The following is a 70,692-nucleotide window of genomic DNA, read 5'->3' as shown; positions in this document are numbered from 1 at the left end:
AACATCCTCGTTTGAAGGAAGGTTCAGTGTACATGAAAACCAATACATTGAGACGTGGGCTGCACATGTCTTTTACCAAAGAGGATTTACCTTTTAAATAAATAATCATCAGAACATCAATGACAGGTTTTATTAGGGTAGTCCCAATGAAAGAAACCGATAGTTTCTATAACATAGGATGTCGCACCAAAAAAAAGCACTGTTTTCCAACCCATGGTTTCTATGAGTAATAATTATTTTCTCTTTCTCTCTCCTAACTCTATCTTCTTCCTCCAATAGAAGTGCGACACGAGCTCCCTAGAAACTGGTGGTTTCTCCCCAATGGCGATTTCATGGTTTCTTGGTGCATTGGGTCAAGAGTAGACCTGGTTTCTTCATGAAGAAACAATTTCTATGATTTTTGCTCTCTTTCTTCCTTCATTAATTACGTTGCCATGTCAGCATTTTGCCTACGTGGCAAGTCATTTAATGAGGATAGAAATCATTATCAATGCACCATTGGGACTGCCCTTAGCTGACCTATATATATTTGAACCAGGGGCGCTAAACACATAAAGCATTTAATGAAAGCATAAATGCAAAGATATAATTTACGAATGTTATAGCCCAGGCATGCAGACTAATAAGGATAAGTGCAAAGGAAGCACAAAAGCATTGTGTAAATTCTAAGATACTCTCGGAGATGAAACTGGGGCACAAACTCTCCAGAATCATCTAATCCACCTCAACAGAATGTGTCAGCAGACATACCACCTAATGACATCGTTTTTTCTATAACCAGAAATGGAACCATCAATGCAGTCCTGAAAATCTGGAAAAGAAGCAAAAAGTGCAGCTATTGAATGTTTGTAACTTGCAGTAAATAATTCATCTCCAAATGAGCCAATGTAGAAGATACAGACTGAAAACAAATATCTTCTAAGTACTACATAATATTATAGTCAATTACAGTCATGTCTCATGAGCCATGATAAGCAAACCTAAGAAAAGGCCACTGAAAACTGAAGGATCTGAAAAAGTAGTCTTCTCCCATAACCATGTTGATTTTGATATCACATAATGCAGGCAAATAAATCACAGTATAGCGAAGTAGGTAGCTAATGTGTTGTTCCTGATTTATCTTGGGTAAGAGACAAAGATTAAGATCAAGTTGGGTAGAGGGAGAATAATTACCTTTTCATGTGCTGGAAGGCACAAAAGGTTGTACAACCTTCATTGTCCATGATTTAGCTGAGTATATAGGTTTAGGTTAGGCAAAGTGGATTGGACAGTGAGACCGGCAACCTGGTAATACTGGTAGGCACATAGGAAAACTAATGATGACATCCTTTGAAAATTGAAAGTAGGACAAAGGTAAAATCATCAGTCAGTTTCACATGCTGGTAGGTACCTCTTGGCCATGATTTCCAGGAGACTGCGCCTAGAAACCTTGTCAACAACTTTGGAATAGGTAACAGACCCCTGCTGTTGTAGCCAAGTCAAAAAAGGAAACAAATAAACGCAGTAAGTGATAAACTGAGTGCATATTTTCAGGGGTTAGGGGGTTAGGAAACATGTACGAAAAGAATCCATGCAGGAAAAGAAATATGAACATGCACAAACCCTATTGCAAGACAGAACCATGAAACAAATTTAGTAGACCACGATGTACCACTAATAACTAATAAGACACCGACAACAGCAAAGATGAACCATTTCATCTGAACATTGAAAAAACCTAATGTATCAGATTTTGGCAAAAGGGTTGGGGCTAGTTATTTCGCAGTAGAGGCAATATATTAAGTGTCATGTATATATACTCAAGAGAAACTCAATATTGTCTATTACAAACTTTGACTCTCTAAAACACTTTGCTAGGAAAAAAGAGTGCGGACAATACATGGCTTCAATAATTTTGCAGAGGCACCGGTAGGCATTATGTGATATCTTGAAAGTTCTATTAAACTATAGTAAAATGAATGTAACAGGAAGAATAAAAAAATTCGAAGATCAGAGTAGAAGAAATCACATGGCCATTCAATTGGGAGGACTTGACAGGCTCCTTGGCCCTCAACGAACTTGCAGGTATCCTGGATACGAATAAAAACCAGGAAATGACCATAGATCAGAGTAGGCACCCAAATCAGGCATACAAATTTATGATAGAGGAGCAAGTATTTAGACTGAGAGAAGTAGATGGAGGGAAAAGCTGAAGAACCGAGCAAGGCACAAAGGCTTACCTCGGAAGGAAAGGAGGACGATGCAAGTAGGGAAGGCTGGCCATAGAAGGGCCAAGGCGCACTGGCAATCCACCCTTGGCCATCCTCGCCATCTGTTTGGAAATCTGTAGGACGCCACTATATCCGCTACACAAGGGCGACAGAATCACCCAGGCGTGGACAGCGTGGCCTGAACTCGACCGCAGCATCATAGGGGGGGGGGGGGGGCACTACTGGATTCAGGCGCTTTGCCGGCCGATGCCTCGGCAAGGCTACTTTGCACTCGGCAAAGCCTTTGCCGGGTGCAGCACTCGGCAAAGAGTCTCCGGCAAAAAGTTAGTCGGCAAAGATTTCTTTGCCGGGTGCTTTTTATCGGGCACCCGGCAAAGACTTTGCCGAGTGCAAACCTAGCACCCGGCAAAGAAAAGTGGTCGTTACGGCGCTGCCTCCGTCATAGCTTGCTTTGCCGGGTGCCATGTCAGAGGCACCCGGCAAAGATTTTTTTATTTTTTTTTCAAATTTTCTTTGCCGGGTGTCGTGCCGGGGAGGCACCCGGCAAAGATTTTTTATTTTATTTTTATAATTTCTTTGCCGGGTGTCGCACCGCGGGGGCACCCGGCAAAGAGTTTTTTTATTTTTTTCGTAATTTCTTTGCCAGGTGCCAAGTCATGGGGCACCCGGCAAAGAATTTTTTTTTTGAAAAAACTTTGCCGGGTGCCCTGGCCCTGGCACTCGGCAAAGCTGGGAATTCTGTTTCTAGATTTGCCGAGTGCCAGGGCCAGGGCACCCGGCAAAGCCTCAAAAATTAATTTTTTTATTTTGTTTTTTGATTCTATAATCACAAACACATCATATAAAAGATATATATCACATCTGAAGCATCACAAAGACAATATAGCACATATATATCACATCCATCTCATCACAAACTCAATCCCACACATATATATCACATCGCGAATACAATACCTCACATACACGACATCACAAACATAATAGGTTCAATTACCATCAAACAAGTCGATAGTGGATCACAGTGCATCACATGTCCATCAAGAGGTGAAAAAGAGATACAAACTAAAGGTGGGGAGGAAACTGAGTGCCTGGTGAAGGAAACTCGGCACCGCCTGCTTGCGCCTGAGATGGGTTATTCGAACCCGCCGACGGAGGCTGCATAAAGGACAAGAGATTCAGGCGCTTAGAGTGGGTCATCTAATGAAAGCACTAGTCGAAGCAATATGGATTCATACTCACTAGACTAGCTACAACTGGCGGCGGCGCTGGAGCGAACATCGGCACAGGTACACCGTTCACTTGCCCAAAGTTCTGCAGGAACATCGTAATCTCCGCCAACTGCTTGGCCTGTCTCTCCCGCTCGGCCCGCTCGGCTTGTCTTTCCCGCTCGGCCACCTCGGTCCTCGCCGCTAGGTCCCACAGCTCCTGAGCCATCCTCTCGTTCTCGGCCTGCAACATTTCAATCGAATGTTTTAGTAATGTAAAGGTGACTAAGTTATGTAAAGATCAATGTACGAAGAGTTAAACTGGACTAACCTGGAGTGCGTCAACCCGCTGCTGTGAAGGGGACGGCCGTTGGCGTATGGCCGGGCCTCCGCTCGGGGTACTTGCTCGGATCTGGGAGAGGGAGGGAACAGAGCCTGGACTCGAGGGTGCCATCGCCAAGCCAGTACCGACCATGCTTCTTGCCCTATCCGATCCTCATGATAGTCGTGCCATCAATGTCGTCGGTGCTCGGATCCCAGTCTGGCCCCTGGACCGACCTTGCCTCTGACGCGTAGGAGCTGATGCGGGTGTGGGCGCTCGGGTTGCTGTATGACTCGGGTGGGTCATCCGGGCTAAAGGTGACAGCGGAAGTCGCCTTTCCCTTGCGGGCCAGTCCATACGCCATGAACGTGGACAAAGGCTGGCCACCATGCGACGCCGACTGCAAGAAATACAACAAGATGATTAGAAGAAACATGCAGAATGGAGAGTCAGAATACTAAAAATGAATTCACGTACCCAAGCTTGCTTGTACGCGCCGAGGCTGCGACTGCCTTGGTGGTGTGTGGGGCCTGTCGCCTGCAAAGCCCGCTCCCGGTGGGCTTCGTGTTCCTGGATATAACCCTCTGTGAACCATCTGTTGCCAACGCGACACGTACATTACGAGCCTCATCGGATTTCAAATGATGCTTGTCATTAAAGCTGGTCCATGCTTCACCATCAGATGGATGCACCATCTTGTCAGGATGGTAGCGTTTGCCATTCTTGTGCCACGTCATCTGTTTCGCGGTTTCCTCGGTCATGAATAGCCTTTGAATCCTCGGCACGAAGGGAAGGTGCCGTAGGACTCGGGCGGGTATCTTAAGCTGGGTCTTCTGGCCACCACCGTCACCAGACTCTACTTCTAGGAACCTGGAGGCTTTACACTTTGGACAGTACTTTGCCTCCTTGAGTTCTTCCCGAAATAGGACACACCCGTTCGGACAAGCATGTATCTGCTCATATGGCATCTTCAGTGCTTTAAGGAGCTTGTGTGCCTCGTACATGGTCTTCGGCAACACATGGTTTTTTGGAAGCAGGGTGCCAACCACGGCCAACACCTTATCGAAGCCTTCTCGACTCCAGTTTAAATCGGACTTCAACCCCATCAAGCGACTTATGGCATCCAGCTGGGAGACCTCAGAATGAGCGTGAAGGGGTTTCTGTGCCGAGTCCGGGTCAGGTCAGGGCATCTGTCTTGCCTGTGTCTTGCTGACTTTCTGACCAAGTCGCGTGGCATCGAAAGCCTCGAAGCGTTGTCTCACCACCTCCTCTCTCATACGATCGGCTTCACCACGGTGGACCCCACTGGGTGTAGTTCGGCGTAAACCCATTCTTGTGTAGATGTGTACCCATGAGTTCATTGTCTAGCATTCTCCTGTTACCACACTTGCTGCAGGGACACAAAGCCATTTTCAGGAATTTTGCGGCCTTGCCAAATGCACGATTCAAGAAACGATCGGTCTTCTGCATCCATTCATAGCTGGCATCACCCAGACTTGTCCGGCCCGTGTACATCCACTGACGGTCCTCCATCCTCTAGCATATATAACATCACCACAGGTGACCATCAATTGCATCTATGCGGTGTCCCTACTCTCTAATAGGTGAGGATAGGTCCTAATCCCACCCGCGGATGCGTAGATGAGGTTAGTTTCCATGTTCCGCTCCTATCCGAGACGAAATTTCGGCAGCACCTCCCCGCCGTTCTCCCGATACACGTCCTGCAAGGGAGAGTGTGTATCCGGAGAACAACGGAGAGGTGATGCCGAAACACCGTCTCGAACCGGAGCGGAGCATGAAAACTAACCTCAACTACGCATCCGCGGGCTGTCCAAAAAGCGTGGACAATCCGAAATAGATACGGTCGCAGATATGCAAAGTCCGCATATCTCCGACCGTATCTCTTTCAAACGAGAGACACCTAACTAGGTTACGCGACCAAAGACCACATACGGACAGAGGGGTTATACCTAGGGTGGCGGTGAGGTCCGGGTAGCGGGGCGGTGGAGAGTCGGTGCAGTGGCGAGTCGACGCGGTGCAGGAAGACCCGCAGCGTCGACGAAGACGATCGGGGTCGCCGAGTCCCTCCCACAGGTCCTCCTCCTGCAAAAAAGGGCAAAAATGGTTAGTGTCAACTCAAAATTTCGGCAGCACCTCCCCTGCACGGGGAGGTTCCCATAACCTGCAAAAAAAACATGGCACGAAGGCCAACCATACCCACATATATACCAAACATGGACACGAAGGCCAACAACCACCAATATATCAAGAGGAGCCATGTACTTTAGTTCTCTTTCCATGCACATGAAAGTATTGAAGTAGTACAACAACAATTACTACTAACCCTACAACTACTACTAACACTACTACTAACAACTACTTAACTACTAACAATGCTAATAGTAACCATGTAATCAGCAAGTGTAGACAAGCTATGTAAAACTGACATACAGTATGAGTTATCTAAAGCACTGGACCTCATTTGCGCCTAAGTGCGACAAATGCCTCTAATCAATTTAACTTTTAGTCTAGTTTTTACTTTCAGCAGTATCACATCAAAAGTGTGTAGTAATTTCAGATTTCAGGTTTTTATATTACTGGTCCATGCTTGGGTAGTGATGCCTAGTAGTTCCTTCATCTAGTGCTTGATCCGACTTTAAAAGATCAGCAGCGATCTTCTCAAGACAGGAGAGAAAAAGTCAGAGTGTTGAGTCAGCAATTGGGATAGTTGGATTCCCTCTCCCAAAGAAAAATGGCAGTAGCAGCCACAGCTGATGGATTCAGCCCGAGTTTGACCAAAATAAGACCAAATTGCCAAAGAAGTTTCCTCCAATCTTTCCCACGGCTAGCATCCATTTTTTTAAGACTCAGATCAGGTGCTCTCTTCATTCTCTCAGACACAACAGCCAAAAAACTTTGCTCACCGTCATACACAAAGCTGATAGCATTTAACTGAATGAGTTGTACTAAAACTATTATGTGTGAATACATATACTAAATTACTTGTAGTAGATATATCAAGGAGACAATATTGGTACCACAATACATGCACTGAATACTTCATATGCACAATAATCAAAAGGGGCATATCTGTAGGCTCCACCAAACCTCAGGTTATGGGTAACATAGTCAGAAACCATGACAACATTCCAAAAAATACATATATGAAAACAAGGTGATCATATAATTGTTTTGACGATCCTCTTGGTAGGCATGCAGAGTTGCTGCTTCAAAGCAGGGAATCACTAAGTGAATAAAAGTATGGCTAATTTAATTAGAAACTATAACATGTAAGGGTAGATGATGGTCGGTATAAAACCACAGGCTTCTACACAGGCCTTTAGCTAGGAATTATAAATGGAAGTACACCTTAAATCAAGAAACATGTGACTGAGGTGCTGCTCTAATTCAGTTCTCAGATTATAGCTAGAGAGCAATTCGAAATTAGATAAACAACTGACAGCTAGCATTTGCAATGCCTACAGCAAGCAACACAAGTAAAAAAACAGCAGCTACACATACAATGATACATGTGGAAGCAAAGTGTGATAGAGCAGGAAAACAGTGACATATGAATTATTTCTGGACATAGAACCCACAAGTGTTAAGTGCGTACCTACAATACTTCAATCAGTAGGCTGCAAATAATGTGAGGACGACGTCGGTGGTGCAGGTTTGCAACTTGTTGGGGCCTGTGGGGGAGCACCACGAGCAGCCTTGTCGTGTGTTGGTGAAGAAGGTCTTATGTCAGCCTCGTTGTGGTTCGGTGCAGGACATCCGCTGGTGTCGGTGCAACAGTCACACGTTGGCAAGCCCTGCTGAGTTTGAAGAACCAAGTACACAGCTTAAGCACGCACATATCAAACAATGCAGTGAGCTAATAATGGTGTAAAACATAGTGATATGAACCCAGGCAAATTCTAATTGATATGACAAGCAAACACAAAATTTGGTTAACAAAAATAGTTCTCTGCAGCAACAAGCACACCTAGAATAGGATGGCCAGCTACTCATTTGTTTGAGGGAATTTTACAAGACAAATTCACAATAGGAAGGCGCAGTTTTAGCTACTTTTTCTTATTGTCCCTTTTGTACAAGGGTAGAATCACAGAAAGCGGCATGAATTAATCATTAAAAAATGATGACTGGGCAAACAGAAGCAGGCTACAGGCATCAGACAAGGAGGAGGTATCCTTGAGGATTAGGGAATTAATCCCCATCTACTGATATATACATGTGTGCGTGCTTTATTTGATGGATATATGGGTGCATGGAACCAATTGCTGACGCCCTTAGAGACGTACATTCCATTCCATCTCACTGCATACAATACATGCATGTAAAGTGGAGATGAGCTATAGCAGCTACTTTCATCCGCATCCCATCCTCGCATGCATTTGCAAATGTGCGAATGGCTTCCTCCTTTCAGGTGGCAAAGGGGATTTTGCTTGTCACTTTGTCAGCATTCTGCTCGAACACATTCAGACATTCAGAGCATTCAGGATGGCACGAACGAATTGTTACTCCTGTTCCTTCTCTCTGGTGGGGCCAAAGATAGCCTTCTGGTGAAGCCCATCTGTTAGTGGCTGCTAATATAACGATAAAGAGGTTGTCTCGATCACATTCAGACATTCAGATTAGCATTGATTGGAAGGTCCATGATATACAAATTCAGGTTGACTGCGTATCAGTGGATTTCTTGTGTACGATGTTTTGGATCTAGATGAGCAGGCAAGCACATAGATCAGTGAATAAAAACATTACAACCAGGCAAGAACATCAAGCAACACAGGAATCCTTTCAAACACCAGCTGCTACTAGGAGACCTCTCGATCTACAGTGTCGCCCCACCCTCATCACTGCATTCGGCAAATCTGAATCAACAGGAACACGGCACACATAGTGCAGAGGCAGTTCAGCCAGGGAGTCTCACCAGCACCCACGAATTCTATGACCCAGGAAGAAGGGGAGTGGAGGGGAAAAATTATCTCACCTCACTGGATCAGCTTTAGGCGCATCAGCAGTGCCCGTGGCCTCTTCCACACCTGCCACAGCCAGCCGCCGAGGGAGGGAGGTGCCTAGCGTCTGAGGCCGAGCCACCGTCCTCCACTGTCGTGTGCTCCAGGGGGCGCAGCAGCAACGTGGATAGGCTGTTTGGAGAGGGAGCAGAGAGGGCTCAGGCGGCGGCGTTGGATGTCGTGTTCATGGCTTTCTTCAGGGGGCGGCGGGGCGGGATCAGGGGGTGAGGAGGGGGACGAGCGAGATCTTTGGGGGCGAGGTGAGGTGAGTTGGAGCAAGAGGGCGGCGGCGGGGCGGGACCAGGGGATGAGCGAGCGGGAGCTACAGGGCAGCGGCCGACAGGAGACTACGGGCGCGCGAGATTTGGGGCGGGGCGGGGCGCGAGATTTGGGGCCGGCAGGGCGGGCGCGATTTGGGAGAGGGAGAGGGAGAGGGCGGCGGGGCGCGGACAGGCTTCTGGATTTGCGATTTGTGGGTAAAAAAAACAAAAAAAATAATTTGCCGGGTGCCACCCCGGGCACCCGGCAAAGAAGCCTTTGCCGGGTGCCAGGTCATGGGGCACCCGGCAAAGAAATTTAAAAAAAAATAAAAAAAATTCTTTGCCGGGTGCCTAACGGCGTGGCACCCGGCAAAGGCTGACGACAGCTGGCCGCCGTCAAGCCTGGCCACCTTTGCCGGCGGCCATATTTTGCCGAGTGGCCGGCACCCGACAAAGACCATTTTTGCCGACGGCTGAAATTTGCCGAGTGCCCGGCACCCGGCAAAGGCTGCTTTGCCGGAGGCCTTTATTTGCCGGGTGTCACCAGGCGTGGCACCCGGCAAAGAATTCCTTTGCCAGGTGCCCGATAAAAAGCACCCGGCAAATTTTTTTGCTCCCGGCAAATCAGCCGTTTCCTGTTGTGTGTGTGGGGGGGGGGGGGGTGGCTTCGCGGTGGCGTGCGCAGCGGATTTGGGGCTTGGCCAAGAAGGGTGGGTAGGGTAGGGCGAAAGGCCGAAGAGGAGGATGCGACGGTGAAAAAGGAGGGAGACACGGCGGAGTTGATCCATGTGGGTGGGGAATATTTTGACTGACCTCTTTAAGCGGAGCCGTCAAGGAGTACGGAAGGCACAGGTGTGTCCGCCCCGATTAAACCATAACCAGAGATAAGAATCGGCACGGTACCTATACTCCGTAGACTACAGGGCAGCAAACCGGATAAGCCCGTAGTCGAGCAAGGAGTGGACCGGCATTAGACAGTTAAAACTGCCACATGGCGAGATGGGATACGGTAAATCCACGCGGATGGCCTGGCTGCTTTCCGTTTTATTCAAGGTTGAAGATCATCTAACTAATGTGCTATCGATCTGGGAGTTGCTTTGTTTTTTAGTTGTGCTATGTTCTAGAGAATATTTAATTTATGTGCTATATATATGAGTGCATTTGCACATTTTTTTTGTTTCAAATTGAAGCATGCATATGCTACTGATGATTGTGTTAACGCACCAAAGCTAACCGGGCTTGATTGGTTTCTCTTTTAGTGCTTGGGTTTCTTGCATTTCTCTGTTTCTCCGTGCTGATGCCCACATCTGGCGTGCTTAGAACAAATATAATAGTAGACTGTAGGCCGGCTGAATACTGAGGTGGAGGAGAAAAAAGAAGAGAGAGAAGAGAAGTGGACTGTAAGCTTACAGCCGGCTTAGACACAAGAATCGAAAAACTTTGAAAAAGATAAGTTGTCATATATTAGTAGTGAAGAGCTAACTACTATATAAATAAAATGAGAGAATAGCCAGATGTACTATTAGCCTCGCTCTTAGGAGGATATTAGTAGTGGAGGTGTCCCCGACGGAAAGGACATAGCTTCTGCTGTCCTTGACGTGGATGGTTTTGCATCAGCTGCCCACTAGTGTACTACTGGCCAAGTGATGGGCCTCAAAATCCATTTCATGGCGGGACGCCTCCGTTTGAATTTTGGGGGCCAGGCCCATGCCTGATGGTTGCTAGCAGTTGATGGGCTGCAGTCCTGCAGAGGGCTAGTTAACGTGGGTGAGTGGCCTTATAAGGCTTTTCCGGGCCCGTGGCATTGATAAGCAGATACCGAGTATTATTGGGATTTTTGGTATTATCCAATTTTTTATTGATAATGCTCCTTATATCAGGACGTCCGTCCGTAGTTCTGCGTCCGGACACGACTCTCCATGCCTAAAACAAAATAATCCACATTTGGACGCCCTCCCACCGCTCACTCTCGCACCGGTCGCCCTTGCTTCCTCCTCCCTGTTCTTATCTCTTCTGCACGCATGTTGCAAGTGTATTGATCTGGATGTTATATAGGTTTCACACATATATTGCATGTATATTTATTTGGATGTTGCATATGGTTGCATTGGTTTTTAAGTGTTTCATAAGCATGTTTTCAAGTGTTTCGACTGCCTTTAGACGTATGTCGCAACTGTTGTATTTGAATGTTTCAAAAGTAGATCGGGTGTTGCATCTCTCCCCCTTCTACTTCATCGTCTCTTCCGGCGCCGGCAGGGCATCCATACGAATCGGAGGCGCTACGTGCCCTTCTCTTGTCGCTCGGGCGGCGCGGGCCCCGCATGGAGCGCAAAACAGAGTGCAGCGCGCTAGTGTCCGGGCACAGACGTCCAGACCCTAGCACTACCGATTTTTCATTCACAGCCATATTGAAGCGCTTTCCTTGACATGGCAAATATAATATTTGTATAATAGGCTTATTCAGTTTCTAGACAATGCTTTAACCGACAACTATTATATTATATTAGTATATCAATTACATAATACAAATTATAATCATAAATGAGTAATTTTTTCAAATTATAAATGCAATAACACATTATAATAAATACTTTTTACAATGAAATAATTGTTGGTCAAAGTCCGAAAGACTCGTTCACAGTGCTTTCCCACTAGCAAACTGCCCCCAAATTCATTCGGTCGCTCGGAACGAACCAGAACCCGACACGTGTTATATCCCCCCTCCCGTGTCCGTTGCTATCCCCTCCCCATCCCACTTTCCCCTCGCTCCAGAGTCCATAGTCCAGTCCCCAGACGGCCAGACCAGAGCGACTGGAGCTTCGACGACCGACGGTTTCCATTTCCTCCCCCGCTTGCCGCTCCGATGGCCGTCGCCGAAGTGGCGATTGAGGTTCCCCCGCAGCAGCCGCCGCCGCCACCGGCGGCGGCGACGCGGGAGCCGGCGGTGGTGCCGAGAGTGCTCCAGTACCTGTACCTAGCGAGCGCGTGGGTCGCCTGCGCGGGCGTGGCCGCCGCGACCGTCGCGCGCCGGGCCTTGGGCGACTCTTCCCCGGTGGTCTGGGCGTTCCTCAAGGTCTCGATCGGAGCCCTCGTCTTCCCCGCGCTGCTCATCCTCGTCTTCGCCGTGCGGGTCTTGCGCGCCATGCTTGCGGCGGGGTTCAGACGGTCGCTCCGCACCCACGCCAGGGAGATTCAGATCCAAGCCAGGAAGGTATTCGATTGAGTTTTAGTTTTACTAGTGGCTAGCTAGGCTCTAATTCTCTGTGTTGATGGAATCAGATACTTTCAATTTTAGCTTGTGTTGTTATTTCCTGGAGAATCAATCTGAATCTGTCCAATTTCAGAGAATAATCATACATATCCTCTCAATATGGTCGTGTGAACTGAAAATAAAACGCTTACTTTAGTTTGCTCCAAGTCGTCCTCATCAGGTCTATGGGGGTGTGGATGCTGGAGCTGCTTTCAGTTATGCTGTATTAGTTTCTCTAGGGAAAATTGAATTTGTGCGCTGTATTTTTGTGAGTGCATTTGCATCTTTCCAGTTTCATATTGAAACATGCATACAAATCCACTCCATATGATTGTTTCACTCGAGGAAAACTGACTGGGTTTGCTTGCTCTTCCTGACTTCCTCTCGGTCATCCTTGTCAGATGTTTGGAGCGTTAACGTGGAAGGTGCTGCAGGACCCTATCATGCTTGCATGGCTCGCATCTTTCCTTTTCATCCTGCTGCTTGGAGCAAGTGTTCTGGTGTTTGTGGGGCTTTTACCAGTGGAGGAATCTCTCAGGGAAAGGATTGGTTATGCTCTCTCTGATGTGGGGGTATTGGGTGCCATGTCAATGTATTGCTTTATCATTATACCCAGTTTTGCGCTGAAGCTCTGGAGGAACAAGTAGGGTGGCGATGCCGCACAAGGCGCAGCACTGTGATTTATGAGGTACACAACAGTTTCTCTGGCCATCTTGTGTTCATGTGTCATATAAACTTTTCTGTAACGAAGATGCTGTTTTGTACATAGTATGTTAACAGCTCCTTTAGTGGCATAAATCAGTATGTGATTGTGAAACCTGCTTGAATAGGTAGTTATTGAACAATAGATTTCATGTGAACATTAGCATAAAGTCTGCTAGAGAGGTTGAAAAATATTTGAAAGCACATATTTTTTTGGAAATTATGTGTAGTTGAACCCAGTCTTAGGCCATGTGTAAATCCTAATCTGTTGATATGCTTTGCAAAATTTTTCATCTAGCCCTGAAGACAAGGAGCTATGACTGGTGGTTGAGGATTGTTTGCCTTGGTGCCCAGGGACATAATAAAGATGTCTCAACTCCTTGCTAACCTTGGGGGCATTTACTTTGTGGAATCACCACAATGACTATGTGTTTAATGGGACTATCCCTAGCATTCAGCTTTGTTCTGGACTGATTTTGGAGGAGGCACACTTCTGGTGTCTTGCTGGCGCTAGAGATTTGACCCATTTGGAGATTACTGCCAGATAATTGGCTGGCCCATTTAGTGTTTGGTTCAGCCGTTTGTTTATTCTTTTAAATGAACACATGCATTCTGTTCCTAGCTGAGGGGTGGTGTAGGAAAGGGGGGGTTGCTAATTTTTTTTCCGAATGCGTTGATACGCAACTCTGCTAAGAAAAAAAGGGTCATGTGTAATCCACTTATCTGCATGCATTTTCACATGGCCTTTGTGTATCTATCCTGTTCTGTTTATTATACATTATTGTGTTAATGCTTTTATGTTTTTTTTTGCGGTTGGTAACAGAAATAAAACTTGGTTTGCCTTTGTCAAATACGTAAGGGCATTAATTTTTTTGATGCATATTGATGCCTTTTATGTTTGGGTAAATCGATGGGTTCCTCTACAGTTCAAACTGACTGTTTCTATCCATTCCTGACTCTTCTTGCCTTAACAGATCAATTTCTTCAGACTTACTTTAATTTGATTGAGCCCAACTCTGTTTTCACTGCCTTCGGTCTAATCTCTATAAGACGTAATCTCTATAAGACGAAATGAGGGCCTAGCTCTAGCCATCTATTGGGCCACGTCAACAGAAATTTGTCAGCTGTAGGATACGGATCGAAAGTCTATTACAACAGCTCAGGCCAGGGCCAGGGTATGTCCGGTGTTTCCAGAACAAGCTAGTGTCCTGGACTCGTCGTCCCCCTTGCACATGAGCAGGCTTATTCCAAGGTCTCGCCAGAGGCACGGCGACCTGGGGAAATCGGCAGCACGATGCTTCTCGCTGTTGGCTCAACCTCAGCTACAGCCTTGACCTCGAGGGCACGGCATTGCGGGCCTGGGCTTGCTTACAGCTTACCTCGGCGACGACAAGCGCAGCTGCATAGTCTGATATGGGCTATGGCCTGTTCCCTACACTCAGACATGATGGGCAACGGAGAAAGAAGCGCCTGACATGAAAGATAAGTTATGGCACAACCACGTTGCTTCCATTGCCATTTTGCCTGACATGATAAGCTCCAGCCCCGCAGAGTCTCCAGCTCATAACGCAATAAGCTCCACGTACAGTCATGTAACATGCCAAAAGCTTAACAATTCTGCAGCTCAAGTATTTAGTTTTACCCCCACGAATTTATCTACCGTACCATTCGTATTAGTTTCTCACTATTTCCAAACAGACAACCAATCCCTTATTTTACTCTCATAAGGACTAAGGAGTATATACTATTTGTCCTTATCGTTTTTACCAAAGACTAGAAATGTTTTCTGAAAAAGATTACAATACAAGCAGAAATTGAGATAGTATTGCCGTTCTCAATTACACGATTTTTACCTCATTGTGTACTGATGAATTAAATGACATGCATAGCAGATTCCTACTAAATCGATTTTTTGAACAAGAAAAAATACGCAAAATTGCATGTAGAGTTAAAGTAGCCATAATAATATATAATAAACCTATCAACCTTTTTTTGAATGGGACTACGGCAGGCAATTGCCAGCCTGAATTTTGTAGATATGTCAAAGGTTCAAAACATGCAGAATTTGCGAGAAGTACAAGAAAAAAATTAGGGCTAAAAATTGTTTTAACATAAAAAACATTCACTGACGATTGGAATACAAATGCCATTCTGGTAACTATGAATTCTGAATTAGCAAACTGAAATCCGCTTAGTACCAAAGTTTTCAATGTCGAGCAAACGAAAATCTGCTAGACTCTTTACTATGCTACTAGATATAGCAACTACTGGTGAGTGATCTGATACTTTTCAACTTCTGTCCTTGATTGAGCAAAATTGTGTATACTGTACTATTGACGAGATATTCCATCTCATGCAAATGGATTGTTGATTTGTAGTTAGTCATTACATGGTTTCGATGTTCCATTTGAACATCAATGATGAAACACATTCTTACACGGTGAGAAAGGTGAGTTGGATGTCTCGTGTCTTATGATACTTTCTTCTTACCAAATTGAAGCGCGAGCTTAACATATCATTCGCATTGATGACAGCCCCGTGTAGTAGCTAGAAAGGTTCTCCGCAAAATAATAGGTTCACTCTTAGCCTCCATCTCCATGACAGCAAGATCAACTGGAATGCATAGTTAGAACATAATTGTAGGTATACCACTGGTTCACTCCAAATAGGCATGGCAACGCCACGCCAGAGGTTTTCTAGTGACTCCTAATAGTGGAACTACAGAAGACGACTTGTTTTCAGCACTGCTCTTTTCAAGCTATGATGAAGTAAACAGCAGAATAGGTAGGAAGAAAAGTGCACTATAAGTCTTGTCAAACAACTGATTAACCGCTGTTACCGAAGCATTTGTGCTTCCCCATCAGAAGCAATCAGAAAACTTAGTTTGATTATACATGGTAGTATTTTAGGCCCATTTTAGTACTTTATCTAGTTTCTACTGCATTTTTGCAGTAGTTATTTGGGAAATATATTTGGTTGTGGTAAGAGATCCTTTCATGGTGCACAAGATTTGTCCCTGTCACTCTTATTTTTTCAATGATATGTTGATAATAACTTACTGCACCACTAGCTTTTATGTATAAGGAAACATGTTGATAGTTCCATACGATGATTGTTGTGAAATGGATAAATGAATGTGGTTGCTGGTAACCTGTTGTATCAAAGGTCCATGTTATTAGTTTTAAGTGGTACATTGTATTGCTGAATATGTGGGTTCTGCACCTGCAGAATTGTTGAATACTGAGTTCTTGATGTCACTTATTAATCTAACCAAAGGTTGTCCTGTTTTATTGACAGGCAAGGACAGTTGGAGAAGGCACAAAAGATCAATTAGTAGTTACAGGCTTATAGTACAGACCCTGAATTCTGCTGATGTCTGTGGTGAAGCCAGCTAATTAATGTTTTTGAGAAATAATTCTCTATTGCAGGCTTACTGTTATACCTCAATACCTGGTGATGTGTGTGTAATGTGGTCACTATGGGTATCGCTACCCTAAGCCCTCTCAGAACATAAGTACCCCCTTGGACATGACATCTGTGCCGTCAAATGAATATAGTTGATTCATCATTGTGACTGGATTTGCGGTTGTCATTATTATGAATACAGCTAGTTGTGGTAGGAGTGTATATATCAACGCCAGTATGGACTCGTGGATGATGCCTGTTTCCGAGCTCGCGAGTACATGACAACGTTGGAGGTTTTTGTTTAGAACAATATTGGTGTTTGTTGTGACTAACTAACATTACATGATCTACTTGAGTTCTGTCATTGAGCAGGGGATGGGTTCAAGGTGCAGGCTGCTCCAGACTCTGGCCCATCACCTTCGAGCTCGCTGGAGGGAGGAGAGAATAAGACCTCAGAGTCTGTCAGAATCTTAGCCACCGTCGGGTCTCTCAAATCCGGAGGAGGAGGAGGAGGAGGCTCAGATCGAGAGGACCGGTCTATCTCGTTGGAGCCACCGTCGTTGCACTCTTCTCTGATGGGGGAGCGGGAGCCGGGATGCTAGGCATGTGGGGTAGCAATGGAGGTCGTGGCGGGAGGGAGCGCCGGCAGGCGGTGCAACGAGTTGGCGCGCGGCGCGTGGCGTCCATCTGGGCGGGGTGGCAGTAGAATGGGAGGGCGCGAGCGCTGCGCGAGTGAGCGGTCGAGAAAAAGATAAGGTGGAGTGCGGTAGGCGACGTACGGCACGGGTGGGTTGGGTTCGGCACCGGTAGGGCGTGTCCGTCCCGTAAGGACTTCTATATTATCAAAAAAAAAAAAAAAGTCTTGCCTCCGAAGAATGGTGTTCATTTTTTGTCGCCGGTACCTCCAAAACAAGGTGTTCATTTTGGCGCGCGTTCTTCCCCTCGCAAGCACACACTGCCCGTCGCGCCGCCTTCCCCTCCGGCTGTCGTGCCCTGGCCGCTCCGGCGCCTCGCACGCCCTCCGCCCGCCGCGCCACCTTCCCGTTCGACTCCCGCGCCACCTTCCCCCTCGGACCGCCGCGCCGCCTTCCTCCTCCGACCGCCGCGCCGCCTTCCCCTGCGGCTATCCCGTTGTCGTTCCCTGGGATGGATTTGGGAGCCGAATCCTCCACTGCGCCTGCTCTCAGCAGCAGCACGCCTCCTCCTCCTGTGCAGCAGGGCCCTCCCCGTGTAGCAGGATTGCCGAGCGTGGAGGAGGCTGCCACCGGCGTGGAGCAGGCTGTTTTGTGGCAGTCCTCTCCCCGTGAAGGCTGCCATCGGGCGGAACCAGACGACGCGGAAGATGCCGGCGGCACGGTCGGCCGCTGCACCTCCTCTGCAGGATCCGCCGGCAGCCACCGTCGTATCTAACGCCGGCGGGGATGCGTTCAGGGCGGACACGAGGTTCGATTTTACCTGTTCCCTTTCAATGTTGCTGGTTAGGGTTGCAATTTCTGTGAATCAAAATGTTATTTCAAATTGATGTAGTGAATTGTGCTACCTGTTCCAGGACCTTGCATTGATAGCTTCATCAGAAGAGTGTCTTCTAATTGATGGTTTTGGTTCAAGAAATGAAACATTCTTTCCAACTATTCAACATTTATCTATAAATGTGAGAATTGCTTATAAGTGGAACACAGAAGATCGAAGATTTTATCCCAACGATACATTTCAGAGGAAGCTGGCTTACATTGGAGATGCGGTGCAAACAAGAAATTTGAGCACTTTAATGCTGTTTGAGAAGTATGATGCTGGGTTTTCAGAAACCTTTTCCTATGTATTCAAAGATGTGCTTTATTTACGTGTTCTGAGATTACCCACACAACTTATAACATAGACTTTCTCCTTAGTAACTTCAGTAAGGTGATCCATCTGCACTACCTTGAACTAATATCCAGTGGTCCTACTGAGCCTTTTCCAGAGGTTATATGTCGACTTTATCATCTACAGGTCCTTGATGTAGAGTATTGAGTGCACCTTTCTGCTTTACCAGGATGCATGAATAACCTTGTCAACTTGAGACATTTTGTTGCTCGGGGTGAATTGCATGCAATGATTGCTGTGGTTGTAGATTGAAGTTTCTCCAGGAATTAAAGGTCTTCCGAGTAGGAATGACTGACTTTGAGATAGGACAGTTAAATGGGTTAAGAGAATTGGGTGGGTCACATGCAATTTACAATCTAGAGGAGAATGTGGGAAGCAAGGATGAGTCTCAAAATGCTGGATTAAAGGAAAAAACATACCTACAGGATTTGCTCCTGTCATGATCCAGTAACCGGAGTGTGGTGAGGTGCATAACTGAGGCTGATGTGCTTGAGGGCCTTCATCCACATTCCAGGCTCAAGCGGCTTCATATAACAGGGTATGGAGGTATTTCTTCTCCCACATGATTGTGTTCCAACCTTTCTTTCTTCTGCTTAGAGTCTATCAGTCTTGAGAATTGCACAAAATGGGAGATCCTTCCGCCACTTGGACAATTTCCATTTCTTAGAAAACTGTATTTGATTCAGTTGCCTGCATCAAAGGAAGTACCTATGGTATCTGTAATTACTGTACTGGTTCTGAAAAGCAGGTCCTGTTTCCATGTCTAGATGAACTTGTGGTTAGGGACTGTCCTGAACTTAGGGCATTTCCATTGTCACAATGTTCATCTAAATATGAATGCTTCTGTTCATTTGTCTATCTCCGCCAAGCTACGATCTACAACTGTCCTCAGCTAATGAATTTACCCCCATTTGGTCAGGTGAAGTCTCTATCCAGAATATCTATCGAGGGAGTAGGATCATTTCCTCACATCAGATTATTCATGGAAGCACTGTTTATCAAAGGATGTGTCGGCCCAAGAACCTTGGATGATATATTATTATTGACTGAGTGCAGTCTGAGTATTCTTGAGAAATTGACGATTGAGAGCTGCTTGGATCTTGCATATCTACCATGTGAAAGTTTTAAAAAACTTGTCTCCTTAGAGATATTGGTAATTGTGGATTGTGCAAAGCTATCCTTGCCATTATATTCATATGGCCAATATGAAGGCAGGTTTTACTTCCCATCATTACTCAAGAAGCTTGTAATCCGAGCATGTGGCATCACAGGGAAGATGTTAACTCATATGTTGTCACAACTGCACTTTCTGGTTTCCTTGACAATTATGAAGTGCCCAAACATAACATCTCTAGCAGTTGATGTTGTGGATGCTTTCATTGGAAAACAGTACAGCAGGAAGAAGAAGGCGCCAGCCCCTAGTGGTTAATTTTAGGCCATAGTTATCTGTTCCTATAAGTTAGGATCTGGAGAGTCTTAGTGCTCAGCCAGACATTAGGGGATATAACTAAGGGTCGGCTGATTAGGGGAGTCAAAGGAGAAATAGAGTCATCTGTTCAGAGCCTCCCAGTGAGGGCGAACTAGCCCTATCGCTGCTGCCATTGCTAGGTTTAGCCTCTGTAATTCTCCTCCAGTTCATCAATAAAACAGCCAGATTCCTAGCCCTATCAGTTGGTGGTCTTATTACTGGGACAGCCAGCTCCTCAACATCTGATCACCATAAGCAGACAAGTGATGGCTTGTTACAGATCCCATCGGATACCTCACATCGGCCTCAATATTTGTGCATAGAAGACTTCTTGGATCTGGTGCTCTACAAAGAATTTTTTTCATGAATTTATCTCTCTCACTACGTTACGCATAACCAGATGCCCACAACTTATGGTCACAATGACCATTATTGGAACAAGAGATCCAAGCACAACCATTCTCTTCTACCACCATGACTAAAGGACCTTATGGTTTCTCACATGCATGACGAATTATGGGCCTTCCTGCTCTCTAATCTCGCCTCATTGTCCAACTTGGAAATATCTAAGAGTCCAGAGCTGACCTCTCTTGACCTTCATTCATGCAAATCTTTAGAAACATTGATTATTGACAAATGTGTCCGTTTGTCTGCTCTAGAGTGCTTGCAGTGCCTCATCAGTTTAAAGCATCCGTGTTTTTTTTAATGTCCCAGTTTGTCTAAGCCTTGGGAACCTTCAGCTGACGGGGAGAGCCAGGGCCTTGATTCCCCATTGCATCAGGAGAAGCTTGAGATTGACAACACCTCATTCTTTAAAACATGTATTTGCAAGAAGCTCCCTTTTCTTCAACATGTTGTGTTTTTCATGGTGCACCAACAGCTGTTGCATTAAAGTATTGACTTGATGGACTTGCTCAATTGTAATGGTTTCTACTTTCTCGTCACTATTATGCAGGCCAAAAATTTGAGAGCCTTCACAGAAGAACAAGAGGAAGCACTTCATCACCTTACATGTGTTGTTCTAGGCCATGGCCTTCGAACACCGGTTGCCGCTCAAGCGAAATCAAGCACGAGAAGTGGATAAAACAAGACAGCGAAACAAGATAAACAATTTTATTGAACTTGTTTCTCTCCCTCGTTACATTCTCCTCATGGGGGCTATTTATACATGCTCGTAGGCATTTTCATAGGACAAAGCTGCCCCTACAACTACTACAATATCCGGAGAATATTCTCTGTTGTCGTGGGCTTGCTCGCTAATCAGAGTCCCTATCTTCCTTAGGTGGTGCCGGCTCGGGAGAAACTGACCAGCCTCGCCTCTTGTCGCCCTTTCGACCGACCAAGTGGGCCCTAGGCGGACAGGTGTCGGGCGTACGAGAACAGGTGACTCCTTTATTGACGAAAACCTGCAACAATGATCAAATGAATTACCAACGCCTATTCGCCTGAACGAATAGTTTGCTCCGTCTCCACGCCCCTGACCATGCCGATCTGAGCCGCGTCAACTATTTCGCCAAGGTGAATGGAGCTTAGTCAGCCACGGGGCTTGGGTGGACCTTGTGGTTTGACTCGCCATTCCGCCAAGGCAAAAAGGGGAATGGATTCAGGGCGTGGCCTGATACCACGCGGCTTGCACCGCCCTCATTTTGCCTTGACAAAACGGCCGTACCATGCCTCACTATTTGTCTAGGTGAAATGTTGCATGTGTCGTCGAGCCAAGACCGATTATGTTCCTGGCGCCCGTTGTTGGCCGTCTCTATCGATCAAATCCGACCGCCAATTATGATACAAAAAGAGGAGAAATAAGCAATCTTAAACACATGCTTTTACTATTAACCAAGTTCCACATGTATTTGGAGAATATTATTTTGCAGGTCACAAACACAAATACATGGAACAATTCACCGAAAGACGCTTTTCGATGTTGATTTGCGCAAAGGAACAAGGGAGACGCCTATCAAATCAATGCAATAGGGGCAAAGCACTGCCTTGAGCACTGTATAAATAGAGGGGGTACCCCCTATCTAAAGACACACCACATTGAGCAATATCTCACTCTCTATTCTCTTTAGTTTTACCTTTTAGTTGTAGTAGAGCAAGGCAAAGCCACCTTGGAGGTCTGGCTCCTTGGAAGAAGATATTCTTGGTATGAATATCAATATGGGTTCTTCCAAAGTCATGTCTTCACTTTATTATAGTCATACTTATGAACTAGAGTATAGTTATTGTGTTATCATCTTGATATATGAATTAGTGCAGAGTTTATGTGTTATGAGAATAGCACACTTAACTTTATTATTAAACAATCATATAACTTGTATAATTAGAATTAGAGCTAAGTTGAGGTGGTGGTTCATCGTGTCGTCAGGTGTGCCCAAGTTCTTTACCTATCAATCTGTAGGGTCGGGAGCTCGAGGGGATTTGGGTAGTTTATGTATACGCAAGCATGGTGCTCAGGTATGGAGAGACAGGTGAATGCATTTCCTTCTCTCCAGTTGAGGGGTAGGCGGCAGGTGGCGACAACCCTGTCCGTCCTTCGTAATCCACCACTTTCGTTTAGGGTGTAGGAGTCTAAATTGTCACATGAGGTTGCTGGCAGACTAGTACTCGGTGGCCTCCTGACCTGCTTCACACTTAGCCCTAAAACTAATTATGTAATATGTATGATTATCAACTAATCTTTGTATGACTACACTAGACCAATGCCTGCTCTACTTAGGATTATTCTTTTATCCTTTCTTTTCTATTTTATCCTTTGAGGAATGACAAGTGTGTGTCCACTATCTTGGAATTACGATTCTTACCCCTGTTATAAGCATTGGTGTACTTGCAAGCATTATTATTCAAATTCATATCCATACTAGACTCTTAATCAAATGCCTTCCTTTGGGAAAATATAAATAACGATACCCTGAATACTTCTAGGTGAAATGCTACAATAATGGCTTCATGCGCTTGCGGATAAATATCGAAAATTGTTAAGGAACTATCAAAGCTATTTCTTAGTAGCATGACTACACATTAGTTATGTTGCTAAGAAGTACCAACAAGGTATTTCTAGCGTCATTGCTGAGGATGGATTCAAACCCCGTACTTAGGAGTGACGTTAAGAAATATCAACAAGCATTTTTGACACCGTTGCTGGGGAAGGCATATTGATTAAAGAATCTAGTAGGACATGTTCATGATATTATGCATGTAAGGTAGCCATTGTTTATACAGAGTAACTTTGATGTTTTCTCCTATTGTGGATGAAAACTGGATAGTGTATGACCGGTTACAAACTACCAGAAAACTACATCGAAAATTCGGAGGCACTCCTAAGGAAGAAACGATCTCGTACCGCTTCTTCTGCTACTCCTCCGATAGTCAAACCAGTCATGCCCGCACCATCCGCTACTCCAATTGTGGCCAAGACCCTCCACGACTACTCCACCCTTGCTATTGCCAACGTGCCCGTTGGGCTTGCTGTCAACGTTGGGGAGGGGAACTTTGAGCTCCGTGTCGGCCTCATCACGATGGTGCAGGCAAACCAATTCCATGGTTTGCCAAGCGAGGACGCAAACGTGCATCTCCAACACTTCCTCGAGTTGTGCGACATGATCGTCATCAAGGATGTCGCACCGGAGAGCATTAGGCTCCGCTTGTTTCCCTTTTCCCTTTTGAGAAAGGCGAAGCAGTGGTTCTATAAGAAAAAGGAAGCTATCAAGACATGGGACAAATATTCCATGGCGTTCCTCGTCAATTTCTTCCCCATGGGCAAAACCAATGCCCTAAGGGGATGAATTTCAAACTTCCAGCAAAGCTCCATGGAAACCATTCCCAAGGTGTGGGAGAGGCTGCAGGACTACATCCAAGCATGCCCACACCATAGGATTTAAAACTAGTTAGTGCTCCAAATTTTTTATGATTGATTAATACCCATGTCTAGGGGCCATATCGACGCTATGCTAGAGGTGCTTTCCTTTCCCTCACATTGGTGGAGCTACGACTCTCATCAATAAAATGGTGGCCAATCAAAGCTAGGGGAGGAATGGAAAACACAAAAAGGAATGCATATCGTGAAGGAGATGGACATGCTTTCCGTGAAAATAGATCTTTTTATGAAAAGATTGGAGGAACGAGCCCAAGATAAATATGTCATTATGGGCACCGTCGAGACCATAGACTCACACATGACGTGTGAGATCTGTGGGAACATTGGCCATTCGGGGAACGATTGCCCCAAAACCCATGAAGAAGCTACCTTCATCAACAACGGGTTTCGCCAACCAGGTAATAACCAGGTAATAGCTCATCTTGCTGCCACTATACCAGTTTCTTCAAGAAAGATTCTGGGACAACCAAAAGCTTCTCTCGAATCTGCTAAAATGGTCTCAACGAGGTCCGATAAGCCTCTATGTCGGGAAAATCTCATTTATCTTATAGATCCACCATCCATTGCTAAGAAAGATGATCCTGGCCGCCCGACGATTACATGCTCAATTGGCCCGCATGTCTTCCACAACACCTTCTGCGACCTTGGAGCAAGCATCAACATCATGTCCAAGGTAACATATGATAAAACACTAGGTGGACCTTTGTCCACTGCACATTTCTGATTGTAGATGGCAGATCAAACTTTATAAAATCCGAAGGGATTAGCGATGAATATCTTGGTGAAAATTCGAGACACGTACATCCCCACGGACTTCGTCATTCTAGACATGGGCCACAATGAGGAAGTACCCCTCCTCTTAGGGAGACCATTTCTTAACACTACAAATGCAGTCTTACACGTGGGATCAGAGCATGTTAGCTTTCATATTCAAGGGCAAACAATGAGATGCCCATTCAATGGGTTTAAAATGCATAAACATGTTAAAACAAACCAGCCCAAGAAACAACCACCTAAAGGAATCAAACAGGTATGGTAGGTAGAAGCATCAACATCCGCATCTACTTCTCCGAACACGGATGTACCTCCATCAAGCAAAAAGTGAAAGAAGAAGAGTCCCGCTCATTGGACTTTAAAATGGTGAGTCCTTGCCAAAGGTAAATCAGTAGTTATCCTTCGTATTTATGATTTAAAGTTGCCTAAAATTATTAGATAATAAAACTATAATAATAATTAAAAAATTCTTTAGTTCTCTTATACACCATTCAATGTCTTCGCCTCGTTGGATCATATCTTATCATGCTTCCTTTCTCTACACCGGTATGTTTTAGTTTGGGGTTTGGTCATACATCTTTTAAATTAAGTATGGTGCTTAGGTTAATAAGCCCGCCTTAATCAAATTAGATATGGCGTCTAGTTTGATCATTGAATCAAAACTGCTATTGTAGAGTTTGGTTGATCATATGGACTGACCCTTGCAGGAATTTATCAACTTCATGAGGGTAAGTCTTTGAGATGACAACTGAGATGAAAACTTGTTTGGTATACCTTGATAATAATAATAATAATCATTATCATAATCATAATCATAATCATAATCATAATCATAATCATAATCATAATCATAATCATAATCATAATCATAATCATAATAATAATCATAATAATGATGATGATAATAATAATAATAAAAACTTTCGACCCCAAGTATGGTTGTCTTGTTATCTTGATGGCACCATAAGACAAGCTTGGGGGAGCCTCCTAGCATGCTCATAAGGAGGCCATGAATCACAAATCAGGCCACAGCGTCCACCAGCTAGCAGTGTTCCTTGCTGAACTATGGACCATAAGTCAGGAGCTAGCTTGGGGGAGGACTCCCACAGAGGTAACTTGTATCTCACATTTCTTTTAGTTATTTTAATATCTTAAAAAATGATGAGATATGACTAAAAACTGATGATTTCCACTCTCATATGTGACTTAAGAATGTTTAGTTTCTCCTTTGTTGAAATAATGAATAGTTGCTCTGTCTATAAGTCATCTATGCCTAGGCTGTAACTTAGTATTCTCTAATATTTAAGTTTATTGGCTAAAAATATCTCATCAATAAAATGGTGGCCAATCAAAGCTAGGGGAGGAATGGAAAACACAAAAAGGAATGCATATCATGAAGGAGATGGACATGCTTTCCGTGAAAATAGATCTTTTGATGAAAAGATTGGAGGAACGAGCCCAAGATAAATATGTCATTATGGGCACCGTCCAGACCATAGACTCACACATGACGTGTGAGATCTGTGGGAACGTTGGCCATTCGGGGAACGATTGCTCCAAAACCCACGAAGAAGCTGCCTTCATCAACAACGGGTTTTGCCAACCAGGTAATAACGGGTGGAACAACCAGTCCCACCCACAAGGTAATTTGAACTACAAATCTAATTACAATTCGAATCAACCTTCTTTCCAAGACTAGGCATTAAGCCAAGCTAAAATTAATGAAAATATCAATAAAAAGTAAATGTATAATGACAAAATGCTTGAAAACATAAATACTAAAACTGAAGGTTTAACTTCTTATATCAATAACGAAATGAGCTTTAATAAAATGATTGAAACTCAAATAGCTCATCTTGCTGCCACTATACCAGTTTCTCCAAGAAAGATTTTGGGACAACCTAAAGCTTCTCTCAAATCTGCTAAAATGGTCTCAATGAGGTCCGATAAGCCTCTATGTCGGGAAAACCTCATATATCTTGTAGATCCACCATCCATTGCCAAGAAACATGATCCTGGCCGCCCGACAATTACATGCTCAATTGGTCCGCATGTCTTCCACAACGCCTTCTGCGACCTTGGAGCAAGCATCAACATCATGTCCAAGGTAACATATGATAAAACACTAGGTGGACCTTTGTCCACTGCACATTTCTGATTGTAGATGGCAGATCAAACTTTATGAAATCTGAAGGGATTAGCGATGAATACCTTGGTGAAAATTCGAGACACGTACATCCCCACAGACTTCATCGTTCTAGACATGGGCCACAATGAGGAAGTACCCCTCCTCTTAGGGAGACCATTTCTTAACACTACAAATGCAGTCTTACACGTGGGATCAGAGCATGTTAGCTTTCATATTCAAGGGCAAACAATGAGATGCCCATTCAATGGGTTTAAAATGCATAAACATGTTAAAACAAACCGGCCCAAGAAACAACCACATAAAGGGATCAAACAGGTATGGTAGGTAGAAGCATCAACATCCTCATCTACTTCTCCGAACATGGATGTACCTCCATCAAACAAAAAGTGAAAGAAGAGTCCTGCTCATTGGACTTTAAAATGGTGAGTCCTTGCCGAAGGTAAATCAGCAGTTATCCTTCGTATTTATGATTTAAAGTTGCCTAAAATTATTAGATAATAAAACTATAATAATAATTAAAAAAAATTCTTTAGTTCTCTTATTCACCATTCAATGTCTTTGCCTCCGTTGGATCATATCTTATCATGCTTCCTTTCTCTACACCGGTATGTTTTATTTTGGGGTTTGGTCATACATCTTTTAAATTAAGTATGGTGCTTAGGTTAATAAGCCTGCCTTAATCAAATTAGACATGGCGTCTAGTTTGATCATTGAATCAAAACCGCTAGTGTAGAGTTTGGTTGATCATATGGACTGACCCTTCTAAGAATTTATCAACTTCATGAGGGTAAGTCTTTGAGATGACAACTGAGATGAAAACTTGTTTGGTATACCTTGATAATAATAATAATAATCATAACTGTAATCATAATCATAATCATAATCATAATCATAATCATAATCATAATCATAATCATAATCATAATCATAATCATAATCATAATCATAATCATAATCATAATCATAATCATAATCATAATCATAATCATAATCATAATCATAATCATAATCATAATCATAATCATAATCATAATCATAATCATAATCATAATCATAATCATAATAATGATGATGATGATAATAATAATAAAAACTTTCGACCCCAAGTATGGTTGTCTTGTTATCTTGATGGCACCATAAGACAAGCTTTGGGGAGCCTCCTAGCCTCATAAGGAGGCCATGAATCACAAATCAGGCCACAACGTCCACCAGCTAGTAGTGTTCCTTGCTGAACTATGGACCATAAGTCAGGAGCTAGCTTGGGGGAGGACTCCCACAGAGGTAACTTGTATCTCACATTTCTTTTAGTTATTTTAATATCTTAAAAAATGATGAGATATGACTAAAAACTGATGATTTCCACTCTCATATGTGACTTAAGAATGTTTAGTTTCTCCTTTGTTGAAATAATGAATAGGTGCTCTGTCTATAAGTCATCTATGCCTAAGCTGTAACTTAGTATTCTCTAATATTTAAGTTTATTGGCTAAAAATATCTCATCAATAAAATGGTGGCCAATCAAAGCTAGGGGAGAATGGAAAACACAAAAAGGAATGCATATCATGAAGGAGATGGACATGCTTTTCGCGAAAATAGATCTTTTGATGAAAAGATTGGAGGAACGAGCCCAAGATAAATATGTCATGATGGGCACCGTCCAGACCATAGACTCACACATGACGTGTGAGATCTGTGGGAACGTTGGCCATTTGGGGAACGATTGCCCCGAAACCCACGAAGAAGCTGCCTTCATCAACAATGGGTTTTGCCAACCAGGTAATAACGGGTGGAACAACCAGTCCCGCCCACAAGGTAATTCGAACTACAAATATAATTACAATTCGAATCAACCTTCTTTCCAAGACTAGGCATTAAGCCAAGCTAAAATTAATGAAAATATCAATAAAAAGTAAATGTATAATGACAAAATGCTTGAAAACATAAATACTAAAACTGAAGGTTTAACTTCTTATATCAATAACCAAATGAGATTTAATAAAATGATTGAAACTCAAATAGCTCATCTTGCTGCTACTATACCAGTTTCTCCAAGATAGGTTCTGGGACAACCTAAAGCTTCTCTCAAATATGCTAAAATGGTCTCAATGAGGTCCGATAAGCCTCTATGTCGGGAAAACCTCATTTATCTTGTAGATCCACCATCCATTGCCAAGAAAGATGATCCTGGCCGCCCGACAATTACATGCTCAATTGTCCCGCATGTCTTCCACAACGCCTTCTGCGACCTTGGAGCAAGCATCAACATCATGTCCAAGGTAACATATGATAAAACACTAGGTAGACCTTTGTCCACTGCACATTTCTGATTGTAGATGGCAGATCAAACTTTATGAAATCCAAAGGGATTAGCGATGAATATCTTGGTGAAAATTCGAGACACGTACATCCCCATGGACTTTGTCGTTCTAGACATGGGCCACAATGAGGAAGTACCCCTCCTCTTAGGGAGACCATTTCTTAACACTACAAATGCAGTCTTACACGTGGGATCAGAGCATGTTAGCTTTCATATTCAAGGGCAAACAATGAGATGCCCATTCAGTGGGTTTAAAATGCATAAACATGTTAAAACAAACCAGCCCAAGAAACAACCACATAAAGGGATCAAACAGGTATGGTAGGTAGAAGCATCAACATCCGCATCGACTTCTCCGAACACGGATGTACCTCCATCAAGCAAAAAGTGAAAGAAGAGTCCTGCTCATTGGACTTTAAAATGGTGAGTCCTTGCCGAAGGTAAATCAGCAGTTATCCTTCGTATTTATGATTTAAAGTTGCCTAAAATTATTAGATAACAAAACTATAATAATAATTAAAAAAATTCTTTAGTTCTCTTATTCACCATTCAATGTCTTCGCCTCCGTTGGATCATATCTTATCATGCTTCCTTTCTCTACACCGGTATGTTTTAGTTTGGGGTTTGGTCATACATCTTTTAAATTAAGTATGGTGCTTAGATTAATAAGCCCGCCTTAATCAAATTAGACATGGCATCTAGTTTGATCATTGAATCAAAACCGCTAGTGTAGAGTTTGGTTGATCATATGGACTGACCCTTGCAGGAATTTATCAACTTCATGAGGGTAAGTCTTTGAGATGACAACTGTGATAAAAACTTGTTTGGTATACCTTGATAATAATAATAATAATAATAATAATAATAATAATAATAATAATAATAATAATAATAATAATAGTCATAATCATAATCATAATCATAATCATAATCATAATCATAATCATTATCATAATAATGATGATGATGATAATAATAATAAAAACTTTTGACCCCAAGTATGGTTGTCTTGTTATCTTGATGGCACCATAAGACAAGCTTGGGGGGGAGCCTCCTAGCATGCTCATAAGGAGGCCATGAATCACAAATTAGGCCATAGCGTCCACCAGCTAGCAGTGTTCCTTGCTGAACTATGGACCATAAGTCAGGAGCTAGCTTGGGGGAGGACTCCCACAGAGGTAACTTGTATCTCACATTTCTTTTAGTTATTTTAATATCTTAAAAAATGATGAGATATGACTAAAAACTGATGATTTCCACTCTCATATGTGACTTAAGAATGTTTAGTTTCTCCATTGTTGAAATAATGAACAGTTGCTCTGTCTATAAGTCATCTATGCCTAGGCTGTAACTTAGTATTCTCTAATATTTAAGTTTATTGGCTAAAAAATATCTCATCAATAAAATGGTGGCCAATCAAAGCTAGGGGAGGAATGGAAAACACAAAAAGGAATGCATATCATGAAGGAGATGGACATGCTTTTCGCGAAAATAGATCTTTTGATGAAAAGATTGGAGGAACGAGCCCAAGATAAATATGTCATGATGGGCACTGTCCAGACCATAGACTCACACATGACGTGTGAGATCTGTGGGAACGTTGGCCATTCGGGGAACGATTGCTTGAAACCCACGAAGAAGCTGCCTTCATCAACTACAGGTTTCGCCAACCAGGTAATAACGGGTGGAACAACCAGTCCCGCCCACAAGGTAATTCGAACTACAAATCTAATTACAATTCGAATCAACCTTCTTTCCAAGACTAGGCATTAAGCCAAGCTAAAATTAATGAAAATATCAATAAAAAGTAAATGTATAATGACAAAATGCTTGAAAACATAAATACTAAAACTGAAGGTTTAACTTCTTATATCAATAACCAAATGAGCTTTAATAAAATGATTGAAACTCAAATAGCTCATCTTGCTGCCACTATACTAGTTTCTTCAAGAAAGATTCTAGGACAACCTAAAGCTTCTCTCAAATCTGCTAAAATGGTCTCAACGAGGTCTGATAAGCCTCAATGTCGAGAAAACCTCATTTATCTTGTAGATCCACCATCCATTGCCAAGAAAGATGATCCTGGCCGCCCGACAATTACATTCTCAATTGGCCCGCATGTCTTCCACAACGCCTTCTGCGACCTTGGAGCAAGCATCAACATCATGTCCAAGGTAACATATGATGAAACACTAGGTGGACCTTTGTCCACAACACATTTCTGATTGTAGATGGCGGATCAAACTTTATGAAATCCAAAGGGATTAGCAATGAATATCTTGGTGAAAATTGGAGACACGTACATCCCCACAGACTTCGTCGTTCTAGACATGGGCCACAATGAGGAAGTACCCCTCCTCTTAGGGAGACCATTTCTTAACACTACAAATGTAGTCTTACACGTGGGATCAGAGCATGTTAGCTTTCATATTCAAGGGCAAACAATGAGATGCTCATTCAATGGGTCTAAAATGCATAAACATGTTAAAACAAACCAGCCCAAGAAATGTCGCACCCGGTTTTAAAAACAAAACCAGATACACACCATATGTGAGCCCAGGAAGTCAAATCTCACATATAGCTACAAATAAGGGTAATATCAATAGACAATGCTTAAATACATTACATAATAGTATAAAGAATATAACCTCAAAGTATAGACAGCGGAAAGACAACTCCGATCTTTAGGCGAAGACTCCAGTTCCACAGGGACAACTGACTGGTTGATCACAAGCCTAATTCCTCCAAACTCTAGCAATCTGGTACCCATCCAGGATTTTTATCCAAATAATTGAAAATAAAGCAAGCGTAAATATATGTCGTACTCAACAAATATAACATGGGGTTCATGAGGCTTAAAAGGCTGACACTGGTTTAACTGCGATTAGCTTTTAATGAGTCATGATTTTAGCAATTGAGTAGCAACAAGTTTATCCACAAGCCCATAAACACATGATCAGGTAAACATGAATAATGAATAGCATAAACAATAATTATTAATGAGCATATTCATCATCAGTATCATCCATGTTCATCATCATTAACCATTAGTGATCATCTATTCCGTAAATGTTCTAAGGCCGCTCGTGACCGTGAGCACGGCTGATATACCAGTTTTACACTCTGCAGAGGTTGTACACTTTTACTGTGAGTCGTGATTTACCCTTTTGCCCGAGGTGATCAGCCTCTTGACCCACTACCAAGGAAGGTTAGCAGGGTTCACTATGAAGCCTTTCAAAGGTTTGTCTAACAAGTTAGGGCCATTAGATTCACTCGGCAAATAGATGTAGAGCCCCCCTTCCTGATGGCACATTGACATGCAGCCTATACACATGGGGACAGAGGCCGCGCTATACCCGATTCGGCAAGCCATTCTTACGCCAATAAAGGTAACCACTAACAAGCTAGGAAAGGTCCTCATACTGAGCTAAAGCCAGAGCCATGTAGCCCTCACAGCTGTACTGTAAGTCCCGGATGATCACTTACAGATAAGTCCTTAGGGAGAGGAATCTAGAGCACCATAAAAATAGCCCAATGCTCTAGCCCCCTTGTTCGATATTGCTAAAAAGCATCTTTTAATGTTTATTGCATATACCATTAGTCAAGTTACAAGATCATGGTTGTAGTTGAGCACTAGCAAAGCTACCCAATGCAATAACCCAAAGGTATCAAGGTACAAGTCCAAAAGACTAGGATATCCTTAGTGGTAGTCAAGGTAGACACATGCAATATGTATTAAATGATATTAAGGTGAATAGGACAATAAGGAAGATCTCATGCTATACTTGCCTTAAAACACCGATCCTTCGGTAAGCTTTAATCTTCAACGTACTCCTTCTTGGTCACTACGTATATCTCACTGACTGGACGTAATCATAAAACACCACACATGCATCCATGCAATCATATATGAAGCAAACAATAGATCTAAATTAGAACAATACACCAAACATCAAATTAAGATGAAAAGTTTGTAAAATGAATCTATGTCTTACTATGAACACACAGACGCGAAAAGCACGCTAATCGGAGCTACGGTTAAAAAAAAATACAACTATCGATAGATTTACTCATAAAACTATTAGCTTCATGTGTATTAATGGTATAAAAACATATATAAGATATTTTATAGAGATTATAATTTAAGTCAAATTTAGATTTGATTTATAAAACTAAAGTGAAACAAATCATATTCTATTTATGAAATCCAGTTGCATAATTGTTATTTAAGATACGATTCAAACCATGAAATTCCAGTATTAGTGACATGATAAACACTATTACTAACGCGTAGATCTTGACGCTATGAATCTAACGCAACTTGAATGGACTAAAACGGATCTAAGACGCAGAAGATATGATTTAAACAAGATTCCTTTTAGTCAAATATTAGATTAAATCTAATCACGAATTTTAAAAGTTAAAAACACACTGAACAGTAGTATGAACATTTAGATTATGAAATTACGAACCTAACGCAATTTGAACGGATCAAATCAGAGTTAAAACAGAGAAGTTATGGCTAAAACAAAATCAGTGGCAATTCTGTAAATAGTTGAAAACGTATTTTGGATCTAAACCGATGAAACTATGCTTTTAAATGAAGAAGACGAAGTCTGGGAAAACATTTTGGATGGCGGTCTTACCTAGGGGTACCTCGGCGGCGTAGGAGGAGCAAGACGACAACGGCAACGGCGACGGCGACGACGACGGCGACAGCAACGGCGAGAGAAAGAGGAGAAAAATATAATTTACTACACGAGGGATTTCTCAAACTAGGGGCTCCCCATATGGTAGTTTTGGTGTGCTTTGCCCAATGGGTTGGTTGATATATATAGGAAGAAAAACTCCCCACATCTACGTCAACTAGCGATATGGTACTAATTGATGTTACCCCCTCCACGTTTACTAATGGGCCTAAATAATCATTAAAGTCCATTAGTAAATAAATGCATGTGCCTTTAGGATTTATTAGGATTATTGCACATGGGCTTTGAGCGTTGGGATAAATGAGATATTTATTATTTTCGGAATTAATTAATTTTGTGGATAAAATAATTTTAGAAAAGTCCAGAATTAATATTTAAGCCATGAAAAATACTCCGGGACCTCCGAAAATTTGGAAAAATTTTCTAGAGACACTTTGGAACATGATGAACCCAAATAAAGTATTTGGAGCTCATAGAAATATTGTTGGAAACTTGAAACATAAAGATTAAGGTGAAGGAGGTAGAAATTAAATTCCAGAAAGAAGCTGGAAATTTCCTAGAGATAGATATTCATCTCCTAAACGTATAAAAAACACACATTTTGCACATAGAAACACGAGATGCGACCGGCATGAATGCAACAAACACGTTTCTACCTTATGATAAATTTTAAATTAATGAAAAAATTATTTTCCTATGTTTTCATGTGCACAAAAATTCACAAATAAATCATTTTAATCCTATTTTCAAAAGAGGCAAATTTTAGGGTGTTACAATTCTACCCCCCTTAAGATGAATCTCATCCCCGAGATTCGGAAGACGTCGACTAGGAGATACGGGTACTCCATCTTTAGACTCTTCTTTACTTCCTCGTGTAGTTTCATTATCTTAAAATATCCACCTTCCAACAAAGCCTGCTGAACCACTTGGTCAAAAGGAAAATCTACCACCAATCTTCAAAACATTAATGTTTCTGGCTAGGTTGCTCGATCTAGGAATACAATTCTTAGTCCTTGGTGTCACCCGAACCTTCTTAGCATAATTCTCCATTGCTAAGGGCATCGGCTGCGACTGCTACTTCTTCCGGTGATAGCACTATTCTAAGTCATAACCAATTTTGTTCCAACGAGGATAACACAAGCTCAAGACCAACTTAGTGAAAATGTCATGTAGATTCTTATGTTTCTCCTACATGTCACCTTTTCTTCCAAAAAGATATTACTTCCATGCTCCATAATGGATAACTCTAGATAACACTTTAGGTAACTCAACTCACGCATCCCTAAGCGACTTAATGATCAAGCCACTATTTTTTCTCGTATAAGGACACATTCCAAACCCTAACAAGGTGCATCATTGTAGATATGAAGCTCTCGTCCGGATCTAGCAAAGCTAATACTTAGGTTTCACTTCAACCTTTTTTTTGGATTCCCTCAAACACTTACCTGAAGTTTCTTTATCCAAACCAACTTGAAAACTTATCCAGTAGCTCTATCTAAATCTTGATGATCTTGGTTAAACCTTCCTTGAACCTTTAATCAAAACTCATTGGGACTCTAAGTTTCTCTCACATCTTTGGATACCACCACGCTTCCGCTGCGCAAACAAGAACGTAGGACACTTCATATTGTAAATTCTTCAACTTGGCTACCCTCCTTAAGAAGAGATAAGCTAGGGGACACCAAGCATAGCTTGCACATTCTTTTAGATGAGTTAACTAATATCAAGATGTTCGGTCATCCCAATGATACTTTTATGTATGGGTAAGAACAAGAAATCTGAAATTCCTCGCGAGCAGAAAAACAACAGCATGGTAAAACAGCTGTAACTCCCATTATATTAATCCAATGAAGTTGTAGCTTATACCATTGGAAAGCTTATAAAATTATCCACAACTTCCTTATAGAACACTTTTCCAAATTCAGCAGTTAACTTGGTCGAAATTAGTGCACAACAGAAACTGTTCTGGGTTCCAAACAGCACAGATGCATCGCCTTGTGATATTCGTATCTCCATAACCAAAATAGATATCAGGCTGATTCTTGCGCTCAGAGAAACATGTTGAAGTCTACTATTGTTCAGAATTTTCTCATGATTTTTTATTGTCCAAAATCAGAGATATAAGCCGAAGAGTGCAGACTGCTCCGAAACGACAGGATATGGAGAACAGAAGAAAACCATAACCCAACTATTTATTTCACTAATCCTTATACCCTAGGCCTATAAACTAAATGAAATTGTAGGAACACCCATCAAGATCATTGCAATCATTACAAAGATACAAAACAATCATAAGCATAATGACAATTCAACAAGCAATAAAGGTGCGTAATTCAATCATTGACTCAACTTGTGATACTATCGTCCTCATTGTACCAGGGATAACAATCCTAAGACTCATCCTCAGATTTCACAAGAAGGTGATGAGGAATAGTTCTAAAAGCATATCAAATCAAGGAGTGAAGATGAGAACAAAGACTTTAAAATAAGCACCAAGGTAGAGATGAATAGCAAGGGTAGAGATATAGTAGAAAAGAAAATATCAAGGTTCATAGAGCAAGGGTTTTTGTAGCAACTTATAAACCTTAAAATGACCAGTTTCTACTAGGCTTGCGTCCTACAGTCAACATTGCTCTGATACTACTTTGTCGCACCCGGTTTTAAAAACAAAACTAGATACACACCATATATGAGCCCAGGAAGTCAAATCTCACATATAGCTACAAATAAGGGTAATATCAATAGATAATGCTTAAATACATTACATAATAGTATAAAGAATATAACCTCAGAATATAGACAGCGGAAAGACAACTCTGATCTTCAGGCAAAGACTCCAGTTCCACAGGGACAACTGACTGGTTGATCACAAGCCTAATTCCTCCAAACTCTAGCAATCTGGTACCCATCTGGGATTTTTATCCAAATAATTGAAAATAAAGCAAGCGTAAGTACATGTCGTACTCAACAAATATAACATGGGGTTCATGAGGCTCAAAAGGCTGACACTGGTTTAATTGCGATTAGCTTTTAATAAGTCATGATTTTAGCAATTGAGTAGCAACAAGTTTATCCACAAGCCCATAAACACATGATCAAGTAAACATGAATAATGAATAGCATAAACAATAATTATTAATGAGCATATTCATCATCAGTATCATCCGTGTTCATCATCATTAACCATTAGTGGTCATCTATTCCGTAAATGTTCCAAGGCCGCTCGTGACCGTGAGCACGGCTGATATACCAGTTTTACACTCTGCAGAGGTTGTACACTTTCACTGTGAGTCGTGATTTACCCTTTTGCCCGAGGTGATCAGCCTCTTGACCCACTACCAAGGAAGGTCAGCAGGGTTCACTATAAAGCCTTTCAAAGGTTCGTCTAGCAAGTTAGGGCCATTAGATTCACTCGGCAAACAGATGTAGAGCCCCCCTTCCCGATGGCACATTGACACGCAGCCTATACACATGGGGACAGAGGCTGTACTATACCTGATTCGGCAAGCCATTCTTACGCCAATAAAGGTAACCACTAACAAGCTAGGAAAGGTCCTCATACTGAGCTAAAGCCAGAGCCATGTAGCCCTCACAGCTGTACTGTAAGTCCCGAATGATCACTTACAGATAAGTCCTTAGGGAGAGGAATCTAAAGCACCATAAAAATAGCCCAATGCTCTAGCCCCCTTGTTCGATATTGCTAAAAAGCATCTTTTAATGTTTATTACATATACCATTAGTCAAGTTACAAGATTATGGTTGTAGTTGAGCACTAGCAAAGCTACCCAATGCAAAAACCCAAAGGTATCAAGGTACAAGTCCAAAAGACTAGGATATCCTTAGTGGTAGTCAAGGTAGACACATGCAATATATATTAAATGATATTAAGGTGAATTGGACAACAAGGAAGATCACATGCTATACTTACCTTAAAACACCGATCCTTCGGTAAGCTTTAATCTTCAACGTACTCCTTCTTGGTCACCACGTATATCTCACTGACTGGACGTAATCATAAAACCCCACACAGGCATCCATGCAATCATACACAAAGCAAATAATAGATCTAAATTAGAACAATACACCAAACATCAAATTAAGATGAAAAGTTTGTAAAACGAATCTACGTCTTACTATGAACACACAGACACGAAAAGCACGCTAATCTGAGCTACGGTTAAAAAAATACAACTATCGATAGATTTACTCATAAAACTTTTAGCTTCATGTGTCTTAATGGTATAAAAACATATATAAGATATTTTATAGAGATTATAATTTAAGTCAAATTTAGATTTGATTTATAAAACTAAAGTGAAACAAATCATATTCTATTTATAAAATCCAGTTGCATAATTGTTATTTAAGATACTGTTCAAACCATGAAATTCCAGTATTAGTGACATGATAAACACTATTACTAACGCATAGATCTTGACGCTATGAATCTAACGCAACTTGAATGGACTAAAACGGATCTAAGACGCAGAAGATATAATTTAAACAAGATTCCTTTTAGTCAAATATTAGATTAATTCTAATCATGAATTTTAAAAGTTAAAAACATACTGAACAGTAGTATGAACATTTAGATTATGAAATTACGAACCTAACGCAATTTGAACGGGTCAAATCGGAGTTAAAATAGAGAAGTTATGGCTAAAACAAAATCAGTGGCAATTCTGTAAATAGTTGAAAACATATTTTGGATCTAAACCGACGAAACTATGCTTTTAAAAGAAGAAGACGAAGTCTGGAAAAACATTTTGGATGGCGGTCTTACCTAGGGGTACTTAGCGGCATAGGAGGAGCAAGACGACAATGGCAACGGCAACGGCGACAATGACGACGACAGCAACGGCGAGAGAAAGAGGAGAAAAATATAATTTACTACACGAGGGATTTCCCAAACTAGGGGCTCCCCATATGGTAGTTTTGGTGTGCTTTGCCCAAGGGGTTGGTTGATATGTATAGGAAGAAAAACTCCCCACATCTACGTCAACTAGCGATATGGTACTAATTGATGTTACCCCCTCCACATTTACTAATGGGCCTAAATAATCATTAAAGTCTATTAGTAAATAAATGCATGGGCCTTTGGATTTATTAGGATTATTGCACATGGGCTTTGAGCGTTGGGATAAATGAGAGATTTATTATTTTCAGAATTAATTAATTTCATGGATAAAATAATTTTAGAAAAGTCCAGAATTGATATTTAAGCCATGAAAAATACTCCGGGACCTCCGAAAATTTGGGGAAAATTTTCAGAGACACTTTGGAACATGATGAACCCAAATAAAGTATTTGGAGCTCATAGAAATATTGTTGGGAACTTGAAACATAAAGATTAAGGTGAAGGAGGTAGGAATTAAATTCCAGAAAGAAGCTGGAAAATTCCTAGAGATAGATATTCATCTCCTAAACGTATAAAAAACACACATTTTGCACATAGAAACACAAGATGCGACCGGCATGAATGCAACAAACACGTTTCTACCTTATGATAAATTTTAAATTAATGAAAAAATTATTTTCCTATGTTTTCATGTGCACAAAAATTCACAAATAAATCATTTTAATCCTATTTTCAAAAGAGGCAAATTTTAGGGAGTTACAAGAAACAACCACATAAAGGGATCAAACAGGTATGGTAGGCAGAAGCATCAACATCCGCATCTACTTCTCCAAACACGGATGTACCTCCATCAAGCAAAAAGTGAAAGAAGAGTCCTGCTCATTGGACTTTAAAATGGTGAGTCCTTGCTGAAGGTAAATCAGCAGGTATCCTTCGTATTTATGATTTAAAGTTGCCTAAAATTTTTAGATAATAAAACTATAATAATAATTAAAAAACTTCTTTAGTTCTCTTATTCACCATTCAATGTCTTCGCCTCCGTTGGATCATATCTTATCATGCTTCCTTTCTCTACATCGGTATGTTTTAGTTTGGGGGTTTGGTCATACATCTTTAAATTAAGTATGGGTGCTTAGGTTAATAGCCCGCCTTAATCAAATTAGACATGGCGTCTAGTTTGACCATTGAATCAAAACCGCTAGTGTAGAGTTTGGCTGATCACATGGACTGACCCTTGTAGGAATTTATCAACTTCATGAGGGTAAGTCTTGAGATGACAACTGAGATGAAAACTTGTTTGGTATACCTTATAATAATATATATAATAATAATAATAATAATAATAATCATAATCATAATCATAATCATAATCAGAATCATAATCATAATCAAATCATAATCATAATCATATCATAATCATAATCATAATCATAATCATATCATAATCATAATCATAATCATAATCATAATCATAATCATAATCATAATCATAATCATAATCATAATCATAATCATAATCATAATCATAATCATAATCATAATCATAATCATAATCATAATCATAATCATAATCATTATAATGATGATGGTGATAATAATAATAAAAACTTTCGACCCCAAGTATGGTTGTCTTGTTATCTTGATGGCACCATAAGACAAGCTTGGGGGAGCCTCCTAGCATGCTCATAAGGAGGCCATGAATCACAAATCAGGCCATAGCGTCCACCAGCTAGCAGCATTCCTTGCTGAACTATGGACCATAAGTCAGGAGCTAGCTTGGGGGAGGACTCCCACAGAGGTAACTTGTATCTCACATTTCTTTTAGTTATTTTAATATCTTAAAAAATGATGAGATATGACTAAAAAACTAATGATTTCCACTCTCATATGTGACTTAAGAATGTTTAGTTTCTCCTTTGTTGAAATAATGAATAGTTGCTCTGTCTATAAGTCATCTATGCCTAGGCTGTAACTTAGTATTCTCTAATATTTAAGTTTATTGGCTAAAAATGTCTCATCAATAAAATGGTGGCCAATCAAAGCTAGGGGAGGAATGGAAAGCACAAAAAGGAATGCATATCATGAAGGAGATGGACATGCTTTCCATGAAAATAGATCTTTTGATGAAAAGATTGGAGGAACGAGCCCAAGATAAATATGCCATGATGGGCATCGTCCAGACCATAGACTCACACATGACGTGTGAGATCTGTGGGAACGTTGGCCATTCAGGGAATGATTGCCCCGAAACCCACGAAGAAGCTGCCTTCATCAACAACGGGTTTCACCAACCAGGTAATAACGGGTGGAACAACCAGTCCCGTCCACAAGATAATTCAAACTACAAATCTAATTACAATTCGAATCAACCTTCTTTCCAAGACTAGGCATTAAGCCAAGCTAAAATTAATGAAAATATCAATAAAAAGTAAATGTATAATGACAAAATGCTTGAAAACATAAATACTAAAATTGTAGGATTAACTTCTTATATCAATAACCAAATGAGCTTTAATAAAATGATTAAAACTCAAGTAGCTCATCTTGCTGCCACTATACTAGTTTCTTCAAGAAAGATTCCAAGACAACCAAAAGCTTCTCTCGAATCTGCTAAAATGGTCTCAACAAGATCCGATAAGCCTCTATGTCGGGAAAACCTCATTTATCTTCTAGATCCAGCATCCATTGCCAAGAAAGATGATCCTGGCCGCTCGATAATTACATGCTCAATTGGCCCACATGTCTTCCACAACGCCTTCTGTGACCTTGGAGCAAGCATCAACATCATGTCCAAGGTAACATATGATAAAACACTAGGTGGACCTTTGTCCACTACACATTTTTGATTGTAGATGGCAGATCAAACTTTATGAAATCCGAAGGGATTAGCGATGAATATCTTGGTGAAAATTCGAGACACGTACATCCCCACGGACTTCGTCGTTCTAGACATGGGCCACAATGAGGAAGTACCCCTCCTCTTAGGGAGACCATTTCTTAACACTACAAATGCAGTCTTACACGTGGGATCAGAGCATGTTAGCTTTCATATTCAAGGGCAAACAATGAGATGCCCATTCAATGGGTTCAAAATGCATAAACATGTTAAAACAAACTGGCCCAAGAAACAACCACATAAAGGGATCAAACAGGTATGGTAGGTAGAAGCATCAACATCCGCATCTACTTCTCCAGACATGGATGTACCTCTAGCAAGCAAAAAGTGAAAGAAAGAAGAGTCCTACTCATTAGACTTTAAAATGGTGAGTCCTTGCCAAAGGTAAATCGGTAGTTATCCTTCGTATTTATGATTTAAAATTGCCTAAAGTTATTAGATAATAAAACTATAATAATAATTAAAAAATTTCTTTAGTTCTCTTATTCACCATTCAATGTCTTCGCCTCCATTGGATCATATCTTGTCATGCTTCCTTTCTATACACTGGTATGTTTTAGTTTGGGGGTTGGTCATACAGCTTTTAAATTAAGCATGGTGCTTAGGTTAATAATCCTGCCTTAATCAAATTAGACATGGCATCTAGTTTGATCATTGAACCAAAACTGCTACTGTAGAGTTTGGTTGATCATATGGACTGACCCTTGCTGGAATTTATCAACTTTATGAGGGTAAGTATTTGAGATGACAACTGAGATGAAAACTTGTTTGGTAAACCTTGATTAAAATAATAATAATAATAATAATAATAAAGATAATAAAGATGATAATAATAATAAGAACTTTTGATCCCAAGTATGGTTGTCTTGTTATCTTGATGGCACCATAAGACAAGCTTGGGGGGAGCCTCCTTGCACACTCAAAAGGAGGCCATGAATCACAAATCGGGCCACAGCATCCGCCAGCTAACAGCGTTCCTTGCTGAACTATAGACCATAAGTCAGGAGCTAACTTGGGGGAGGACTCCCACAGAGGTAACTTGTATCTCACATTTCTTTTAGTTATTTTAATATCTTAAAAAATGATGAGATGTGACTAAAAAAGGATGATTTCCACTCTCATATGTGACTTAAGAATGTTTAGTTTCTCCTTTGTTGAAATGATAAATAGTTGCTTCGTCTATAAGTCATTTGTGCCTAGGTTGTAACTTAGTATTCTCTAACGTTTAAGTTTGTTGGCTAAAAATATCTTATCCTAAAAACTTGAAACTTGTGGGATGCAAAAGCATGATCATTTTCTAAGTTGTTGCTAGTTATGATATGGTAAATAGGATATGCTATGACTTTGTTCTAAGAGAAACTTGACATTCATAGTTTTCTTTTAAAAATGCTAAAATCAAAAGCGCTTCAATGATTATGAATTCCTACCACAGCCATAAGACATGATTCAAATTTCAAACCTTAGTTATTTGCTACTTATATTCACATTGAGTTTTGTGAAATTGTTGTGACCCTTGTAGAGATTCTAGTCATGCACCCATGATCAAGATTCACGTACACCCACAAATAAATGCTGATTCTTACACCGAGAGTTACGCAAAAACATATTTTTGGTCCACCTAAAATAAAAACTCCATTCATTTGTCATAAGTCTTTCTCTCCAAAGTTTTCATATGACAAAAATAAGTATGGGGCTATGCTAAAAAGAGAGACGCATGAAGCTCTCAAATTAGCAAAAGAAAAAGAAGAAAAAATGGAACACATGAAGGTTCCAAAGTATTGAAAAAAGAGAGATAGCCCATACTTCTAAGGCATTTATTCAAAAGAGAGAAAGTCATAATCAAAGGAGTATAAAAAATATTAGGATTAGAAAAAAATATTCCACACACTTGCACATCTTGATCAAAGTGTATGACTTGCATCTCCTTGGATCTAGTTTTTGACTTAGCAATATATGTGACATAAGTATGCCTCTCATTCATACCTACCTAAAACCGGACTCAAAGCCTTTTAGAGATAGGATGAAAAGAAGGCAAAACAATCAAATGTCTTAGTAAGGATCATACACATTGAGCGATCAAGTGAATCATTTGAGGAACTTACATTGTATTTTTGTAAAACTCATAAAACCTCTGGATAGAAGGTTGATCAAAGAATGAATGATTGGTAATTCTGTTAAATCCGTTCTATCTTGCAACCACCTAAGACTTGAAAAAGCAATAAGCCCCACAGGGATTAAGTTAAAAGGGTGGATAGAATGCAAAACTTATTTAAATTGAGGAAGAATACTTTGTTATAGGCATGGCACTTTGTGAATTATATTTGTCATTGTAGCAACTACTGATCAACAACCAATATCTTAGCTATTTGCTTGAGACGAGCAAAGGTTAAGCTTGGGGGAGCTTGTTGGAGGTCTCTATCGATCAAATCCGACCGACAATTAAGACACAAAAAGAGGAGAAATAAGCAATCATAAACACATATGTATTTACTATTAACTAAGTTCCACATGTATTTAGAGAACATTATTTTGTAGGTCACAAACACAAATACATGGAATAACTCACTGAAAGGCGCTTTTCGACGCTGATTTGTGCAAAGGAACAAGGGAGACACCTATCAAATCATTGCAACAGGGGCAAAGCACCATAGGGAAGCCATCTTGCTCCATCCCATGGCCTGCCACACGAAGGCAGTGGTGAGTGGCCATGGTCAAAAGGCGCTCAACCCCCTACCGGTGCTGCTCAGCCACCCCTTGCTATGTCGGTGGCATGGAAGCATACTAAGGAGGTGGGAGCCAGGGATGCGCCAAGAATAGCCTCCAGCACCGCCTTGAGCACTGTTTAAATAGAGGGGTACCTCCCTCTAAAGACACACCACATTGAGCAACACCTCACTCTCTACTCTCTTTAGTTTTACCTTTTAGTTGTATTAGAGCAAGGCAAAGCCATCATGGAGGGCTTGGCTCCTTGGAAGAAGAGATTCTTGGTATGAATATCAATATGGGTTCTTGCAAAGTCATGTCTTCACTCTATTATAATCATACTTATGAACTAGAGTATAGTTATTGTGTTATCATCTTGATATATGAATTAGTGTAGAGTTTATGTGTCATGAGAATAACACACTTAACTTTATGCTTAAATAATCATATAACTTGTATAATCAGAATTAGAGCTAAGTTGAGGTGGCGTTTCATCGTGCCGTTAGGTATGCCCAAGTTCTTTACCTGTCGATCCATAGGGTCGGGGACTTGAGGGGATTTGAGTAGTTTATGTATATGCAAGCATGGTGCTTAGGTATGGAGAGATAGGTGAATGCATTTCCTTCTCTTCGGTTGAGGGGTAGGTGGTAGGTGGCGATAGCCTTGTCTGTCCTTCGTAATCCCCCACATTCGTTTAGGGTGTAGAAGTCTAAATTGTCACATGAGGTTGCTGGTAGATCAGTAGTCGATGGCCTCCTGACCTGCTTCACACTTAGCCCTTAAAATAATTATGTAATTTGTATGATTATCAACTAATCTTTGTATGACTACACTAGACCAATGCCTGCTCTACTTAGGATTATTCTTTTATCCTTTCTTCTCTATTTTATCCTTTGAGGAATGACAAGTGTGTGTCCACTATCTTGGAATTACTATTCTTACCTCTGTTATAAGCATTGGTGTACTTGCAAGCATTATTATTCAAATTCATATCCATACTAGACTCTTAATCAAATGCCTTCCTATGGAAAAATATTAATAACGATACCCTGAATATTTCCGAGTGAAATGCTACAATAATAGCTCTATGCGCTTGCAGATAAATATCTAAAATTGTTAAGGAACTATCAAGGCTATTTCTTAGTAGCATGGCTACATAATAGTTATGTTGCTAAGAAGTACCAACAAGGTATTTCTGGCGTCATTGCTGAGGATGGATTCAAACCCTATACTTACTAGTGATGTTAAAAAATACCAACACCCATCATTTTTGCCCACGTGCGACACAACCTGTGCTATTAGTGAGCGAATAGGGCGGCGGATGAGCCCCATGGGGTGCCCATTGGTGGGGCCTACCCCCATTGGCAACGTGGGAGCAGGCTCTTTTGCTCTGAGCGTGATTGCCTTGCAGAGTCATGGGATTGATGTGCCATGGGGCCTAGACACCGTCCATGGTGAAGGGTGAAGAACTAGACCATTGATATATTATTTATTTATTTATTTATTTATTTATTTATTTGCCATGTAACTATTTTGGTTATCGTGCCGTGTAACTGTTCCTAGGCGTCATGCCATTTCCTCGATTCACGTGCCACATGGGAGGTGCCGATATAAGCCCCCTGAGCTAGGAGAGACGTACGTGCTCATTTCATCTTCAGCCCTCCATTGAGAATCAAGCCTTCGCTCTTTGTCTCTTGGCCTAGGTTCTTGTTTTCTTGCTTGGCTCGATCAAGACTTCAACCTTCACCAGGCTTTTCACAGGTTCATATTTGCTTTGCTTTGCTCATTTTTACTTCACTCTCGTGCACTTGTACTATTTTAGTTCTTCTCTCTTTTCTTCTATTTACTATCTTCTATTTTTGGGTTTTCGTATGGAACTCGCTTGGATAGATGTCAAGTGAGTCATCGTCTGGCGCTAGTTTATCTAGCGGGAGCTCATCTGACAGCTCTAGATTGGAATCCCGCACTAATTCGCAAAGCTTGCCTAAAAGGATGGAGGCTCAATTGTTGAATACTCATGTTGATGACACAGAGCTAGCACGTGCTGCCAAAAGTATCTGAGGTCCTTCACAAGATATCGATGCTGAAGAAACTGATGCGGATGTCAAAATTGTGGAAGAAGGTGAAGAGGGCGAGACCCTTGGGCCTATGCCAACTGCCGTTAAAAGGCAACCTAGTCTGACTCCAATAACTTATCGTATGGGGCGTTCCTATGTTACTGAAGTGGAGCTCGACAAGTATGTTACCCAGGGGCTTATTAAGCCTATGCTCCATGGACTGTGCCAGGCACTAGGTCGAGAAGAGGTGCCACGCCCCGAGCCATACGAGGTCGTCGTCTTTCATGATTTCTTCATGGCAGGACTAGGGTTTCCTTGCGAGGACTTTGTAGGTGAAGTTTTGTAACGCTTCAACCTATAGATCCATCACCTGACTCCCAATGCCTTTGCATGGCTAGGTGTATTCACCATGGCGTTGAAAATGTCTAGGTGCACTTTAAGTGTTAACACTTCCACGCACTACTATGAGACTCACTTTCACAAAAAACTATCAAGGATCGATAGATGAAGACCAAAATGGTGGCCCACTATGGGTCTTACAACTTTATTCTGAAAAAGACCAAGGGTACCATTTAGATTGTACCAGCTTACTAGAATAAGTGGTCGCATTGGACTAACTATTGGTTCTATCACCACGTGTGCTCTGATGAAGATGTTGCTATGGTGTTGGAGAATAACCTACCAAAAGTGCACATACTAGTCTCAGAGATGACTCCAATCGAAGGTTATCGCTTGGCTGAGATCCGGGCTGACAGCCCCATGATATGGAAGCTACAAATGCTTTTCCTCTGACATCTCACTGGAAAATCAGTCAAGACTTAGTGGAGGAGTGGATCACCTATGAGAGCCCTCCGCTGAGCAGTGAAACTTGTTTTTCTAACATTGAGCGACGAGACAGGTATGTTTTTCTACATCTAGGCGCCGCATAGTCAGAGGCTTTCACTATGGACTGTAGTTTTGTGAATTTGATAGAGCACGAGGCTAAAGGAATTATTGGATTTTACAATGATAGGGAGCACAAAGGCTGTTGCCAATCTTTGGCTGGAAAAGACGGCTAAACCATGTTTTCGATGCCATGGGGCTTTGTTATGCTGATCTATCAGGCCCTTCGAGCAACCTCCTGGCTAAGGATGTAGCGCCCCATGGTCACGGTCGTGGGGCCCAAGGAAGAAGAGGTAGGGTATGGAAAGCGATGGCTGGACATGGGGCAAACACTACTGTGATGGAGTCCCACAAAAGAAAGCTTGGTGGTCGAGGGCCCAGTTTTGCGGAGCCTGCCGATGTGCGGATAGGGAGAGAGATCGCTGGCAAGGTGGGCAATAGCAAAAAGGTCGTGATTGGACAAACCCACCGATTTGGGCAAGTCTGGACCAAAATGGTAGTGTTATGGTTTTTGCTATGTACTTTCCATATTGTTCCTTTTGGGTCAAGACTCGTCTCCTGGTTCGCTCCTTGTTTATCTATTTGTTGACTTGAAGTTTTTTTGCTGATGTTTTAGGCCACTTCAAGTTCTGACAAAATGGCTGGTAAGGCCAAGGTCGCCAATGTGCACGACGCATTCCGTCTTGTAGATACCATGTCTGTTGGTGACCTTTTTACCAAGAAGACTAAGAAGAATTCACGCCCGGCCAACGACCCCCCGAAGGAGCCCGACCCAAAAAAGGCAACAACAACTTCTGCTGAAGAGGTGGGTTTTGCTCGTCTGACCCCTACCCTGTGGTGTCCCCTAATGTTTTAGGCTCTTAGCTATAGGGTAAGTCTAGATTTTATGCGGAGTATATTCATCTAAGCGATAACTTAGTCTGAGGGCAACTTTTCGGTTACAGGGAGTTACGACTAAGTTCCTGACCTGAAGATTATGGTGAAATGTGAGTTTATTCGGGGTCGAGCTCTTCTAGCAAAATGAATTATGCGAAGGAGTCTTATCGGATTGCTCGTTCTTTAGGCGCCGCGTCAACTTAGTGGGTTATCACCAACGTGGACTATCGCACGATTGGCCTACTTTCGAGCCTGAGCGAGGCTAGTTTTGCTAACGCGTGTGTTGGCTCATTCTCAGCTCCCAAGGTGGAGAGGGACCTTTTGAAGGTCCCAAATTCATCTCTTATAGAGGCGGTTAACTTTCATGATGCCAATGTAAGTGGATCATAATTTTTCGGTATTCGTTTCCTCGTTCTCTTTCCTTCTAGTGGTGGTTTTATGTGTCTTTTTTTATTTTCGTAGGCCATGCTCCTGGCTCGTTGGCTCTAACACCAATGGTGGGCTTTTTGTCAGGGCCTGGAGATGGATCTTGCTGCTAAGGATGAAAGGATCTAGGCTCTCGAATGGGAGCTGGAGTCCACCAAAAAACTGGCCAAAGCGAACGAGGCTGCTTGCAAAACTATAGAGGAGCAGACCGAGGAGATGCATCGCAATTTTAGGGACTATTAGAAGAAGAAATGTGTTGAGCGCAACAAGGTCATCACCGATGCCCAGAGAGTGGTGAATGTATACAAGGATCTCATTGAGAGTGTAGGCAAAGAGTTGGAGACTCCCCATGATGCTCCTGTTGTTGATTTCATGGAGTGGCTAGCGAATGAGCTAGCCACCGTGAGTGACTACATGACCATCAGGTGGTAGTATGCCTCTTTCGTTTCACTTCGTGCCTTCGCTCAAGCTTTGGAAGAGTGTGGGTGTGATCATCTCGACAATTTCTAGATCAAGGACCCGTAGACTTACTAGAACGCCCCTAGCCGTGCTTATGAGGCTGGTCAAAGATTCTTTGAAGGGTTCTGGCATCCTAGAGGTAGGGATCTTGCCTTATTAAGGGCTGCCATGAGCTGCGACAAGGTTTGCTTATATTTTAATATCATTTTGCTTTCGCTTTGCCTTCCTGTATGTGATATGTTGCCTAGATAGGTATTTATGAGTTTTGGGTGTGTGATATGGAGTTCGTTGAAAAGTGTGCGATGATCAAGGAGAAGGTAAAGAAGTACATTTCTGAGTAGAACGCCCGTGAGGGTGTGGCCAAGAGCCAATCTAGGGATACTGAGGCCTCGCCGACCTCAGCTGCTAAGATTCCAGGCGTGACTACTCAGGCACACCTGGAGATAGTGCTGCTCAATATGGGGAAGATATTTAGGAGTTGATGTTTGTAACTTCTAGAAAACTTTGTTCAATTGAATGTTTGTAAGATAGTTTAAACTCTTTGTGGTTTTGGTGCATAGGTTCTGGATGAGGAGCCTACACAACCCTTGGATACTTATCCGCTTATGATTAATTGCAACAACTTTTATGTTGGAGGCGCTTCATGGATTCACCACCATGAGACATTTTATAGCAGAACCGACCAATTTATAAGAGCACAAGTACAATGGTAGCCCGTAAGCGGTAGCACTGTCATACTTGAGCCCATATAAACCCGGTAGTCCGTCGAGTACCATGAAGGGTCTTGATTAACCATCAACATATAACCAAGATCGTACATGATTCAACATACATGTCACACGTTATATAAAGTTCACAAATACAGTTCATCCATTAGAGTACAAATTTAGGTTATTACAAACCATGTTCAAGTAACATAGTAGTGGAAGCAAATTAAAAGTTTGAAAACCAACATCTGCAACATTGTTTAAACATAGTGCCAGCCTCTGATCACACTTCCACAAATGCATATAAGAAGGATTAATAATAGATGCTTGCCTAGGGCCACTCCTCGTCCATGGCGGGATAGAAGCAGTTCTTGCAATAGCCATGGTAAACTGTACCATCTGCAACAATAGGAATAAAACCCTGAGTATGAGAAGGTACTTAGCTAGACTTACCCGTCATAAACCAAAAATAAAGTGACTCTAAGGATTATGCAAGACTGTATAAGTGGAGCTAGCTTGACAACATTTTACATAAAAAGCTTGCCAATTCATGTATACAATTATAGTTTGGTCATCATGTTAATTATAGCTATTCATCTCTAGATTAGCAACTAACTTGTGCTAAACATGTGGTATATCTTTTAATAGCAAGCAATAGTAACCATAACCGATATAATAATTCCATGTTCATCATAACCATCATTCCATAATACAGTTACTACGATGTTGGGACTAGCCAAGTTTCTCACTGTTCGAGAGAGACGGCGATTCCAATCGATTTCAACCTGCTGGGAATTTATTCCTAATACAAACCTAGGTAGACTAGATCAACAGTCACCTTAGGTCACCTTTGGTATAACTCAGGTTCACATTTCACGGGTTCGCCCAGCGCCGCACAATCAGGGATGACCAGTTGCTAGGATGTTCAGGCCTAGCCTACCCTTGGGCTCACGTCTGGCTCTCCACACATCCTTACTACCATCCAAAGTGCACACTTTTATAGAACGGGGCCTGGCCTAAGTTGAGCTACTCGGCTTCATGGTTGGAACGAGTTATCTAGCTAGCTAAGTAAGAGGCATGCGTTCAATCTTGTTAGAAGCGCCAACAACGGTACGGTCCTTAATCGGCACAGACGGAATCACATGAGTCAACCTACACATGGACTCCACCCAACCTCCATTTACATTACCCCATGGTTCTTTTCCACAATAGCAAATGTAGCCAACTGTACTTCGGTATTCACCTATATCTCGTAGGTGACATGAAATTACTCGACTTCTACCGGTCTAACCATGGCTAGGCATATATTCGATCCTAGACCTACATAGGGTTAAATATATATGTAACTAGACAAGGTAGTTCTATGCATCAAGTGTTTCCAATCAACTCTTATAACCAAATGCATCAAACAGAAATGACTCAAGTGAAGTTTTTGTAAAACATAGGAGACTTAGAATGCTCCGAGGCTTGCCTCTGAGGAAAGAGGTTGGCCGGTGATCCGGGCACTCAGGGAGGTCCTTGAGAGTTTGCTCCTCTTCTCCTAGAGCTATGGCCTAAGGTGTTTCCTACTATTCCTCCTCTTCTTCTTTGTTGAACTCTAAAAGGGTTATCCCTTCGGATGATCCTATATGCATGAGCATGAAATAAGATATCACGAATGCATAAATAATGACATGTATAATATGATATGATGCGATGAATGCATCCTCATAAGTGTTTTCAATAGCCTTGTATTAAGATGATAACAAGTTACATTTACTTTTACTAAGTAGGTGCATATCTCTTCTCTAGTAACTTAAACAAACACTTATGTAAATTATTTTCTGGACTACAAGACAATAACCACTTGTTTTGATCATAACTGGAGTTATACACATAAAAATAATATGGTTGTGGATATTCTTGAAATCTTATGAAATTGCCAACAACTTTATTTTAATCATCTTAATGTGATTCAGCGGTTATCTAAGTCAAACAATTCAATCATTAAGATCTATCCAGAGAGCAAGCATTTCTGATAGTAGACTTCTAATAGCCATAATTCTTAAATCATTAGGTCTATGACTATGAAAATTTAACACAAGGTAGATTAGTAAGTTATCTACAACTTTATTATTGACTATCTTTATAGAAAAGATCATTATCATCATGAAATCATCACCACAACAAAAACTATACATGTAGCCATCTAGTTAAACTATAAAGCGATAATTAACTAGTTGCATACAACCAATTACTTCTAAGCTTAACTAACAACATCAATAGATCATATGCATCAAAAGCACCACAGAAAACATCATGGTTAAACATAACTAATTTATTTATTTTCATTTATTAATTTTCTTAGATAATAAGGTGATTTAAAGGATAAATATTTCCAGTGCTTAATAAATTTTGAGAAACTTAAAGTAGACTAAAAATGACCTTAATAGTCTACTGTACAAATTTCATACCATTTGGATAAGTATAGTTACCTTTATACAAATGACAACTTACATAGGCTTATTTTAGCAAAAATAGTTTAGCATAGTGAAAAGTGTGAAGCAACAGATTTAATATTTTTCTTACTTTCCTCCTAGCATAAGAATACTGTGCAAAAATTTGTATGATCATATGTTATGTATTTTTACCCCAATTAATTTCACTAGAAACTAGCAATTAATTAGGATTAAATAGGAAGACCATACTTCAAGTATGCTTACCATAGGTTTAGTATTTTTTCTAGCTAGAGCATGTCAACACAAGACCAGCAAATTGGGAATCACAATTTTATCACCTTCTTAGCTCAAATTATGCAAATTACAAGCTAAAAACTACTTTAAAAGCACTTATCTTGCTCAATTTAATTCTTCTAGAAAAATACCCTAAACAGTATATTAGATATTTTTATCAAATTGTACACTTCAATATGAAATCAACAAAATTGGTTCACCCCATTTGGACACTCCTAGCTCTAGATATGAATTTTTGAAGTTTGCAATCAAATCTGTGAAAATAAATCCAGAAAACAACTCAAAAACCGACTGACAGCTAGGACCCATGAGTCAACGGGACCCACTTGTCAGTGACACAAAATAGAGGCGCGGCTTGATCGGCGAGAAGCTCATCGATGTCGAGGTCATAGGTGACGAGGTTGGCACCAACATGTTCCCCATTCTATTCCACACCTACAGGTACCCTTGGTTTGCTCGGAGGATCATCGGAGCTAGCTTGATGGTGAGTATGGCAGCTTGACAGCGCACAGTGGTGCTCTGGCCATCCCCATCCACGGCATGGCCAGACGAGCGCATCTATGGCACCTACAAACCATAGCGGAGCTCTATGGTGTGGATCGAGCCACGGTGAAGCGGCGGTGAGCTCCGGACACGTGCATGGTGGCACGAGGGTGCACTGAGCATGGCGGTGGTGTCACTATTCTAATGAGACGATGGCCGAAGGTAGGTCGCCATCATTGGGGAAGGTGCAATACCTCTAGGCGACATGGTAACGGCTACCAGACCATGCTAGGGGTGGCCGATGAGGTTGGCAGCAACGAGCGCATGCTTGCAGCCATGGCGGACGCGCACGACGGCGACGCGTGTTCCCACTTGACGGCGGCTGTAGTGGTTAAACAACGATGATGTGTACATCTATGGCCTAAGGCGGTGATGGAACCAAGGAGAAGGAGGTAAGAGGAGCGGTGGAGAAGGTTGTTCACATTGAGCTCAGAGCTCGGCTGCGCTCCATGGCCATGGCAGCGACGGAGACGCGTAATGTGGCCTTACCCTTGCTTAATGCTGCATGAAAAACTCGAAGCTCGTTAGCTTGCTTGGCTCGTGGCTGGCTTGACTCAGCTTGGCTCAGTTTGTTATGATAACAAGCCAAGCCAAGCCAAGATTTTAGCTCGTTAGCTATAACAAGCCAACTCGAGCCAGCTCGCGAGCCGCTCGCAAGCTAAACGAGCCAAGCTTATAGGAAAAAAGTATCAAAGCTTATATTAGTTTTTGTATTACTTCATGTTTTGTACTTTACAATTGACTGGTAACTGGTCTAGACCCTATAAATTGACCGGTAACTGGTCTAGATGCATTTTTTTATATTATTATTATTCTCAAACTTTAGATGAATGCAAATATTATATTTTATGTATTTTTTATACCTGGCTCGCGAGCTTAATGAGCCAGCTCGAGCTTTTAACGAGCCGAGCCGAGCTGGATTTCTGGCTCGTTAGGATAACAAGCCGAGCCAAGCTAGTTTATTATCTTAACGAGCTAGAACGAGCCGAGCTAGCTCGTTATCTAGCCTTACCCTTGCTCGAATGGTGGTGCTAGCGGGTCGGCAAGGTGGAGGAGGTGGTGGCGGAGCTATGTGCATGAGCTATTGCTCAATGGCGTGGTGGCAGTAGCATGCAATCATGACGAACCTGTGGCGGCGATGGCGACGGCGCCAAGTTCTGCCTTGGCGCAGCAAAGGCGAGGGAGAGGCAGAGCAAAGTGAGTGAGAGCGAGTGAGGAGGGAGGGCGTGTTGCTGCCGTTTTGATGCCCATGTTGGCCTGACACATGGGCTCGAAGCTAGTGGGTGGCCACCATGTGGCGGGCGTGGCCTGTGGCCAGTCGGCCACAACGCACGCGTGGCGCTGATTTAGTGCCGGTGAATCCAACTGATAGCGTGTCTTAGTGATTCTATAACTCCTAATCCGTGGTGAATTAGCAAAATCTTCCTTAATAACAATTGTAGAGCTACGTGAGATCTCCAACTTTGCTTTAGGAACCATCATCTAGTTCTCACTGGTTTACAAACTACATTACTCTAAAGTGAGCTACTTTGAAACTGAAAACGGTTTCAACATAGAAAATTTCTTAAGTCACAAAACATTTTCTTGATACTTGTGAGCTCTATTTGACCATGTTAGACACTGAATTAGCTCATGACCCTTCAATAAAGTTTGTTACCCATGACAAGAACTACAACTTTTATTTAGGTCATATAGCCATGCAAACAATCTAAGCTATTGTTCAACTTTGGTCAAACTAGCATCATGAAAATGGCATTTCAAATGGCCCAACACTTAGAAGCAAAATTGGTCTATGTCATGAATACAAACATTGTTCCATTTACCATCCTAGATGCGTCTAAGGTATTTTCATGACCTCACAACCATCTCATACATTGGTCATACATGATTGCAAGCATAAGCATATATATAAAATCAACATTTCATGTGATAATGTATAAGAATGAGATGAAATTTCATATGCTCATGTTCATGAATGCTTGGATGATGCTTGTGCTCATGAAATGCAGGTGCCAAACACATTTCTTGGGTCTAGTATGACTGATTTTTTGAGGTCGCGATTCTGGCGCTATCTATAGAAAGAAGGATTGATTAATAGGTACTTCTATTCGTAATTTGATCTGACTATTTTGGAGGAGCGGAGGGCCCAACGTAGGCATTCTGAACAAAATCGCATGGAGTCCTCGGCGTCTGGCCTCAAGGGTCCTTTGGAGGAGCTGGTTGAGGAGATGACATTGGATCTTGAAGACCATTGGTATAGCTTTTATCTTCGCCCTACGAGGGGTGAAGTGTAGTTTGGCGTATGGACATTACCAAGTGTTGATAATCTTGTATACTGGGTCTTTGTGTATAGCTATTTGTTTATGTTGTGTGTTTTGCCCTGTGCGTGGCTTTTTTATATATGTATATATATATATGTTTTGATTTGGATGGAGGCAGACTTTCAAGTTGGCGGAAGGAAGAAACATCGTCCCCACCAACCTCTAGGGCGAGGGGATATGCTAAGATGAACACTCGAGGTGGCTCCTCTGCTAGCCCCTTGGCATATTGCTTAGGTGAAAAGAGAGACGCCGTCCCCCCAACCTTTAGTGCAAGGGGATACCTGGTCTATTCGCGATCTTGATATATCTTCATTTTCCTTTTTGATCTTGGTTGTTTTACATTTGACTTCTAGCTAGGTGTATTGGCAAATATGTACAATCAGTATCTTTCCTTCTACTTCTTAGCTCGCAACATCTAGTTTGTTTTGTTAATTTGCCAGAGTGAATCAACACTATTCCTGGGTGAATTAGCTAAATTGACATGTGGTGTTTTGATGTCGTGCTTCCCAGCGTAGAGCTGCTGCAAGAATCCTATCTCATGCAGGTACATGGTCTTGCTTTGTGGTTTTGTCATATGGGGGATGTTATGTTTTTTCTTGCAACATCCCTCCATGCTTGCTTATCACTGTGCTGCGGCCACATCCTCTTACCTCAACTTTTAGCTCCGTGGCTGGCGAATATAAGGTGCATGCTCCTCTTGGACAGTATGCACCCTAAACTTTATGTGGTTTCTCGCAACATCTAATTTTCGCTATCGACAGCCTTGTGCTTGTACAACCTTCTATCCCATGCTTGAGACTTCGCTATTTCAGCGGATGCTGAAAACCCTGATGCTCTCTCAAGCCCACTCATCACCTTTATAGGTGAGAACTCCTCATGCTATCGCTCCTAACTTGAGCGGCGTTGGTGTTTAACCTAATTCTTTTGCTCTAGACTAAAACTTGATATGCTACCTAGGGGTGCCTAGGCCTCTTATTTATAGGGTTCTAGGGGCTTGATGTCATCAATTTTGGTTGTTGCGGTTGGTAGCGGTATTTAATGCCAGTGTTTGGTGCCTTTCTTAAATTTGGTTGTCCTTTGTAACGCATGCACGTATGTGTGTTCTCACGTACCAGGGATGCTCCCGTCTTCTGTTGATGATGTGAATAGGATTTCACACGGTCTAGATAGTGGCCATTGTTTTCTACTCTTTTATTGGGTGTGGAAAGCTTTTTATGGCTTTTGTGCCTTTTGATTTCATCGTCATTCCTTCTTATTGGTGCGAATCAGTTTTAAGCCTATCTAGCTTCTTTCATTCGCCTGTACTCCTTTTTGGTGGGACAAAACATTTTTGAGCCTTTCTGGCTTCTTTCATTCGCCCGTACTCCTTTTTGGTCGAAACATTTTTGAGCCTATCTGACTTCTTTTGTTTGCCCATTCTCCTTTTTGGTCGGGGAAACGTTTTTGAGCCTATCTGGCTTATTTTTTTCGACTGTACTCCTTTTTGGTCGAGGAAACATTTTGGCATAGGGGTCTTCCCTGTTTCGCTGTCACTCTTTTTCGGTGATGTGAAGAGATGTTGTAGCCCTTAGGCTTGTTTTTTGGTTGCTACGTTTTCGATCATGACATTCTGCACGATTGTAAGACGATGCAACCTGATTTTGCGCTTACCGTTGTCGATATCCAGAACCTACAGGGGTCAGGTTTTGTTTTGATGTCTTACTTTTTGGAGCTTGTGTGGGGAGAGTTCGAATTTAATTAATGGGGTACAAAGGATTGCCTCGTTAAGAAACCCCATGCCTTCTCGCAAAGGCTTCCCCTGTGAGGAAAAAGAGTGCGGATCCCCCTTTTTCAAAGTTCACAAAAATAACAAAAAGAAAATTACAACCCGTTTGAGGGCAAAATTGCTATGGATAGAAGCGACACAAGTTGTTCGCGTTCCACGTGTGGCTTGTTTCAACTCCTTTGTTGAGTAGCCTGTAAACTCCTGGCTTGACCATGTTTGCCACCATGAATGGCCCGTACCACTGGGATTGTAGCTTGCTCTGCTTGTCTGGGTGACAGATGAGCACCATGTCACCTGGGTTGATGTTTTTTTGCAGAATTTTCTTGTCCCTCCATGTCTTTGTTTCTTCATGATACTTGACATTTTCTGTTGCTCCAAGCTCCACATATCACTGTATTGGAGTGGTTGCTGTAATTTGGGTGCGGAAAGACCCTAGCTTGAGCTCCTTTGGCATGATTGCCTCTTCACTGTACAATAGGAGAAAAGGGGTGAACCCAGTGGTTCGAGTGAGTGAGATGTTGTGACCCCAGACAGAAGTAACCAATTCTTGGGCCCATTTTCCTTTTGGGAAGTCAAATAATGCTTTTGATACTACGCTGAAAATCAGGCCTTTTGCCCTTTCGACTGCTCCGTTCCTCTCTAGGTGGTTCACTAACGCAAATGCTAGTTTGATCCCCAACTCGCTGCAAAAATTTCTAAACTCCGTGCAATCGAACTACTTTTGGTTGTTGACTGTGATGTAGGATGGGAGCCCGAAACGACAGATGATCCTTTGCCACACGAAACTGATTAAGGTACCCAAAGTATTCTTCGCTAGTGCCTTGGCCACAATCCACTTGGTGAAATACTTTAAAGCTACTGCTGCGACACGCAAGTTGCCGGGCGCTGTCGGCAATGGCTCCACAATATCGACTCCCCACCTCTATAAAGGCCATGTCGAGATGATTGATGTGGTTGGGTTAGCTGGCTCTCTCTACTTCTTGGCGAACATCTGGTAGTTTTCGCAGCTGCGGACTAGCTCTTTTGCGTCTTCTATTGCTGTCGGCCAATAGAATCCTTGTCTCATCGCTCTATGAGCTATTTTGTGAGGTCCCCGATGAGCTCCGCACATTCCAGCATGCATTTTTTCTTAGCAATTCGATTCCTTGCTCTTTGCTTATGCATTTTAGCATTGGTGCAACTATTCCACTCTTGTATAGCTCTCTAGATATGATGGAGTATTGTTTCATCCTAGAATTCATTCTATCTGTCTCATGCTTGCTATGCGGCTCATAGGTTCCATTGAGGTTGGCGAATATGGGCCATCTCCAATCCTTACTTGCGATGACATGCATGGTGCTAGGCCATTCTTCTTCTTCTCGTATTGCTTTGACTGACAGCTCTTGATAAAAAACATCTGCTTGCATTGGTGCTCTCTGCGCAGCTGCTTTTGCCACCCCATCGGCTTCTACATTCTTGCTTCTTGGAATGTGGCAAAAAGTGAAGTCGGTGAAATGTTTCTCCATTCATCTCACCGCTGCCAAGTACTTGATCAACTCGGGTTCCTTCGCAGTGAACTCTTTTTCAATATGTCCCACTATTACCTAGGAATCCGATCTAACTATGCACCTCCTGACTCCTAGAGCTCTGAGCTTTTGCATCCCTAGGAGCACTGTCTCGTATTCAGCTATATTGTTGGTTGTGAGGAATTCAAGCCTTGCTGCATAGCGAAGTTTTGGGACTTTTGGCGGCGTTAATATCACTGCTATTCTTGTGCTGTTCATTCCCCGTGCTCCGTCACAATGCACAATCCAAATTGGTTCTTCAAATTGTATTTTTGTGTCATAAGCTGTTGGGGTCCAGACTACAATGAAATCTGCGAGTGCTTGAGACTTGATAGTGGATCTGTGCTCGAAGTCCACTACGAATTCGTTTAACTCGGTGGCCCATTTTCCGATTCCGCCGATGGCTTCGTTGTTGCGAAATAGCGCTTGTAGTGGTTGTGCTGAAAGGACTTTGATGCAATGAGCTTGGAAATAATGTTTCAGCTTTCTTGATGCAATGTCCACAGTATATGCTATTTTTTCTAGCTCAGAATAGTTGAGCTTTGCTCCTGACAAGGCCTCTGATATGAAATATACCAGGAACTGCTTCATCTTGTTTCTGTGTTCCTTTTCTTTGACTAGTACTGCACTGATGGTTGTTGGAGATGCTGCTAGATATAACAACAATATTGCAGATGGTGATGGTTTGGACAAAGTTCACAACTTCATTAAGTAGGTTTTGAGTTCGTCAAATGCTTGCTGCTGCTTATGCCCCCATTCAAAATGATCTGAGCTTCTGAGAGTTCTAAAAATGGTAGGCCTCTTTCAGTCGATCTCGAGATGAATCTGTTCAGTGCTGCTAGTCTTCCCATAAGCTTCTGTACATGCATCTTGCTTGCTGGCGGTTTCATGTTTACTATCGCTGCTATCTTTTTAGGGTTTGCTTCGATGCTTCTTGCTGATACTAGACGGATGTCCACTGTCAACTATCTAGTGGTTTGAATACATGGAAAACTAAAAAGAAGGGTGAGTAGTGTAAAAACCCATATTGTACATCTTTTGGATGGGGATACAGTGATTCCTTATGTAGCACAATTCATATACTAGTAGTGCAAATAATTTGGTACAACTTCATCTACACGCACGTCATCTTAGACCGCAAAAAGTTGGTTTCGATTAGACGGTATGACCATTCTTGTGTAACAGAGCAAAGCGGCATGGCCTATAGTTCAGGGCTACGAAACTAGAGTCAGCAACGCAATGCTATGTCCAGTCAAGATAAATCGATAAGATGGGATACAGTATATGCAGCGGCATTGGAACAAGAGATAAAATCTAATAAGGACAAGTACAACAACAAAGAAGCGAGATACAAAGTTTAAAAAAAGGTACATTGAACGGAGAATAGACCATCGTTATGGCAACCAAGCTAGAACACATTTGCACAACATGAGATGAAGGGATGCGTCGTGGGCCATGGCACGGCACTGCCGCGCCAAGATGTGCGGCGCGGTAGCTCCTGCCATGTCAGCGGCCATGGCGCATGGAAGTGCCACATCATCATCACTGCCGTGCCACCATGCATGGCGCGGCAGCGTTGTTTGCCCACGCCATAGCAATAGGCGTGGCCAAAAGTGTTAGATTTGAAAAAATAGTGTTAGAATTAAAAATAGTTTAAAAAAAGTGTTGAAAATAAAAAAAATCGGCATTCGTCGGTAACAATAAGTCCCTCCTAGGGTGATGAAACTCATTTTGTCTTCCTCATCCGGGTTCAACCAGATTTGATGATACCCGGAGAAGCAATCTAATAGACTCATCACTTTGCATCCTGCTGTGATATCCACTAACTTGTCAATTCTTGGGAGCGGATATGGGTATTTTGGGCAACACTTGTTCAGATCAGTGAAAATGCACATTCGTCAATTCCTGTTTTTCTTTTTGACCATTACAATGTTGGCCAACCATTCTGGGTACTAAACAGGCCTAATGATGCCGGCGTCGAGTAACCTCTGTACTTCTGCTTTTGCTGCTTCCACTCTTTCTATGGACATCTTCCTCAGCTTTTGCATCCTAGGTTTCGCCCCTTTTGCTACATTCAAGTTGTGCTATGCGAGATCGTGACTGACACCTTGCAGGTCTTTTGCCAACTAGGTAAATACATCTTGGTTCTCGTGGAGAAAGGATAACAGCCTATCTTTTTCATGCGCTACCAGGTCAGAGCCCACATGCATGCATTTTTTGGCACCAATTTTGACAATGGGGCTTTCTGAGTGTCTTCGGCTACTTCGGCCCTTGGTTCAACTTTGTTTTCACTGTCTAATTCTTCGCTAGGTGGTTTCTTGATAACTTCATTTACAAGGCTAGGATCGGTTTGCCCTTTATTCTCCTAGATGCAGTTTGATCTCTGTGTATTGCAATGATGCCAAAAGGGGAAGGCATCTTCATGCACAAATAGCTTTGCTTTATCATGATTTTGAATATGCTGAGAACTCCCCTCTTGAAGATTGCGGTGTATGGATAATCCATGTTGACTATGTCGAAAGTTATGGTTTTTGTGCGAACCTTCTCACCTTCTGCGAAGGAGACCGGGATTGCCTTTCCCCCCTAGGCGTCTATCATTTTCCCATCAAAACCGATCAACGAGTTCCTAGCTGGCTCCAACGTTCGCTTATGAAGGTTCATCTGCTCGAAAGGCTTTATGAATAGGATGTCGGTGGAGCTTCCGTTGTCGATGAGGATGTTGTGTATAGTGAACCCAGCAATGTTCGCTATTGTTATAAATGCGTATGTGTGTGTGGAAAATCCCGCACTTGAAAGTCATTTTCGTGAAAAGTAATGGGCACCATGGACCAAGCCAGCCTACTGCATGGTACCCTTGGCGAGATGGTGTACACTCTTCTTTCAAATTCTCCAGTCTAGCTCTCTTGTTTTCGTGCTCTTGGTTTGATCCACCAGTGATTGCAAATATATGGCCTCACGATGGTAAGATATTGTTCATAGCTTGATGTTCTTGAGTATTTTCTTGCTTTGCGGGCTGAGGCTAACTTGAATGTTGCTGCTTTAGCTGAACTAGAGAGGATGCAACTGTTGTCTGCCCTGGGATTTGGGTAAAATGCTGGTATACTAAAAATGGAGGCTGCTGTAGATGTACGGATGCTGGCCGTATCCGTGTGAAAAGGTAGGGTGCTAGAAAGTGCTGCTATTTCTCGACGAATAGTGGCTGCTGTAACCCTGATTGTTTACTATCTCACGACCTATGTTGTGGAACATATGATTAGATGTTTCGCTGCTTCTTTCGGCCTCGTCTTTCTCCTTAACTTCTCTAGCCATTTTGCTATATTTGTAGTCTTTTGTGAAATGTCCCACGTTTTCGCCAGATATGGTGCAATATGGTGTTCTCGGGGCTTGTCGCCTTCGTCTGCCTTTGTGTCTGCCATAAGGAGTTCATCCTTCTTACCTACCACATGGAGATTGATCAAAACTTCTGTGTTGTTGGTTAGGCGGTGACCCTTGGAAACTTTGTTTCACTAAGTTGTGCTCTGGCTGCTCTTATAGATTGTTGATTGCGTAGAATGGTCTCATATTTCTCTAGCTTGTGGTTGGTGGTGGCCTAGGGGCCTTGCCTGCTTGCCTCCATGAAATCCTTGCCGCTTTTCACTTCTTGAAGTCATCTGATCTTGCGTATTGTCTCATTACCTCTATTAGCTCCCTTACGGAGGTAGGGTAATTCCTAGCAAAGTGAGTTTCACACTAGCCTATGGCCAACCCTTCCATGGCTGCTGCTATAACCGTCTCCTCTGGTGCATTTGGCATCTGAGCTTTGGTCTGAATGAATCTTTCCAAAAACTCAAACAGTGATTCATCATCTCGCTGAATGTAATTAAGCAAATCTCTCATTGTTTTTGTTCCCAGGTGATATCCTTGGAAGGTGGAAACTAGCTCCGCTCTGACTTGGCTCCAAGACTTGATGGATAACGGCTTCAATGAAGTATACCAATCATGTGTGATATCTTTGACTACCATGATGAGTGACTTTGTGAGGATTTGAGCGTCTCCCCCGACTGATGTTACCATGGTCTCATAACTCACGAGGAACTTCCTTGAGTTTGACTTTCCGTCGAAGATCGAAATGCAGGGCTTGTTGCCGGCTGGCCACGGATATAGCCAAAGTTCTTTCACCAAATGTGAAGTGGGGTCATATGCACTTTCGTCTACTTCTAGGAGGTTATCATCTGGTATTACAATGTTTCCACCAGCACGGATGGCACCTCCTACTCCTGCTCCCTACAGTCCTTGAATTTCTCTTACCACTCTATCCCTCTAGATTTTGGCTTCCCTAATTTCCCTCTACTTCTATTCGGCTCTATTATGGGCAGCGGCTTGCCTAAGTAGCTGCTCCTTCTCATTTTGGAGTCTAAGGATGTCTTGCCGATACTGATTTAGGGTCTTTAGGTTTCTTGCTTGCTTAGTGATCTCTCCATCTTCATCTTCTTCGATCTCATCGCCATTTTGGTCGATCTTGACTTCTTCGACATCGCCTGTTGCCGTTTGCGGTATTATCCATCTACGGCTACGGTGGGGGTGGTTCCGTAGCTATTACTGCATCATTTTGCACGGCTGCTTCCGCTGCCGCCACAACAGCTGTAGCCGTGGATGGTGCTATTTTGACTATCTCTATCTTCGTCTTCTTTGGTGGCATGATAAGCTCGAGCAACAACCATGGTGGGTGCCAATGTTGTTCTAGGCCATGGCCTTTGAACACCAGTTGCCACTCAAGCAAAATCAAGCACGAGAAGTGGATAAAACAAGACTTGAGCGAAACAAGATGAACAATTTTATTGAACTTGTTTCTCTCCCTCCTTACATTCCCCTCACGAGGGCTATTTATACATGCCTGTAGGCATTTTCATTGGACAAAGCTGCCCCTACAACTACTACAATATCAGGAGAATATTCTCTATTGTCGTGGGCTTGCTCGCCAATCTGAGTCCCCATCTTCCTTAGGTGGTGCCAGCTCGAGAGAAACTAACTAGCCTCACCTCTTGTCGCCCTTCTAACCGACCAAGTGGGCCCCAGGTGGATAGGAGCTATCAGCCGTACGAGAGCGGGTGACTCCATTATTAATGAAAACCTGCTACAATGATCAAACAAATTACCAACGCCTATTCGCCTGAAGGAATAGTTTGCTCCGTCTCCATGCCCTGACCATGTCGATTGGAGCGAATGGTGCTCAGTCAGCCATGGGGCTTGGGTGGACCTTGCAGTTTGACCCACCATTCCTCCAAGACGGAAAGGGGAATTGATTCAGGGCATGGCCTGATACCACGTGGCTTGCACTGTCCTCATTCCACCTTGACAAAATGGGCGTACCATGCCTGACTATTTGTCGGGGCAAAATGTTGCATGTGACGTCGAGCCAAGACCAATTACGTTCCCGGTGCCTGTCATTTTCGCCCGTGAGCGACACAACCTATGCTATTAGTGAGCGAATAGGGCGGCAGATGAGCCCCATGGGGTGCCCATCGGTGGGCCCTGCCCCCAACAACATGTTTCCAAGTATTTGACTGTTGCTATTGCCCTGATCTTTAATCACTGCCTAAAGAGTTGCATTGCTTTCAATCCCTTAAGAAGTTGTCAATCAAGGATTGTCCAGGACTATAATCACTACTAGAGAAGGGCCTTCCAGCTTTAGTGCAGAAGCTTTATGTGAGCAACTGTAGTGCTGAACTAAAGGAATAGTGCAGGAAAATGAAAAATGTTAGGTGTGTCTATGTTGATAGACATCCAAGCAAATTCATAACTGTATGCATCTCCATTTTAGGTGCCTATTTCTTGCTCTAAAATGTCCATCACTTGATTCTTGTGTGTGTTAGCCCACAAGATCACTAGCTCAGGTGAGTGAACCACTCACCAGTCTTGCCGAGCACCCGCTAGTGTTGCCGAGCACCCACTAGCTAAGCCGACCACGAACAAGCATTGTCTGTCCCCACACACTATGGCTAGAGGTTGAAGAAGAGGGAGAATAGAGCATACACTCATAGTATAAGATACCAGCATTGGCCGAAGCCCTGTATGGGAGATGACAAATCTAAACTCTCTTTACTGAGTTGCCATGGTAGTCTATTTATACAACTCTATTCATCTAGTCCTAGTACAGCGCACATGCTACAACAGTAAGTAGATAACAAACAGGGCTAACTCTACGCTAGCCTCTACATGTGGCTATAGTGCTATAGGTGAGCCGTTTGGTGCCTGCACCTGCAGCGGCTATAGTATCATAGCAGGGGCCTTTTTGGCGCCACCTTCCCCTTGTTGTGTGTTCACACAAGGAAGTAGTAGATTATTCTAACAATTCTTCCCCTAATCCTACTACTATCCCTTGTACCCCCTCCATGCCGATCATCTCCTTCAACTCCGTGAGTCGAAGACGTCTGAGTGGCTTGGTGAGGACGTCCGTGAGTTGCCGACCAGTTTTGACAAACTTGATGATGATCTATCCTCCATCGACATAGTCCTTGAGGAAGTGAAACTTTACGTCGATGTGTTTGCTCTGGTCATGTAGAACCGGATTCTTCACAAGGGCGATGGCGGGCTGGTTGTCCCCCATTAGTGCTGGTGGGTGAGCTTCCATGCCAGTCAGCTTGCCCAGCAGCTGACATAGCCACACAACTTGGCACGCTGTTGTGGCCCTCGCTACGTACTCTGCCTCGCACATAGATAGCGCCACAACTTTCTGTTTCAGCGATAGCCATGAAATTGGGGCCGACCTAAGGAAGACGAGCACACCAGAGGTGCTCCGTCGTCCGTTGATGTCCCCCACCATGTTTGCATTGCTGAACATAGTGAGCTGTAGCCTACTCCCACTAATCTTGGGGAAGATGATCCCCTGATCCACCGTCCGCTTAACGTAGCGCAGTAGCCACTTCACCGTAGCCTAGTGACCCTCTTTGCGATCCTCCATGAAGCGACTGACGTAGCCCACGGCGAACGCAATGTCCGACCTCATGTGGACTAGGTAGCGTAGACCACTGACGATGCTCTAGTAGAGTGTTGCATCCACCTTTGCCACGGTGTTGGCCTTCGTCAGCTTTAGCCGCTCCTCCATCAGAGTCACGCATGGCTTGAACTCAGCCATGCCGCTCTTTTCCAATAGCTTTGAGGCATACATGCTCTGACCGAGTGTGAGTTCCTCCTTCCCTTATCTCAGCTCGATGCCGAGGTAGTAGGAGAGTGCACCAAGATCGCTCATTCAAAAATGAGCCACCATCTCACGCTTGAAGCCAGTTGATGTCCTCTGTGCGCGCGCCGGTGACAATTAAGTCATCCACATACATGCCGACGATGAGCTCCTCCTTCCTCTATTGCCACATGTAGAGCACATGCTCAGTTGCGCACCACTGAAACCCAAGCTCGCCTAGCGTGGCATCAAGCTTGGTGTTCCATGCTCGTGGGGCCTACCGTAGCCCTGTAGAGCGCCTTGTGCAGTATGAGCACCCTAGTGCTCGTCTCCCTTGATGGCGAAACCTAGAGGTTGCCTGATGAAGACCGTCTCCGCCTAGCTCGCCATTGAGGAAGGCCAATTTAACAGTCCAAGTGATGGACACACCAGTCCTTTCCTACTGCCAAGGCTTGTAGCAAACGGACCGACTCCATACGCTGCTACTAGCGCAAAGACCTTCTCGAAGTCTATGCCCTCACGCTGAACAAAGCCTCAGGCTACTGAGGCACGCCTTGTGCTTGATAATGGCACCGAGCTCATCCCGCTTGACCTTGTACACCCACTTCAGGCTAATCGGATGACATCCTAGAGGTGGATCGATGAGCTTGCCATGTCTCATTTTCCTCGATCGCCTTCATCTCCTCCAGCATCGCCCATCGCCAGTTTCCATCCTGCACAGCCAGTGCGAACATGGGTGGTTCCTCTGCACTGACGAGCAGCAACTCTATGTTATTGAGCAGCTGACCAGCCAGTCCTGAGGGTCCTGTGCCATCGACGATGTCGTCTAGCCTATGGCAACCACACCTCCTCACCTTCGTGGAAGGCATCCACGAACTCAGTGATGTCACTTGGAGGTGAGGCGAACTCAATCAGTGTTGAAGGAGTTCCCTATTCCGTTGGAGTGCTCAGGATAGCACCTGGAGTGCTCGGCACTCTGGTTGTAGTGCTCGGCACTACTTCTAGACAGCTCATCACTACTCCTGCAGTGCTCGGCGCCACTGTAGGAGTGCCTAGCCTCAGTCTTGGAGTGGTTGGCACCACTGGAAGACCTCTAGGCTCTGCCACGGGAGTGCTCGGCACCCATCCTAGAGTGGTCACCACCACTGTAGAACCTTCCGGCACCACTCCTGGCATGCTCTGACATCCCTCTAGGAGTGCTCGGTACTCCTCTCGGAGTGCTCGGCATCCCTCCTGAAGTGCTCGGCGCTGCCCCATGAGTGCTCGGCCCTACCACTGGAGTGCTTCGGACGCTCCTCCTAGAGTGCTCGGCACCTCTTCCCTAGCGTCTCCACCACCATGGATGACCAGGTGCTCGACGACTGAAGATGCTGGTGAAGTCGCCAGCTTCCCCTATGCTCGGACTGGTCTAGTCCCAAGCCGCCTTCTCGTCGAACATGACATCGCAGTGAGATAAGCACCTTGTCTCCGCATGGGTCATAGAGCCAGTACGCCTTGGTACCCTATGCGTAGCCTAGGAACACCATCGACTGTGCTCCTGTCCTCTAGCTTGGTGAGGTTCGGCTTCATCTTCCAGACTGTGGCCGATCCAGCCAAATGTTCGAAAAGAAGGACATGCTCGGCTTGCGCCCATACCAAGCTTCAAACGACTGTCTTGCCCATCAAGGCCTTGGTCAGAGCACGATTGAGGATGAACACCAGCCATGGTCACCTGCCTCACCCCAGAACCTTGCTGGCATGCCTTTAGCCTTCATCATGGATCAGGGCCATGCCGACCACCATCTGGTTCCGTCACTCCACCACACCATTCTATTGTGGCAAGTTACGACGTAGGTGTGGTGTCGCACCACACCCTGATCCATGCAGTACACACGCAACTCCATCAAAGTGAATTCGCCACCACGATCAGTCCTCATCACGCTAGAGCTTCTTGCCACTCTCAGCCATCGCGCGCATCTTGAACTTCTTGATCAGTAGCCACCACTTCATCCTTGCTTGTCAGGAGTTGCAGACACATGTAGCGACTACAATCATCCACGAGCAGGAGAAAATACCGTCGACCACCATTTGTAGCTGGCGTGATCGGCCCACAGAGGTCGCCATGGACTGAGCTTGAGAGCGTCCTACACGCGATACTTGGCCGCCTTTGGGAATGATAGCCTCCTCTGCTTCCTGGCCTAGGCAGCTGTCACATAGCTCACCTCCGTGCTTGATGTGGGGTAGCCCTCAGACCTTCTTCTCCAGCCGACCAAGCACGTCAAAGCTGAGATGTCTAAACCGGGGCATGCTACATCCATGGTTCCTCGGTCTGCCTTGCCGCCAGGCACGCCGACTACTCTACCTTTATGTTGAGCAGGTACAACTAGCTCAGGAACCTCTTCACCTTGGCAAGAAGTCGCTGCTGCCGGTCCCTGATCCTAAGGACTCTGTCCTTGATCAGTACCTCGCTACCACTGCTCATCTAGCTAACCAATGCTGATGATGTTGGAACGCAGCTACGGGATGTAATATACATTCGTTAGCGTGTGGTGCTCCCCGTTCTAGCACCTAAAGATGATGGTGCCACGCCCTTGGATAGCCACCCTAGAGCCATCACCAAACTTCACCATACCGGTAACATCGTCGTCGAGCTCGGAGAAGGATGCCTTGGAGCCCATCATGTGGTTACTAGCACCAGAGTCTAGATACCACCGCTACTCCTAGTCGGTGCCCACATGTCTGAGGTGGACTTGGGCGCGTGGTTCGTCGAGGTTGATAGTCTTTAGGGCCTTCCCAGGTCCTTCCATCGTCGTCGCCTCTTCCTTCTCCTCGGTCTCGACATCGTGCAGTGCATAGAATGTTGCCATCAGGATAGTGGCCTCATCTTCATCATCAGCTTGTGCCAGATGAGCCTCAGTCTTCTTCTCCTGCTTGCGATTTGAGCACTCCCGTGCCCAATGGCCCATCTTCCCGCAGCGCCGACACGCGTTGGGGTCGACCTGCTTCTTCTTCTCTGAAGAAGCCTTGCTGCGGCGCTTGCCATCGCAACCATGGCTAGAGGAGGCTGCCTTCCCAGAGTTCCTCCGAGCAGCCCACTCCTCTTTTGTCAGCAGCAGTTTGCCGCTGTCCTTCGTTGCTATCGCCTGCTCCAGGTGCTCGTCCACCGCCCGCAGATGGCCTATCACATCCTCAATGGTGAGGATGGACAAGTCCAGCATCGTCTCTATGGAGAGAGCGATCTGGATGTACTTTGCCGGCACGGAGTGGAGGTACTTGGAGACCGTCTCCTCTTCGTCGATGGTGATGCCATGGCTCTTCAGCTTGCTGATGAGCGTCTACAGACAGAGGGAGAAGTCCTCCACCAGTTTCACCATCCTTGAACTTGAGGTTGGCATACTCCTGCTTCAGAAGCTGGGCCGTCACCTTCTTTGCATGGTCGGAACCGATGCACATTGCCGCAATAGCCTCCTACACCTCCTTAGCCGAGCTCTTCGCCCCCAATGGCTCCATGTACTCCGTCGGTACAGCAGCGAGGATAGCCTCCAATGCTGACATGTCATCTTCTTCATTGTCGGTGCCCTTGTCAACAACATTCCAGAGCCATCGGGCTCTGAGCTTGAATTTCATGGTCACCGACCACTCTCCATAGTTGGTGCGAGTCAGCGTCGACCAACTGTTGCCGTTGACCTCCCGCACTGTGCGAACAACGACCTCCGATCGTGGTTGGGCAGCCACAACAGTACCACTGTTGTCGCCCACTTCGGAACCGCCTGTCATCGTCAACGGTTAGTCTGACGACGGCGTTTGTATGGCTCCGATACCCCTTGTTAGCCCACATGATCACCGACTCAGGTGAGTGAACCACTCATCAGTCTTGCCGAGCACCCGCTAGTGTTGCCGAGCACCCACTAGCTAAACTGACCACGAACAAGCGTTGTCCGTCCCCACACACTATGGCTAGAGGTTGAAGAAGAGGAAGAAAAGAGCATACACTCACAGTACAAGACACCAGCGTTGGCCTGAAGCTCTGTATGGGAGATGACAAATCTGAACTCTCTTTACTGAGTTGTCGTGGTAGTCTATTTATACAACTCTATTCATCTAGTTCCTAGTACAGCGCACATGCTGTAACAGTAACTAGATAACATACAGGGCTGACTCTGTGCCGGCCTCTGCATGTGGCTACAGTGCTGCAGGTGAGCCGTTCGGCGCCTGCACCTACAGCGGCTATAGTATCACAGTAGGGGGCCTTTTCGGCGCCACCTTTCCTTGCTGTGTGTTCACACAAGGAAGCGGTAGATTATTCTAGCAGTATGTGGTGTTCCATAGTTCCATACTAAATGATTTTATGGAAGGTACTATATATTTTTATACATATTTATATTCTTTTGTGCATTATAATTATATACAGATTGAATAGGCAGTAGTGTCAAACTAGTATCGATCGTGAATGGCTTCCCATTAACTGGAATAGGAGAGGATGAGGCTGGAGCGAAGCAGTTTTGTTGAAATTTTAACCATGTAACACCACAGAATGACTATCTGAACCACAGCTCCCATGGAGCCTTTCATGCTCAGATGAGAACCTTGGGAAGGAATTTGAGCACTGGATGGCAGTTTTCTAGGAGCTTGGGTTCAGCATGAAAATTCTCAAGGTGCGTACTGATATGTAATTATGTGTAATCCATATTTAGTTAGAATACTACTCCATAATCTGCCAGCTTGAATGTCTTTTGCAGTGAGATGCTGGCTATGCAATCCTTTTTGAACATTGCATTGGAACGCTAAAAGCGCACTCAGATAATTCCAAGGTGTTTTGTGCTTGGTCCTCTGATACGTTTGAACGATGTGGTTCATCATAAGGATTTTGGTTATATAGTTTTATTTGTTTTACACTAATTTGTTTTGTTATGGGATATAATTTTAACTTAGAAGCTTCGTATTGCTTCATTGATATTCCCAGCAAATATTATTTAAATTTCTGTTCACATTTCCAACTGAAATTAGGCATGGGGAGAAGACTTGTTAATTTGTGAAATTTTTGGTAGTGATCAGTCCTTCCTGTCCGAGTTATTTATTTTATCCCTGGTAGACATTTCACTTTATGTGCTTGTTATTTGAATTTAAGACAAGAGAAGTCATCGAGCAACTTTGGCGAGGGACGAGGGACAACTCTGAAATCAGCATCGATGCATGGAAATAAGCCAACAACACAAAAAGATGGGATGCCGAATATTGCGCCAGTTTGCCACAATT

At 43.1% G+C, this 70,692-nt stretch overlaps 1 protein-coding gene and 1 pseudogene across 1 annotated transcript; both read left to right on the top strand.

The window, feature by feature from the left end:
• The first annotated feature begins 11,775 nt into the window (after positions 1-11,775).
• LOC136500623 (uncharacterized) lies at positions 11,776-16,549 on the top strand. Its single transcript, XM_066496021.1, has 3 exons — positions 11,776-12,229; positions 12,670-12,956; positions 16,268-16,549. The coding sequence occupies exons 1-2, from the start codon at positions 11,882-11,884 to the stop codon at positions 12,913-12,915; spliced, it is 594 nt and encodes a 197-aa protein (XP_066352118.1). The 5' UTR covers positions 11,776-11,881; the 3' UTR covers positions 12,916-12,956; positions 16,268-16,549.
• Positions 16,550-17,717: 1,168 nt separating this feature from the next.
• On the top strand, positions 17,718-64,121 carry LOC136499867 (uncharacterized; annotated as a pseudogene).
• The last annotated feature ends 6,571 nt before the right edge of the window (positions 64,122-70,692 follow it).

Source organism: Miscanthus floridulus, chromosome 13, assembly GCF_019320115.1.
Source record: "Miscanthus floridulus cultivar M001 chromosome 13, ASM1932011v1, whole genome shotgun sequence".
Classification (NCBI taxonomy): Eukaryota; Viridiplantae; Streptophyta; class Magnoliopsida; order Poales; family Poaceae; genus Miscanthus; species Miscanthus floridulus.
Note: the sequence above shows the minus strand (reverse complement) of the source record. Positions and strands in the feature narration are given on the sequence as shown.

What these genes read in the sequence shown, in the direction of transcription:
- LOC136500623 (XM_066496021.1), top strand. Translation starts at nt 11,882, where the DNA reads ATGGCCGTCGCCGAAGTGGCGATTGAGGTTCCCCCGCAGCAGCCGCCG. An exon ending in TTCAGATCCAAGCCAGGAAG is followed by an intron (nt 12,230 to 12,669) that starts GTATTCGATTGA and finishes CATCCTTGTCAG; the next exon opens with ATGTTTGGAGCGTTAACGTG.